The following is a 52,929-nucleotide window of genomic DNA, read 5'->3' as shown; positions in this document are numbered from 1 at the left end:
TACCAAGCATAAATCAACTGCACTCAATTCTTGTAGAGTATGAAATGTAAATATTTTGTACTTTAAATGACACAATGGATTCTGCACAGTGACCTTGCCTATTCATATCAAAATATACCCCAAGGATCCAAAAGCCAAGACAATATTTAAATTTAAAACTTTCACCCTTGACCATAACACTACTTGCCTTATAAATCAATTTGCTTTATTCAAATGAAAATCTCAAGTTAACATAAAGCACAATCTTGTAGTCGTTTGATTTAGAAAACATTTATTCTATTGCAATGATCATTATGACTTATTCAACAGATTATAACACCTTTAAATTTAAAGCAACAAAATTAAACAACAATTAATTTGCATTTGTCAAATGACTACACTACAACATTCAAGCTTCAACTACAAAATGGTGATCAAGGATAAACCATCTAAATCTAAGAAACAAAGCAAAAACCATTAAAAAAAAAAAAAAAAAACTAAAACACATAGGTCTAGCACCATACCCTAACCCAAATTCCTTTATCAACACAAAATCCTTCAATCTAAGCATGCTCACCATCAAAGAGTCCCACACATTTGAGGGAGACTATCAAACCAACACCAAAATACCCTTTCAATTATATCTCCACCTTTTTTGCTTCTTGGTGTTGTAGATGTCTTCTATCATGCTCTGCTTTTCTCATCATTCAACCTTAATTAAAATTTAAAACCAATAACCCAAATAACTAAATTAAAAAATTAACCCAAAATAACAAAACCTAAATAATATTTAACACAAATTTTTGTTGTTAACATCTTTTGTCAGTAGGTCTCCATGGCAATATAAAATCTCTCAATATAAATTTGTTGACAAACTATGGAAAATATATTGAAATCATTATCAATAGTAGTTGTTTCACTTTGTAAACAGTTGACATACACTCTTGATCAAATTTAAGAGTGTTTTATGAACTTGTTTTTGAGTAACTGTTAGCTTGATCTCATGGCTTCCATCATAAACTATAATAACCACTACTTGCTAGAGGAGGATGAGGAAGAAAAAAAAAACCCATGGCTTAAAGCCCTTTTTTAAAAAAAAATATTGCTTACAGATTTTTAAATTTCAAAAGTTGTGTTTCCCCAACTACCCAACACTATCATTACATCCCACAGGGAATTCCATTAAGTTAAAGACATATTTTTGCAATCCTACCAAGAAAATTAAAATGCTTTTTGTCAGCAAAACAATTAACAACAATAAGAATCCAAGTTTCAACCAACATAAACTTTAGGAAACTTGCATCAAATACCAATAGGTATATAATTCTAACAAAAAGTCACATATCCAAGTCCAAAAATTTATTATAGCCGTCAGTAGCAACCTAAAGAAAAGAAAAGAGACACACCTATTAAATTGGGCTATAATGAAAAAGAATAACATAACAAAGTTATTAACAAAGAGACACACCTATAGCTGTTAGTATTAACAATGAAACAGAATAACAACTCTAAAATCCCAAATGGATTTTCTCGCGGCTGGCCAATAATTGAAATTATTAAAACCCACTACGGGCTCCAAACCCATCAATCTAAGCTAATCATTCAAAAGAAACACTCTCAAACGAAATCCTAAATCATATTTAACAACCAAAAATGAAACCCTAAATCATGTTATTAACTGATACGTTTGAGGAATAGATTAATGACATTGATGATGCTCTGAATGATTTTGAAATATCTGGAGGAAATCACGCCCACACTAAATTGCCAGGAAATACACCTTCCCAAAATAATCCCACAAATACCGAAAAAGCCCCCCTGACCACTCAAATATCACCTCAGCCCGAAATATCCTCCCATATATCACCCTTTCCTCTTAATAACTCTTTGGAGCCCACACAACCCAAAATATCTTCCCATGCACCAAAGTCAACAACATAAACCAAAACATTTTCTCATGCGAAGCCCACACATCCCATACCACACTCCCATGCACTAACGTCAACCACACAACCCATTATACCTTCCCATGCACCAACGTTAACTAGACAACCTCAAACACCTTCCCATAAACCAATCTCCTACCCTGAAACCTTCCATGACACCCCCACTCCAAGCAAACTCCATAGCAACACTCACTCCCTAGGTACATGGAAGAGATTCATCAGAATTGATAGGGCAGATGTATTACAAAAGACAGAACCAGTGAAGCAAAAAAGAGCAGCACCACCACACACACATCAGACTGAGTTACCAAATAAGAAACTTGCGGTTTCTCACTCTGATCATGAAAACACCCAGATATTGGCAGAGGCTGTTGTCCAGCCCTACCAGAAGCAATAAGTCTCTTAGTGTGGAACTGTCGCGGGCTTGGGAACCTGTGTACAGAAGATCAGCTTGCAGACTTGGTGTGGGAAAAAGATCCCTCGGTTGTATTTATAGCCGAAACATGGACCGATAGAGCAAGGCTAGAACTAGTTCAGAGGAAAATTCAATTCAAGCATATGTTTGAAGTACCAAGAAGGAATAAGGCAGGGGGTCTGGTACTATTTTGGAAGGAAGATTTTAAGTTAGATATTGAAACTTTCTCTTCCAATCATATTGATACCACTATAAACAAAAACCAGGAAGATGAATGGAGATTTACTGGATTTTATGGCGAACTTGACACACAAAAACGACATGAGTCCTGGACCAAGCTGAGACAGTTGAAGAGAAGGAGTAGTTCACCTTGGCTTTGCGTTGGAGATTTTAATGAAATTTCGCAACAGTCGAAAAAACAGGGGGGGAAGAATAAGACCACACAGTCAAATGCAGTTATTCAGAGACACCCTTGATGAATGCGAATTTATGGATTTAGGATTTGTGGGGTTTCCATTTACCTAGCACAAACATTATCCGGATTTTACAATGTGGGAGAGGGTGGACAGAGCTGTGGCGACAAATGAGTGGTTCACAATGTTTCCGGATACAAAAATTTATCACTTAGACACAACAACCTCGGATCATAAACCACTATGGATTACACCTGAGGGCATGGATTTGGGTTTTCAAAAACCATTCCGTTTTGAACAGATGTGGATGACGAAAAAGGGCTGTAGTGATACAATTGAAGCAGTATAGGCAGAGCAAGTGACAGACCCGTGGGATACAAGGGTTGTGAAAAAGATTGATAGGTGTGGCATTACATTAACACGCTGGAGTAAGCAGTCGTTTGGAAGTGTGAAACGAGAACTACAACAAAAAGGAAAAGCTTTACAACAAGCGGAGAGGGACTCGCTATGTACAGGGGACTCAAGAAATATGAGATTTTTGGAGGCTGAGATTAATAAGCTTCTTGACAAGGAAGTTAAAATGTGGGCACAACGAGCAAAAATCCTTTGGCTAAAAGATGGGGATCGGAACACCAGATTTTTCCATACTAGAGCTTCCCAACAACGGCGCCGTAAATACATTACAAAGCTGTATGATCCCACAAGCAAGTGGTGCACTAGACAATCTGAAGTGAATGAGATCATTGTTAACTTCTATAATGACCTTTTCACAACGGCTAACCCAAATGGCATGGAGGAAGTCTTGGAGACTATACCTCATGTGGTCACTGATGAAATGAATGATATGTTGCTCTCCGATTTTACTATTGAAGAGGTTGAAAAGGCAGTTCAGCAGATGGCGCCCTTGAAGTCACCCGGCCTCGACGGTATGCCTCCTTTGTTTTACCAAAGCTACTGGTCTTTGATTGGGTCGGATGTTGCTCAAACTATACTGCATTATCTAAACACAGGTACTCTGCCTAAATCACTTGGCCACTCTTTTATAACTTTAATCCCTAAAGTAAAGAGCCCAGATCATGTGACACAATTTCAAGCCATAAGCTTGAGTAACGTGTTGTATCAGATTTTTGCAAAGGTCCTAGCTAATAGACTGAGAAATATCATGCCCCATATTATTTCTGATCATCAAAGTGCTTTTATACCTGACCGTTTGATTTTAGATAACATCCTAGTGGCTTTTGAAACTTTACACCACATGAGGAATCATGCAAAGGGTAAAACCAGTTTTATGGCCTTGAAGCTGGATATGAGTAAGGCCTACGATAGAGTTAAATGGGCCTACATGGAGAAAGTTCTAGTAAAAATGGGTTTCAATGAGAGATGGGTACAACTCATGATGCTTTGCATTACTACTGCATCTTACTCTATTTTGATCAATGGGGAACCCCAAGGAGAGATCTCACCCACAAGGGGACTTCGGCAAGGCGATCCCCTCTCCCCCTATCTTTTTCTCATGTGTATAGAGGGGCTACATGGTTTGATACGAAAGGCAGCCACCAACGGTGACATTCGAGGAGTGTCTATTTGCCAAAATGGACCCAAAATAACTCATCTCCTCTTTGCTGATGATAGCTTGATTTTTTGTCGAGCTAAAGTTTGTTACATGTATTGGCCACATATGAAAGAGCATTGGGGCAGCAAATTAATAGGGCCAAGACTACACTTTTCTTCAGTAAATCTACATCAAGAGACATGCAAAATCTAATCAAGGACATGCTTGGAGTTACAGTGATACAACATTATGAGAAGTATTTGGGCCTCCCCTCTCTTGTTGGTAGAAATAAGAAGGAGAGTTTTACTCACATCAAGCAACAAATATGGAAGAAATTACAAGGGTGGGAAGCTAAGCTTTTATCTCAAGCGGGTCGAGAAGTTTTGATCAAGGCCGTTGCACAAGCCGTACCCACCTGTACTATGAGTTGTTTTAAGCTTCCTATTACTCTATGTCATGAAATAGAAGCCTTGATTTGTAGGTTTTTTTGGGGTCAAAAGGGTGACCGTAGAAAAATTCATTGGACCAAGTGGCAAGACTTATGTAAACCAAAAAACCAGGGTGGTATGGGGTTTAAAGACCTCGCCTTGTACAATGACGCATTGCTGGCAAAACAAACTTGGAGGTTATTACATGACACTCAATCCCTTTTTTATAGAGTGTTCAAAGCCAAGTTCTTCCCAAACTCCACGGTTTTGGAAGCAAAATGTCCACCAAGTGCATCTCATGCTTGGAAGAGCATAATCAAAGGAAGGGATGTGATAAAACGGGGTGGACTATGGCGCATTGGAGCTGGATATTCGGTGCAAGTATGGGGTGATAACTGGCTACCTAAACCTGGATGTCCGAAAGTCATCACACCAATGGTAGAGGGTTGTGCGACAACTAGGGTGGGAGACCTCATTGATCAAGAGAATAGGACATGGAATGAAGACTTAATTGATAGAATTTTCTATGATTTTGAAGCCTCAACTAACAAAAACATCCCATTGTGCCGATCCTTACAAGATGACATCCTGATCTGGCCTTTTAATTCGGACGGTGTATACTCAGTCAAGTCGGGTTATAGATTTTTGCAAGACTCATGCCTAGCCTGCCAGCCAAGTTCTTCAACGCCAAACCCCTTGCAACAACTCTGGAAGAAGCTCTAAAGTCTTGATGTCTCGAATAAGGTGAAGCATCTGTTATGGCGAGCTTGTATGGAATCACTCCCCACCAAAGCAAATCTGATGCGACGTAAAATCGACCCCGACAACCTCTGTGAGATTTGTAAGCAGCATGAAGAGGACACACTTCATGCTCTGTATCACTGCCCCGAATTATAGAGCATATGGACAGCGACTCCATCCTGGAACTAAGCTACCTTCAGGCAAAGCACATGCTTCTCTGACTTTATTGTTTCTGTTTTTGCAGGTCTGAAAGAACCCGAGCTTCTCATGGTGGTTTTATGGAACTTGTGGAAGCATAGGAATAACCTTCGCTTGGGCAAGCCTACAATACCTCTGAATAAGGTACTGGAGCATTCTCGGGAGCAACGAATTGAGTCCCACTCCAGCCTCTTAACATCAACAACATCGACGAGCAAGCAACCAGCTAGGTGGACATCGCCTCCGGATCATTGGTACAAACTTAACTTTGACGACGCCACATTTGCCGACAAGGACACAGCAGGAATTAGGATCGTGGTGCGCAACAGTGACGGCCTCGTCATGGCATCTCTAGCACAACAAGTCCCACTGCCACCTTTAGTTATAGAAGTCGAGACCCTAGCAGCAAGACGGGCTCTAGAGTTTGCTTTGGAGCTAGGTTTTGAGCGGATCATTCTTAAAGGAGATTCTGAGTCACTGGATAAAGCTTTGAAGACTGAGTGCAGTAACTTTACAATGTACGAACATCTAGTGCAAGATATACTTTTCCTCAGTACGCACTTGTCTGAGTTTAAAACATCTCTTGTACGTAGTCAGGGTAATAATTTAGCGCACTCATTAGCAAGAAAATCGCAATATTTATCACATATGTCAGTCTGGATGGAAGATGTACCACCAGACCTTTTATCTGTATTAGAGGCTGACTTCACTAGCCTTCATTAATAATACAATGGTCTCTTTCTTAAAAAAAAAAAAAAAAAAAAAAAAAAACGAAACCCTAAATCATATTTAACAACCCAAATTATAGAACAAAATAAATAACTTACCTGTAATGTTTGTGGAGAGAATCTGGTCTGATGGTAAAGTCTCAAAATCAAAAACTTTCTGCCACTAAAGGAGAGGGTGGCTGGCGCCCGTGGACTATAGTTTAGGGGTTTGAAGATAGAGAAAGGAAAAATATTGGAGGCAGGGGAACGTGTATGTAGAGAGAGGCATGGAGGAAATTGTGTGTGTATGTGTGTTTTTTTTTTTTTTTTTTATCAGGTTTTGGTTTTGGGGAGAAGGAAATTTTCGGTTTTAGACTTTTTAGCTTTTTTTAGCTGAAATTTTTGGGTGTTTTTATTTTTCTTTTTAATAATGCTAGTTTTTTTTTTTTTTAATATTGTGCTGACATGGAAAATTGTGTAAGTTTCAGTGGTTTCGGTTTTTTATATAGATATATAGATTTGAAATTATTACATGTTCAATCACCAAAAAAAAAACCTAGGACTATGATTAAATTAATTTTTTACAACAATTTCTTAGATAACTAATTCATGTGAGGTTTGAATCATACAATAATTCTTGTAAAGTCTCCTACTCGAACTTATCTAATATTTCATTCCAATATGCCCTATTATGCATACATCAACCTAAGAGAGAGATGAGTAATAGTTAAATATAAGGTTATTATTACTTTGAATAAACCAAATATTTTAATTTAATTTAATTTTTTTTAAAAAGAGCAAACTTTATAACTGTAAACATGTTGGTGCAAAGTGTATGTTTCCAATTCATTCTCTAACTCATATATAAATAAATGAATAAGGACCTTTTTTTTAGAGAAAAGATAGAATATATTGAATATCAAACAAAGAAAAATGTATAGAAAGTATGACCCCTAGCATAGCAAACACCTAGCTTGAGAGAAATAGAAAAAGAAATAACTTCGGAAATACAGTCAAAAGAACTACTAACCAGAAAACTACATCCCGGAAGCAGCAGCTTATGAATGTTTTCGGAAAGCAGCCAAAGAATGACTTTTTTTAAATAATTTGATTATATAAAAAAACCCAAAGCAAAAACACAAAGCAAATATGAAATATCTCAAAATCAATTGAAATTATGAATTGAAACTTAAAACCAATAATAATCAAACAAATATGAAAATTGAAAGTTAGAACCAATAATAATCAAACCTGAACTAAAAGAGAACTCTCTAGGACTAAGTCTTTACCTTTTCGTGTGGCTTTTTCTCTACTTTATAGGTTTTGGTTTTTTCGTGTGGCTTGAATTCTCCAAAGCCCAAGTAAAAGCACAGAGTACACCCAAAATTTATGTGAAAACTTCACACCTTTAAGTGCCTCATAGATGGTGCACTCCAAATATCAATCACACTTGACTTGTCACCATTGATTCTGTCCTAGTCCTACTCGGATATCAAAATCTAGTCCACCAAATTCTAAACTACCTTCAACCTATTCCACTTACATAAAAATCAGAAAACACACCAGCCATCATTAACTGTTTCCACACAAAAATTCCTAAAAATTGAGACTTGGAAAAAGAAAAAACAAAACAGCATTGAAACATAGTCCATACGCATTGATCATCAATACCCAAAACATTTTCCCACATTTACTAAAACTTATTCACAAAAAAGATGTCTACCCATTTCACATTGCACCATTCCTAATCAAATTTGATTTATTTTCACAAATTCTCTCTATTTCTCTAATCTCCTCATATCCAATTTCATAATCTCTTCTCTCTTACATGAACAAAACACATAAAAATAAAAACAACCCAAAAAAGAAAAGGATAAAAATAACAAAGAAACCAGGAAGAAGATAAGTTTGGTGCATGAAAATTGCAAGTTTTTAAAGCGAAAACTGTTAGATGATTACCTAGGAATGGGAGAAGAAGAGGAACAACACTGGAGGAGTGATGGTGATGACTGAAGAAGAACTTGTACCATTTCTTTTTTTGTTTTTGTTTTTTAAAGCTTTAGAGAACAATTACAAACTCACTTTCTTCTCAGTTTCTCTAACTTTGTGTGTGTGTCTGTGTTGTTGATGTGCTTGTTTATCAGTTTAAAAACCAACTTATAGTGAAGGAGGGAAAAAAATGAGATCTTGCAAAAAGATTTAAAAAAGAAAAGAAAAAAAGAAAAGAAAAGAAGAAGATAGTTGATTGTCGTATTTTAATAGGAGTGATTGTAGCAAATTTGAATTTTAGTAGTGGTTTAATGGATGTGAAGTTATTCTATAGTGGGTTATTTAGAAGTTAGAAATGTAATTTTACTAGATTTTCCCCTAATTTTGTCTAGGTATAGGGGTATTTTCGAACAAAAAAAAATCTGGTTCAAACAGGGGAAGCCCCTTAAATAATAGCATAGAAAATGAGTAACTGTAATTGTGGGGCCAAAGAAAGTGTGGCCCCGGCCCAAGCCCAGTTTATCTTAAGGTCCGCGGCCCAAGCCGAGGAGAGCCATTGCCGAGGACGACCTCCTGCTCGGCACTTCACTAAATGCCCAAAGGAAGGAGCAAACTAAGTGTAGGGGCAGGGCCAGGGAAAAAGCAGCCAACACAGTAATACGGAATTCGGCGTCTGACAAGCCCATGCCCATGCTCATGCGCTTTTCCAGCAACTCCCAACCACTCTAGGTATGGGTCGACTGGACAGGCCTGCACCCCAAAAGTAAAATCAACACGTGGACGCAAAAAAGGGGGATGGAACACCAATATAAAAGGAGAAGAAAATAAAGCTCTGGAGGACACATGGCTCTTGCTAAAAAAAAGAAATGGGGTTTAGCTAGGGAAACCAAGCCCGCCCATGCAGTATTTCCCGTGGGAACTACTACTAAACAGCGGATCTATGCCCAAGATCATACCTTTGAAGCCCACTCTCTACAAATGATATTGTGAGGACCTCTTTTCATGCGAGCCCAACACTGTCTTGGGATCGTAACAAATCGGGCACCTACAATTGGCGCCGTCTGTGGGAAGGTTTGTGTCTTGGCATAGATGATGGTTTGAGACGGTACCCGTGTCGTTTCTATCAGCCACTTACAGTGCTCTAGCGTAAAGCTTCGATAGGGGCTATGATTCTTGACTAGGGGCTACACTTATAGCGTCAGCCACGCAGATGGTTCAAGGGGCTCGGCCGAGGATTTCATTCCCTTAAAGCCAAGGCCCCATAGATGAGAAAAGCAAAAAGTACAAGTTTTGGACAGAACCAAGGCCTTGCATGATCCTCGGACCCAAGCCTCTGGGGAAACCAACTACTTAAACGAAAAAAGTACAAGATTTGGACAGAACCAAAGCCTTGTATGGTCCTCGGACCCAAGCCTCTGGGGAAACCAACTACTTAGAAGAAAAAGTACAAGTTTTGGACAGAACCAAGGCCTTGTATGGTCCTTGGACCCAAGCCTCTGGGGAAACCAACTACTTAGAAGAAAAAGTGCAAGTTTTGGCCAGAACCAAGGCCTTGTATGGTCCTCGGACCCAAGCCTCTGGGGAAACCAACTACTTAGAAGAAAAAGTACAAGTTTTGGACAGAACCAAGGCCTTGTATGGTCCTCGGACCCAAGCCTCTGGTACCTCGGACCTCAAGCCTCTGGGGAAACCAACTACTTAGAAGAAAAAGTACAAGTTTTGGACAGAACCAAAGCCTTGTATGGTCCTCGGACCCAAGCCTTTGGGAAACCAACTACTTAGAAGAAAAAGTACAAGTTTTGGACAGAACCAAGGCCTTGCATAGTCCTCGGACCCAAGCCTCTGGGGAAACCAACTACTTAGAAGAAAAAGTACAAGTTTTGGACAGAACCAAGGCCTTGTATGGTTCTCGGACTCAAGACTCTGGGGAAACCAACTACTTAGAAGAAAAAGTACAAGTTTTGGACAGAACCAAGGCCTTGTATGGTCCTCGGACCCAAGCCTCTGGGGAAACCAACTACTTAGAAGAAAAAGTACAAGTTTTGGACAGAACCAAGGCCTTGTATGGTCCTCGGACTCAAGACTCTGGGGAAACCAACTACTTAAACGAAAAAAGTACAAGTTTTGGACAAAACCAAGGCCTTGCATGGTCCTCGGACCCAAGCCTCTGGAGAAACCAACTACTTAAACGAAAAAAGTACAAGTTTTGGACAGAACCAAGGCCTTGCATGGTCCTCGGACCCAAGCCTCTGGGGAAACCAACTACTTAAACGAAAAAAAGTACAAGTTTTGGACAAAACCAAGGCCTTGCATGGTCCTCGGACCCAAGCCTCTGGGGAAACCAACTACTTAAACGAAAAAAAGTACAAGTTTTGGACAGAACCGAGGCCTTGCATGGTCCTCGGACCCAAGTCTCTGGGGAAACCAACTACTTAAACGAAAAAAGTACAAGTTTTGGACAGAACCAAGGCCTTGTATGGTCCTTGGACCCAAGCCTCTGGGGAAACCAACTACTTAGAAGAAAAAGTACAAGTTTTGGACAGAACCAAGGCCTTGCATGGTCCTCGGACCCAAGCCTCTGGGGAAACCAACTACTTAGAAGAAAAAGTACAAGTTTTGGACAGAACCAAGGCCTTGCATGGTCCTCGGACCCAAGCCTCTAGGGAAACCAACTACTTAGAAGAAAAAGTACAAGTTTTGGACAGAACCAAGGCCTTGCATAGTCCTCGGACTCAAGCCTTTGGGGAGACTAACTACTTAGAAGAAAAAGTACAAGTTTTGGACAGGATCAGGGCCTTGCATGGTCCTCGGACCCAAGCCTCTGGGGGAAACCAACTACTTAGAAGAAAAAGTACAAGTTTTGGACAGAACCAAGGCCTTGTATGGTTCTCGGACTCAAGCCTCTGGGGAAACCAACTACTTAAACGAAAAAAGTACAAGTTTTGGACAGAACCAAGGCCTTGCATGGTCCTCGGACTCAAGCCTCTGGAGAAACCAACTACTTAGAAGAAAAAGTACAAGTTTGGACAGAACCAAGGCCTTGATGGTCCTCGGACTCAAGCCTCTGGGGAAACCAACTACTTAGAAGAAAAAGTACAAGTTTTGGACAGAACCAAGGCCTTGCATGGTCCTCGGACTCAAGCCTCTGGGGAAACCAACTACTTAGAAGAAAAAGTACAAGTTTTGGACAGAGCCAAAGCCTTGTATGGTCCTCGGACTCAAGCTTCTGGGAAGACCAGCTACTTAAGAGGAAAATTGCAGGGAGTAGACACAGCCTGGACGTTATATGGCCCTAAGAGTCTACCCCAAATGAAAGCTATCCATTGATAGATGGGTTAATTCCTAGACCGACTGAAATCCGCAGCCTACCCTCGGATCCTTGATATCAAAGGAATTGGTGCAACTGTTATAGGGCCAGGTGTTATTAAAAACATGGTCAAAGCCCCTCGCTGCTCGGCAGCCCCTCGGAGGGTATATTTTGTATTTATCGTTCTCGGACGATCGCCGTGCCTGTGTTACGGGGTATTAAGCCGTTCTCTTGGTTAGTTTTCTGAGTTTTACTTACTGGGAGTTATCGTTATTATATTTGATAATACTTAATAATGCCGATAAGTTCAGATTGGTAAGGTTCTGTTTCAAAATTTCCTGCCTTAAACATCACTAAAGGAAAATACATACATAAGCGTACTTGTTCACAAAGTAATGGCTACCGAAAGGAAAAGTATTTAGAAAGAAATAAACTCATCTTTTATTAAGACAAAGGAACAGTACAGTGTACAACGAAAAGCTGGAATAAGCTTATACTAAAGCTAATTACGTAAGCGAAAAGAAAAGATACAAGAGAATAAAGAGAAAGCTGAGGAAGAAGCACAGAGGAGGGGTTGGCTGCTGTTCCAAGATGTTGTCTAAGGAAACTATTCCTCGACACTTTTACATGCCCATAACTCAGGCAGCCAAAGAACCCAACTTGGGGCCTACACCGTTGAAGAAAAGGTGCAGGGAACCTGACCTCAGGCTAACACCGTTCGAAGAAACGGTGCAGAGAGCCAGAGGTGGAGGAGCCTCTGTATAACCACGTCTGCGATAAAGCAGACGACGCTGATAGCGGAAAACCTTACTTCTGACGGGTCAAGAATCTGACGCGGCCAGTACCTGCTTCGGATTTTGGCTAAAAGAGGGAAAGATATCATCCCCATCTTACCAAAATGGAAGATCATCTTGAGTCTGTGTCTACCTTGTCCAGACCACATCACCTTGAGTCTCGGAGGAACCCGGTGCCTCTACGGAGGGTGTAGTTTCTTCACCCCTACACGTGCCTTAAGCATATTGCACCAAGGGTGGGAAGCGCTAAGTATGGAGACTGTGATTATGGCTGAAGGGTTACGGTTGTGAAGAAAATTGATGGGTTTGTATGTAAGAGGAGTAACATACTGTCCTACTTATTCAAAGGGAAAGGAGGAGATATTTAATTTACGCAGAGTTCCAAAGAATGCTACAGACATGGAATAGTGGGCTCAAGTTCCAATGCCATTCGTGACCGTAGGATCTGAAGATCCTAGTGAAGGAGCACCTCGAGCGTAGGGGTGTCAAAGTACCCCGCGTGAGTGGGTGAAGGAATGCCTCTTAATTTGACACGTCCCCCGTGTAAGTGGAAAAATGCAAATATTAATGGAGTGTAGAATCAGAGCAGACTATGATGTAGGCCCAACATTATCAAAACCCTCCTCCCCAACTAAAAAGTCGAGCAACAGGCTTTTGAGGGGCTATTGTGGGGCGAAAGTGTGGCCCCGGCCCAGGCCCAATTTATCTTAAGGTCCGCGGCCCAAGCCGAGGAGAGCCATTGCCAAGGACGACCTCCTGCTCGGCACTTCACTAAACGCCCAAAGGAAGGAGCAAACTGAGTGTAGGGGCAGGGCCAGGGAAAAAGCAGCCAACACAGTAATACGGAATTCGGCGTCTGACAAGCCCATGCCCATGCCCATGCGCTTTTCCAGCAACTCCCAACCACTCTAGGTATGGGTCGACTGGACAGGCCTGCACCCCAAAAGTAAAATCAACACGTGGACGCAAAAAAGGGGGATGGAACACCAGTATAAAAGGAGAAGAAAATAAAGCTCTGGAGGACACACGGCTCTTGCTAAAAAAAAGAAATGGGGTTTAGCTAGGGAAACCAAGCCCGCCCATGCAGTATTTCCCGTGGGAACTACTACTAAACAACGAATCTATGCCCAAGATCATACCTTTGAAGCCCACTCTCTACAAATGATATTGTGAGGGCCTCTTTTCGTGCGAGCCTAACACTGTCCTGGGATCGTAACAAATCGGGCACCTACAGTAATTATATAGAAATAGGAATAGGTATTACAAGGAATACAAAACGCTGTAATGTAATTATCTATACTATCTTAAGGAAATACTACTATTTAAGGAGTTTTTTTGTTTGGGATCCTCATTTTTTTGGGTTAAAAAATGGTCCTACACCCCTATGTTTAAGTATAAACAAAACTAAATGATAGTCCAGTAAAAATACAATTTTAACTTCCACTAAAGCATTGCCTAAAAATATATGATCAATTCTCTAGTTGATTTTCAAATTGCTTTGTCCACTTATAAATTTTAAATGCGTAATATTAATGAGAAAATGTGTAAATCTTAAATTGGAATGAATAAAAAACCACAACTCTAAAAAAAAAATAAAAAAAATAATAAAAAAACCCTAATCGCACGCGCTAAGCGCGTGTGATGAGGTTACTTCTTACTATTCATTTGTTTTATGACAACATAATCACAGAACCCTAGAGACAATAGAATAAAAGCATTTTAAATTAAAATTAAAATATATTTTAGGAAATATCTTACTCATATAATTATATTTTATAATCTATACTACAATTTAAGGAGTTTTCCTATTTGGGATTCTCATTTTTTTTAGTTTAAAAATGCTCGTACATCTCTATATTTAAGTAGAGACAAAACTAAAGCAAAATCCGGTAAAAATACAACTCTAAAAAATAAGATCACTTTTCGGTTGATTTTCAAATTGTTTTGTCCACTTATAAATTCTAAATGAGAAAATGTGTAAACCTTAAATTAGAATGAATGAAAAATTATGACAGCAAAAAAAAAAAAAAAAAGCCTCATCGCATGTGCAAAGCGCGTGTGATGAGGCTAGTTATTACTATTCACTGGTGTGGTGCTTTTTTTTTTTTTTTTTTTCCTCTCTCTCTCTCTCTCTGATTGACCCATTCTCTTATCTCTTGATTTTGCTCAAACCCTAACCCAAACCCAAATGCCTTAAGCTCCTCGCTCAGATCGATGCTTTGCTCTCTCTTTGTGGCTCAAATTGATGTTGTTTAGGGGAAAATTTTTGATGTTCCGAAATAGAATATGGGGTAGCCAAGTCGAAACTCAATGATGGGCCCTTGAAATAAAGCCCAAAGGCTTTCGGTGTCGTGTAAGCCCGCCCAAGCAAAAGATGGAGGCTGAACCCTAACAAGAAGACAACAATAAACACGTTACTGTTATTAGTTTGTTATATTATTAGTCCTTTTATAGCATCATAGTTCAAATCAGTCCTCTAATGGTACAATATTATCTCCAGCAATAAGGTAATTTCAAGTTAATAAGTGTATTTACATGGTAAAAATCATATGTTTTCCTTATTATTATTAAGTCAACATAAAGGAAAACTTTCATAGTTTCCAAAACATTATGACATTCATCATAATAATACTAAACAAGGATTAAAGGCTTTATAGTTACAAATAAAAGAGGAAAAATAGGATGGAATGGAGGGAGAGAGAGATCCCAGCTCAGTGCAGTAAGTATTAAACTAAGATTTTGATGAGTATGTGTGTAAAAGGCATGAATGAGGTAATGTGGGCTGTTCTAAGTGAGTGAGATGGGATTAACACTAAGGTTAAGGTTTTAGTGAGTAGTGGGCTAAAGGGGGATGAGTGGTGAGCTTAAGGAGAGCTAAACCATAAGTAAAATGGAAAATAAATCAAGAGTTTTAGAGGGGGTAGCTGTCTGTGACTAATTGGGAGACATTTATAAGCTATGATTGTGTAAAGGAGAGAAAAGAATATCTGAGGTTAGATGAGTGTGGGCTGAAGGGGATGAGTAGTGAGTTTAAAGAGAGCTAAACCACCTGTAAAATGGCAAATAATCAAGAATTTCAGAGGAAGTCTGTCCCCCCTTGTGGGCTGAGATGTTTTTGCTTTTATAATGGAGTTTTAAAGAAGCATTAATTAACAAGAATCCAAAAAAACGTAGGCCTGATTCAGGGGAGCCAGACAGCTGCATTAATAACCTGGATTTGGCCTAAAAATAGGAGATTTGCTTTTGAGGCTGCCTTGCTTCTTTGGGTAATAGTGGGATTTTGGAGTGTTTGGGGTAATCTTGCATTAAATGCTAAGATTATTGAGATTGTATTCAGCTAATGGGATTAAGGCAAGTATCAAGAACGAATCCTAATGCTGCAACTGAGATTTGGACCCTAGGAAGTAGGACTTAACACCCCAAGCCAGGTGTCAAAGTTTAAGCCCACTTCAGAGGGTTTCGCTGGGGATCCTTTTATGCCCTCCAAACCACATGTTTCCAACTTTTCCCCTTTAGGATTCATGGGCTTGGCACATGAATCACATCTTGAACATTTTTAACATTTATAGCATTAATTTGTTGAAATTTGGATAATTTGGTTTCAGCTCCACTTCCGCTGGAGATGCAGTCTTGAGGAAGATGATAGAGTCCCTTCATCTTTTTGACTTCAGCTGATATAACAGCCCTTGAGTACTGTTCACGTTAGGTAGAGGGTGGCAGAAAACTAATGGGACAACCCCTAGTTCATCCTCAAAGACTTGGTCCTCTTGTAGGGAGCTCTAGTTGTTTCTTTGGTTAGGGATGAACAAGGGCTAGTTGCCCACTTTCAAGCCTCTTGCTAGGACCTTTTTGGGTTGGAACTTTGCTTCATTTCAGCATCTTTAGTTGGGCCACATGGCCCTTTTTTTGCTTGGGCTTGCTCCCTTCTTCACGAGATTCTTGGGCTTACAAAATGGGCATAAAAGACATGCTTTGAAATTAGTTTTTTATAGGCTTTAGTTGTTAGTAGAAATAAAATGAATCTATGAGATTTAATAAATATTTATGATAGATTTTGGGTACTAATTCTCATAGGCTTTAAATAACTTCTCATAATTTTTACTATGGATTACTTTGTAAATGATATTTTCTTTGGGACATTTTTAAATAATAACCTCCAATATTTTTCTTGAGAATAATATTTACCATGGGTCTTAAATAAATATGGTAACAACCACTATAATGGAATAATGTGATGTTCTCATGAGTTTCTCTATACATAATCATAAATGACATGTAGGATGAATAATTACCATAAGTTTTGGTAATAAATATTATGAATGTTGTGATGTAAGATGGATAGTGAACATGAGTTTATAATATGAAATAAATAAATGTCATGAGTCTAATAATCATATCTTTTCATGGGCTTTTATTAGATGATCGCTATGAGTTTTGAGAGTAGATAATTCATAAATTCCATGAGCTTGTAATATTATAGTAATAGGTTTAAGAATCTAAAGTATTGTTCATTATTGGACTTTTAGGTGAAATAATTATGATATAGTATTATACCAAGTATTGATAGCCTTGGACTTTCGATAAATAGTGTCAATGTAAGTTGGGTTTTTGATATTGTCAATGAGAATTGGGCTTTGATGTTGCCAATGAGAGTTGGGCTTTGATATCGCTAATGAAATTTGGGCTTTGATGTTGCCAATGAGGATTGGGTTTTAATATTACCATTGTGAATTGAGTTTTGGATAAATAAATCGCCATGGTTTCAAACCATGGGCTTTGATTATGGATTTGAATTCCATTGATAAAATTGTTTTGCCATGAATTTGAGTAATGAGCTTTTCAAATATTGCCAAACATAAGTATTCTTGGGCTTTAAATAGAATAAGATGTGTGTATTGGGTTCATAAGGCCGGTTTTGGGCTTAGATAAATAATGATAATAAAATTGGATAAAATATGAGTTTTTTGGGCTTTTTGTGATAGTTTATATCATGACCCAATTTAGATAACGAGACATGAAATATTTGTGATTAACATAATAATAGAGCCAAAAAATGTTTGGGAAAACCCAATAACTTATAGTGGTATAAATGGGTGGTACTCAAATAAAGTTAGGTGTAAAAAAATGTACCCTAACAGATGTCTTTCTCTCTCGGTGGGTCTCTCTGTCTCAGACTGGTGTCTCTCCCTCCCTGATTCCCCTTTTTGCTCGCCCCTCCTTGTTTCCTCCCCTCTTCACAACCTTCCATAATTTTGATCTGGGTTTAGAGAGAGGCTGAGATTGGTGTGGTGGTAGTTGCGAAACAAAAATCGATGGTGGTGGTTGATGGTTGTGAAGCAGTGGTCAGTTGGGTTCGGTGGTGGGTCAAAGGGTGGGTTTGTTGTTGGAGTGGGTCGTGGGGTGGGTTTGTTGATCGTTGATTGCTAGGTTTGAGATGTCTTGGTGTTCTTGTTGGAGATCAGTTTGTGTTTGTGTTTGTGTTTGGTTGACAAGAAAGGGTAAGAAAATCCTAAAAAATCTGAGTTTGTGTTCTTATTTTAATTTTAATTTTGCTTTGTACTGGTATGGTTGAGTTGGGTTTGTGTTGGTACATATGAATTGATTTTGTTTTGGATAATTTGGTTTATGTATATATACATAAATGGATTGATTTTGTTTGTATAATATTCATTTATGACTTTTCTGGGTTTGATTTTTGTGTTCTTATGTTTGATTTTCTGGGTTTGTATGATTTTTTTTGGGTTTGTGCGCTTCTGTCTTTTTGATGAAGACGATGGCAAATCTAAATTCATGTATTTTAGGTTCTAATTTTGTCTTTTTCAGTTTTTATTTTGTTAAAATAGATAAATTAATTTTCAAAATCAAAAATTTATGTGGATGTTTATGTGTCTTTTTTAATCATTATTTTATGTTGATATGGTATTTTTAATATTATTTTATTGGCCACGTTAGCATTTAATGTGCCAAGAATGCTTTTTGTTTGTCACATCAGAAATTTCTGTTAAGTGAATAACGGTAAAGACCAAAATGAAACGCGTTAATTGATTTAGAAACTAAGAATAATGAAATGAAAATATAGGGACCAAAATAGAAAAAATGCAAAATATAATGACTAAAAGTGTATTTATGCCGAGTCAAAATGACAAAAATACTACTTTTGACCAACAGTCAAATGAAAGTAAATTTCCATCCAACTACCAAATTACACCTATACATCACACTCGAATATATCAATCAAAACAATTTGACCAAGGTCAACCAAGGGTTGACTAGAATCTGTTAATGATTAAAGCAAACTTGAGCTCATATAAAAGATAATTGAATTCCTTTTAAAAAAACTGTTTACAAACTTAGATCGGATTTAAAATGAGTAAAATATTACGAAAACATTGAAAATTTAAGTAAAAGTGTTATAAAGTTTGATCATAATTTAATAATCAAATTTTATATATATTTCCTTGGAGGTTTATAGAGCTTTTCTATTTTCATATCAAGAGGAAATATAATTGTCTTCATGAAAATAATTTATTTTTTCAAAGAATCCTTTGATAGATTTCTCTTTGAATGGATTCTATGCACTAGATTTCTTGGGGTGGCAATTTGTGTTTACATGTTGGGTTCATGTCATGTCAATTCATGAGTATCCGATTATATGAGTCAACACTAATATGACATTTATTAAATGAGTCAAAATTCCTCAATCTTAACATAACTCATTTATTAAACAAGTCAGTTGAGTTGATTTATTTATCAGATTTTATCAAAATGGAAAATAAAAAATTATGAAAAAACAAACAAACAAATATTTTTAATATAAAATTTAGAACTAACAAGTAACTGTATCACAAATAATCATTCAATACTAAAGCATATCTCAATATCACAAATAATCAATCACAATATGTTCAAGAAAATAAACCACAACAATTAATAAGTTTATATACCTAAGGTTTAAAGGATATATTGATAAAATGACATTTAATCAAACGGGTCAGATGAGTTAAACGAGTTTCATGGATTGAACACTAACCCAATCCATTTATTAAATGGGTCAATCGTGTCAACCCAAATATTACACGAACTCATTAAGCTTCAACTCATAACCTGCTAATTTTATATCATGTTGTATCGGGTTTGTGAGTCGTGTCCAACTTTGCCATCCCTATTTCTCTTTATAAATTACCAAATCCATGAATAGACATCTATTACATTTGCAACTATCTAAAGAAGTGATTTAACAACATATAAAGTGTGCGTTTGGGTTATGATTAAAAATTAAAATTATTTCACTATTTATTTATTTATTTTTTTTGCTAATATTCATGGGTCCACTGTACTATTTCAACTAACTTTTATCTTTATCTACAGTAAACAATAATTTTTCAGTTTTAGCAAAATAAATTGTATTCAAACACACTCAAAAGTTTCATAAAAGCCTGAATGAAACCAATTTGTCATATACCAAGAAACAGAGTTCAGACCGACACTTATGGCCATGTAAATGATAAAGCAATAATGACACAATTGAACAAAATTACAATCACGAGATTAAGAAATATGTTATGGTGCCTGTAATGAGCGGGCCCGAGCTGCAGCTCTCTCTAATGCCTTCAACCTGCTCGATTCCATACGAGTTTTCTGTTCTTCTGTGATCTGAATTTCGCTAATTTTAGTAGTTCCATTATTTGGAACTTGATTTGTGTCAGCAGCAACTTCCTCACAGTGCAAACTCTGTAATTAATTACAAGGGCAGAGAAAGTCCAGCAAATATTAGTTAAGAACTTGTTTACTGGCTTAGCGCTAAGTTACAGCCACTATGGAGTAAATTCCTTGGGTTTAAATCCTAAGTTTTTATAGAGGAAGTGTTAAAATTATTTATTCCCAAGGAGCTTGTATTTTCTAGTTCATTTTTTGGTTAAACAACTTGTCAACTAGATTATTTGAAAGAAGATAAATCTCACATTATCATTCATGTAATAAGAAATTCTTTTACCATCATTCTCATGTTATGGAAATCATGGTTAACTAGGGTTTTAAGATAAGAAATATAGTGTAGTGAAGATCTACTAGTAGCAAAGCAGTGGAAATAAGGGGCATGACAATGAATTGAATTTCAAAGTGCAGACAAGAATGAAGGATTCATGGGGGTTGATCCTAATCAGTCGGGATCAATGCTAAGTACATGAAATCTATATCCAGTCCAGCCTATCAAAAGCATTTAGAAATAGAACAGAACAACAAAATGCAGCCCAAAAAAGCAACAAGGACAGCACCGATGTTAATCTTAAAGGTTGACAAAACTTTATAAGTGCTTATAATTGTCGTGTGAGCTAATCACTGACATAGACAGACACAAATAACCATCAACCACGTTTGAGTTTCATCTTCTTATCCTTATTACTTTAAGGTTTCATTCTCTTTCCCAATACTTTTAACTATTGCCGTATTACACTTATTCCCCTTATCATGTAAGTAACTTCAGACAGTATTTCAAAATGAGAAGAACCCCTAGTTGAAGCAGGTAGCCATATTAACCATTAAGACCACATCCATTTTTAAATCATTGGTTGTACCAAAAGAAGCTAAAATAATAAAGAGCCTCTAGGATAATATTCTATTGAAAGAAGGAAAGGCTAATTGATCACTTATGAAAGCATTAAACAATGTGTTAATACTTCAAGAAAGCTTGCCAAGAGTTTTGTAGCTCAATTGACACCTCCTAGTATTTCCATTGAAGACATTTTTTGTGATAACGTGAAACCTCATCAAGGCAAGACTCTTTGGACCCACCTCTTGGGAGTAAACCACAGATAAATGACTGCACTTGCCAGAATCGTGTTGAAACTCTTAGTGGAGATTCAAACATAGGATGTCTAGGTCTATAGCTCATCCCAAGCCTCCCACCACTAGGTTTCACCTTGACGGAGAGGTACAAGGTTCAAATCCCCCACCCCAACTATCAAATTATCAAAAAAAAAAAAAAAAATTCAAGCATGCTACCTGAATTGACAAACTATTTTATTGTAATATAATAAGTTTGATTTAACTTGTCTGCTGCCCCAAGTGCACCCAGTGGAAGAAGAGGGGGGAGGGGGGTGGGGATTTTAGAAATTCAAGAGGTAACCATATTATATTCAAAATTTTAACTCTTGAAGAATCATCTACCATTTCGGACATGAGGTTGTGTAAGAAATTTTGAAATTTTCAGATACACGCAAACACTCATATAATATTATACTATGTCCATAGCTGCATTTGCTGAACATTCAAATTTAATTTATATATGCAACTTGTTTTACCAAATTAGCTTCATTATCTGTTTTGACAGCAATTAGATTTGATCAGATTCCAGTTTAATCAAACCAGTCAGTTCCACTGATTTGTTTCATAATTAAGTCTGAACAGCAAGGTAGCTTAAATAAATAAAATTCAAGAAATACTTACTTCAGTAGCTGTCTCATGGACATCATGGAACATGTCCTGTATATCATCAGCATCATTATTCCTTGAAGATGGGTCTCCCTGGTGATGGCTTGGTGCTTCAGAGTTCATGGCTTCTGCAGGCACTGAAAGAACAATATCAAAATTAGACTAAGGACCACTAAGAGTACTACATTCAAATTAGTTTTTATTTTTATTTTTATTTTTTTGTAAGTAATAAGTTTTATTGATATCAAAAAGGGACACCCTGGTACACAAGGAGTGTACAGGGGTCAACTAATCAAGTACAAAAATTACAAGAATCAAGAAAATCAAGGAAAGAAGAGAATGATTGGTTTTGCAAAGCAACCAACCAATCCAATAAAGTTCTAAAGAAAAATAACTTCAGGTCTGGTATGGATCTCTCGTTATCTTCAAAACATCTATTATTTCTTTCCCTCCAAAGACACCACATTAAACAATGGGGGACAATTAACCATATATGACCATTTTGATGATGACCAAGCCTGCCTTGCCAGCAAGCTAGAAGCCACACAACAGACTGCGGCCACATAAATAATATTCTACAATTTAGGATAAACTTGAGTTAGAAATTTTTTCCACCCATCAAATGATTCTCCATGTGTCTTCAAAAACTACTAATTCCGAGCAACGTCTTGGTATGCGGTGGGGTAGGTTTCTCTGGAAGCCTGTTCTGGCCTAGTCCCAACTGAACAGGGCTGGGAATTACTCGAATTCTTAAACAAATGGTGGGTGAGTATGAGATTATGGTCACTGACTTGCCTCTGTTACATGGAAAGACAGGGAATGAACCGGTCCCTATCCTGTCCTGATCCTTTTTATGGGCAAGAATAATTTTAATATTTTATTGAAAAGAGACTATTTTTTTTTGATAAATATTGAAAAGAGACTACTTTGTGTATAAACAACATGAAGAATCCTAAAGAATTGCAATGGTTCTTTATCTACAAAGGTAATGACTCTACGAATAACTCACCAGAAGTGATCCAATATTGTCATCACAAACAAAATTCTTTTAAAATTGTACGCCTTTGCTCTTTTAGTGGGAGTGTAGCAACCATTCAATATGAAGGACGGACTTAAAGAATTTGAAACAAGCAAAGCCCATGTCTGAACAAGTAAAGAAAATCTTGCTTGCTCCAGAAACACAGGGATCCATCCCTAACCTCCCCTGCTGCCATCACTTGTAATAAAGCCTGAGAATCCTTCATACTCCACTTTGCAGCCAATCACTCCTAGGTTATTCCCAGATTGATCCATCAAACAACTGAAACCAATACTAGTTCCAGGAGATTTTTTACTTGAGTTATTCCTTAGTATCCCAACTCTTTATAAATCAGAGTATTCAAAAATTGTCACATTACTCTATGCATGCTTGCAATTACCTTATTATTCAGGCATTACTTTCTTCGTAGGATATTTGTCTTGGAAGTTTTTTAGAATATACCACTGTTTCTCTAATTTTTTCATCTTTTCTAGCTCATAAATTTTCTAGTGCACACTCCCTAGTGCCCAATATAGAAAAGTTATTAGAACGGTTGAGGGAAAATGTAATTCTTTTTTTTTCTTCTGGTTTTAAGTTGAAGAAAGGCAGAAATATCTGTTAAGATGGTTGATTTAATATTAATAGTAATGTAGGATTGGACACAAATGAAATGAAAGTTTGGAAAGAAGTTTCAGTTGTGAAACATCTATGGTATGGCTACTTTCCAAGAAACAAAGAATACACAGACATCCTACTGATTGTATTGTGCACTAAAAAATTCTTGAACTTTTAGGTAGAATTGAACCCCATGCCTACATTTTATTGGAGTGAAAGAAATGCAAGAAGCTTTGATGTGAGCAGAACATGTTGGAGCTCAAGCTTTTTTTTATTAAGTCGGTTCTTGAGTGGATGACAGCATCTGGGTTGTTTTCCTTTTCTAATTTATCCGAGCTTATTGACTTTTGTAATTTTAGATCTTAGCTTGTTGAGCTGTTAGTATACTGCCAGTGCACTTCTTTTTTCTTAATAAATATTTTTTTAATTACGTACCAAAAAGAAAAATTTTAATTGGAGGTTTAGAAATGCATCGCAGGCATGGTTGTTTAAAGATTGGAAATCCTTCATTCAATTCAAATCATAGCAAAAATCATATATTTATAGGCACAAACTGAGATTGATCTGGATTGTAAAATCAGAAGTCATTACTGATTTTATGGATTAAAAAGTGGGCCAAAAAAACAGAAGCCACATGCCCCATCAAATCATCAATGTTAAATTGGTTCAAAAACTTAACTCCAAATGCCAAATGAACTTAAATAGACCCAAACAATAAAATAAAATCCCAACAACAAAAGCCTACTCTATCTGAAACTGACAAAATTTAGGTTAGGGGCTTAGGGAAACAGCTTTTTCAATTACAAAGCTATGGTTTCAACATGTAAGTATTTGAATAACAGACTAAATAATATAAAATATCAATGTGTTGTCAATTAAGCATTGATATCATAATATTATATTACTAAATATCTCTTTGGTTTTCAAGTAAAAACATGATAGGATTCATAACGTATATGCATAGATTTTGTTGATAATCTGATGTTTTAATTTGTTCTTGGCTGAGATTAGTAATATTTGAAAAAAAAAAAAAAAAAAAAAGGATAGAAAGAATAATTTAAAATGTCGATTTTTTTTTCTATTTTCTTATTTTTTTATAATTTAATATTAATTCGTACTTTTTATTTTAGCTACGTCAGCTTCTAGATCTAAAACAAAGGCTCTACCTTTTGAGCTACACCCCCTTTTTTGAGTAATACATCCCAGGTTATTTTATGGCAATAGTTTGTGTTGAAAAAAAAAAGTAATTCTTAAGCTTTAAGTAGGGTTTCTTAACATATATGTAAACCATTTATAACTAATTTTCATATTCCATAAAATTTTACAATCCTTGATTCAATCTTATGATTCGATATTTAAGACAGAAAACCCTTTTTTTTAATCCAAACTAAGATCCAGATTTTAACAACTTTGCTCTCAGGTATATTAAAAACAATCCTATTATGTTCTTGCCACAGGAAATGATAATAAGCGGCATGCGGTGAGGGGATGAGGAGAAGAACTTGGTTAATAACATGCTAAGATCACAGCAAACATTCTACATGTGAGAGATCGTAGAGATAGTGAGGACCCCTTCTATTGATGCCTTTAGAGAAGAGGGTTGTACTAGAAAATTAGCAATTGCAAAAAATTGAGGCATTGAACCTGTAAAGGAAAAAGCTATTCCTAAAAACTAATTATTCCTTAAGAGATGGGAATAGCTATTCCTGATGCCCAAGAATAGTTTATACAAAATTACATATTTATAAATTCTATGAAATGATATAACATATTATAAATGAAAACGAGTAAATGAAATATAAATTATAAATTATATTTATTATTTATGATATTGTTTTTTCTCATACAATGTATCAATGTATTTTCTATTATATTATATTACAATATTTTTCTATATTTAATTATACAAAGGGTAAAACTAAGATATAATTCATTTGAGAAGATTTAATTCTGCCTTGTTAGGCAAATGATTGTGGAGATATGGAATAGAGAGAAATGCCCTTTGGAGGAGGGTCATTGAAGCGAAATATGGGAATGGTTGCGGTGGTTGGTGCACAAAACTGGTATCAGGGACATATGGTGTTGGTATGTGGAAATCAATTAGAAGTGGTTGTTTAGCTTGAGACAAGAGGACCCGCTATCCCCCATGTTGTTTCTGGTTATGATGGAGGTCTTCAGTAAGATGTTGAAAAGAGTTGAAGGGGCTGGTTTGTTTCGAGGCTTTAGGGCCAATGGTAGATGGGGGGGAGGGGTTTGTGTCTCGCATCTTTTGTTCGTGGATGATACAATTTTGTTTTGCGATGCTGATGAGGAGCAGATTCTACATGTTCGGATGCTCCTTTGTTTCCAGGCAATGACAGATTTAAAGGTTAATGCGCTGAAGAGTGAGATGGTTCCCATTGGAGGGGTTCCTAATGTCCATGCCCTGGCAGAGATTTTGGGATGCCGGATTGGGTCTTTGCCTATGACCTATATTGGTATGCCATTGGGGGCGTCCTACAAGTCCCCTACTATTTGGGATCTTATCTTGGAGAAAATTGAGCATAAGTTAGCCGTTTGGAAGAAGTTATATTTGTCAAAAGGTGGAAGACTAACGTTATCTAGTCTCCCCACTTACTATTTGTCTCTTTTTACCATCCCTACGCATGTGGCTAATAAAATGGAAAGGTTGCAAAGGGATTTCTTGTGGGGGGACTCCAAGTTTCATGTGGTGGGTTGGGACAAGGTGTGTGCACCTTTGAAAAATGGTGGGTTAGGAGTAAGGAAATTAACTACTTTTAATAAAGCCTTACTAGGGAAATGGTTATGGCGGTTTGGGATTGAGGAGACAAGGCTTTGGAGAAGGGTTGTAGCTCTCAAGTTTGGGGAAGAATGGGGGGGATGGACATCCAAGCTAGGTAGAGGGGTGCATGGGTGTGGCTTGTGGAGAAGTATCCATATGGGAGGAGAGGATTTTAGCAAGAATATTCGCTTTGAGGTAGGGGTGGGGGGTAGAGTAAAGCTCTGGACAGATCAATGGTGTGGGGATTCTCCACTTCATTTGACTTTTCTGAGGGTATATGGGATTGCATCCAATAAGGAGGCATCGGTGGCCTCTTCTCTTGAGCGGTTGGGGTTAGAGGAGCGGAAAAGCTGGGATGTTCATTTCATTCGAAGACCAAATGATTGGGAAATGGTTGGTGTGGATGATTTTCTCCGTACCTTGAGTTCAAATTTACCTCTTACCGAGAACAGAGATCGTATGCGATGGAAGTTGACAAAGAATGGGGACTTTGATATTTGTTCGTTTTACTATAATTTGAAAAGCCCCTTGCCCATTATTTTTCCCTAGAAAGGTGTTTGGAAGGTTAAGGCTCCTTGGCGTGTTTCCTTCTTTGTGTGGACTGCTGTATGAGATAGGATCCTTACAGGTGATATTTTGAGGGGCATAGGGTTGGTTCTTGTCGACTGGTGTATCATATGCCGTAGTAATGGGGAGACGGTGGATCATTTGTTACTACATTGTGGAAAGGCTTATCGACTGTGGAGTTTGGTGTTTAGATCTTTCGGGTTTTCTTGGGTCTTACCAAGATTGGTTGTGGATGCTCTATTCGGTTGGTGGAATTGGCCTAGGAAGCATGTGTCTAGCATTTGGAATTTAGTTCCATTATGCTTGATATGGTGTCTTTGGAGGGAGCAAAATAAGAGGACGTTTGAGTACATGGAAAGCTCGGATGACCAGCTACTGGCCTCTTTCAGTGGCACCCTGTTGATTGGTCTAGAGCTTGGGGACTCATCTCTAGTGATTCTCTCCCTATGTTCCTTAGCTCTCTCCTGTGTACTTAGTATCTTTTAGTATCTTTTCTTTTTGTTATCTTTATACTTTTTTTCTTTCCCTTTGTTTTTTTCTCACTGCCTTATGTTTTTCTGCATAAGGTAGTGTTCTTGAATATATAGACCTATCAAAAAAAAACAGAAAGAGTCTCTTGTGCTGTTGTCCTACATTATTGTTTTAAGTTATTTCTCAGCTAAAAATAATTCGTATTCTTTCCATATCTTCTTCTTAAAAAAATGAGTGTGAATATATTCAAGAATATCTCCTCTTATCATAATTGTGGCATATTATGTTTCAAGCAGCAACAACAATTATAATGCACAAAAGTCACAACATCCAAACATGTCTTGGATGTTTTAATTAACAAAATATCCAACATATTAGCAAGATATCGAACATACCTTGCTCAACATTTGAATCGTCATGTACTAGTGGTTCATGCAACTTTGTGGGATCCCCTCCTTTGGCAACCCTCTCTCGTAGTTCTCTAAGACACATCTGTTCAGAATGTGCAGAAAAATGTCTTACAGACAGACGTACTCATTACATGTGTACTTTTTGATACATAAGAAAACTCTTACAACTTGTTTTTTGTGGATACTACTCACAATATAAGCAGTATGAGATAAAAATGTTATTTTGACAGATTATATGCATAGTTACCATCATGCTACTATGAGCTTTAGCTGCAACAGTTAGGGAATAGATATAGAGAGAAGAGAATGTCACAATTTGTGTTGTGGCATCTTAGGCAAACCATCTAGATCTCAAACAAATTCCTTTCTTAGTTAAAAATTTCAGCCCAAATTCTCTTATTTTTTTCCACTTTGTTTAATGAAATCAATGCATATCCTCAAAATAAATTCAAATTACAGAATAAGCGTATGATAAAGCTCATATATGTTCGTTAAAGATCCATCCAAAAGTAATTTAAAATAATGCCTGCATCTTTCTGCTATACGTTGGTATATACATGATCATCAGAACAAAAAGATTTTTAGAATTTATTTTTTGAAAAAGGGCCCAAAACATTTGCATTAACGTTCAATTGGCCTACGCTTTTGGAAAACGGATGATGCTTTACAAATTTGGGGAACAAACACTTATTTAAAAAGAAAAGAAAGCAACAGAAAGTAATAGGATCAAGAGAGAAGCGGCAGCAACATTTTATGCTTTTTCTTTTTCTGTTTCTCCCCCACCTTTATCTATTTTATCAGTTTCATTATTTTATTCTCTGTCTTAGTCAACCCTCTTTAAAGCTTTTTTTTTTTTTTTTTTTTAAATGAAGTTATTAGTGCCTATTATGAGGTTCATCAGTGAAAGATAGATTTTGGTACATTATAATCAATTTGATAGAGAAACTAGTACATTATAAATCCCCCAAGAAAGAATCAGGCTGTAAGTAGTCAGACTAGAAGTCTTACAATCCAATACCAATTTCCTTTGATTGCATTACTGGCTTACCTTTGAGTCATGAGGGCAAAACTAAGTACAATTTGCCATGTGTTGTGATTAAATTTAAACATGTGGTTGCAACATTGACTAATTTTCCACACGGTTTAATTTATTGTCCTTGGAAAGAGATAATGGTTGGATTTAATTAGGGAATCTAAGATGCAGCATCTAGGGAATTGTACCTAAACTCTACCCTAATAGAAAATGGCAAACACGTTCAGTCTACTACATCTTGTGAATTTCTTCTATCAGCTTTTTTCTAATATTCATCTCTACTTCTCATTAATAGACAGACATTCAAAAAACATAGAAATTGAACGAATGCGAAGATGGTAGTTGAACTCCCTTCAACCACAAAATAACTATAGAGATTAGAAAAAAAAGAAAAAAAAGAAAAAAAAAGAAAACGAATATCTAACCTTTACACGCTTTGTAGCGGCAACTTGTTCTGCTTTATGCACAAACTGATCGAATGAGTAATAAGGGAGTAAACGGGAGTGCCATTCACTATACAACCCAATTAGGTTTCCCAAATCGCTAACCTGCAAAGTACAGCAGAAAAAAACACTCTTAATGCTCAAAGGTCGAGAATTGAAAGCAAAGATTTGATTAAGAAAGAAGAGAATACCTCGTGACCGTGGCCGCGGAACTTGAAGGAGCGAGGAAAGTGGCGAAGAACGTAGCCAAGGCCATCATCGGAGAGGATGAGCTCAGGTGTGAGCTTAGGCCTAGTTCTCGGTGCCTTCTTAGGCTTTTCAGTGGATTTGGCTACGCCGGTGCCTGTGGTCTTGAAAGAGGAAGAAGGTCTTGTGGATTCCGAATTAGGGATCGGAGCGGAGGCGGAGGCGGAGGAGGGGCAGTCACGCGACCAGTGGCCTGGGCGGCCGCACTTGTAGCATCCTGTTGGTGCTGCCGCTGCATTCTCCATTTCTTTCTCTTTCTCACTCACTTCTATGTTCTTCTCAACAACAAAAATCACTCGTTTTTTTTTTTTTTTTTTTCGGCCGAGGGTTTTAAAGCATTTGCATTTTTTTTTTTTTCCTTGGCGGGAAAATGGGGAGGGAAATATATTGGGTCGGATACTCTTGAGTCTCAGATGGGCTGGGCCGAAACTGGGTTCAGAATCCTATCCGTCTCAGCCCATCACGAATGAGGCAGGCTTTCTTGAGCGAACAGGCTTGGTTTGGGTCTCCTCGTCCTAATTAAATCTTTCAATTCTTTTTTATTATTATTTATTTATTTAATTTCATAGTTATAATGAGATTGAAGTCGTTGAACTTAAATGCCTTTGTTGGAAATACCATAAATAATGAGGTGCCAATCAATTAAATTATAGGACTTTTAATTTTTTTTAAAGAATAATATAAACCACACAAAATCAAATAAATGTTTCATGTAAGGTTGAATTTATTCAACCATCTAATTGGCTTTATTCCATGTCAAATTTGCTTGTAATTCAGCATTTAGTAACCCTGTATTTAGGTAGGTTTGATGTCACTCGCGGCTGGGACTCACGGGTGACTCGCGGCTGTAAGCCGCCAGACGCAGCACACGCGCCAAGCATGCTGGAAGGTGAACAGTCATGCAAGCTGGAGCACTACAGGACAAAATAGGACAACTGGCCATACGGTTATCTCGCGACTGGATCTCACGACTTGGTCAAGCCGCGAGCCACCCCTGTTTTGTAAAACCTGACGTTTCACATTCCTCTCCCACTCCAGTATAAATACCCATTTTATCCACGATTGTAAGAGAGCTTCCAGAGAGAATTTTGAGAGAGAAACCCTAAAGAAAAACAAGATTGTTTCACCCACAATCTATACCTTAGAGTCTCTTCAAATTCCTCAACTCTCTTCCTCTCCATTGTCAAATCCTTGAGAGGCATTATACCAAACTTGGTTCTCATCATCATCATCATTGTGAGACAGCTGTTTGGATTTCTGGGAAGCAGTTAGGAAGGAACCAATCTTCATTGGTTGATGCTACGATCTAGTAGCGGAATCCGGGAAGCTAGAAAAAAAAAAGGTTCGGGGCAACCTCGTTGGAGTAAGAAGCTTGGAGGGCTTAGGTGTACTGGGTAGATTAGGTTTGGAGGGTCTATTGCTGTCCTTGTATCCCAACTGTATTTTCTAGTGGATTGTTTACCGCTTGGAGGGCGGCGGAGAGGTTTTACGCCGAGAGCTTCGGTTTCTTCTTCGATAACACATCGCGTGTTGTCTTTGTGTTTGCATCTTCCTTCCTCTCTATCTTTGCCTTTATACTATCTGCTGTGGATTTTATTTTGTGTTGGCTTAGATAGATTTTAACCAATTTCATATTATAGCATATGTTAAGTTTCCGCACACTAGTTGTTTGACATATTGCTTAAATTGGTTAAGTTGTAATTTGGGGGTCTAAACGTTCAAGGGTGTTTTTACACGTTTTTGAACTTTCAATTGGTATCAGAGCGGGTACACTGCTATTGGTTTCATTACCATTGTGTGATCATTGACTCCCTTTTAAGATGGATAGGTCTCAATCTCTAAATGCACCTCCATATTTTGATGGTAGTAATTATGCTTTTTAGAAGGTTCGCATGAGAGCTTTTCTGTGTTCCATTGATGAATCCGTTTGGGATGCTGTTGAGATTGGTTGGACCAGACCTGAGGCAGCCAAATCCACATGGGATAAGGCAGCACTTGCTGCATCTAATGCTAACAGTAAAGCACTCAATGCTATTTTCTGTGGTATGTCTCCAGATGAATTTCACAGGATTTCTCATATTACCGTTGCCAAAGAAGCATGGGAGATTTTGGAAACCACCTATGAAGGCACGAAGAAAGTGAAAGACACCAAGTTACAAATGCTGACCACTCGGTTTGAGGAGCTCAAAATGAGTGAGGATGAGTCTTTTGACTCTTTCTATGGGAAGCTAAATGAGGTGGTTGTCAGTAAGTTCAACTTGGGGGAGAAAACGGAGGATTCAAAAATTGTAAGGAAGATCTTTCGATCATTGCCGGAAAGTTTTCGTGCTAAAGTGACAGCGATTGAAGAGAGTAAGGACCTTGATGACATCAAAGTACAGGAGCTGGTTGGTTCTCTGCAGACTTATGAGATGTCGCTGCCCAATCAACGGAAGAGTAAATCTCTTACTCTTAAGACCATTAATGAGAAGGTGGAAGATCAAGACTCATCGGGAGAAGATGTAGTTGACAAAGATGTTGCATACCTTGTCAAAAATTTCAGAAAGTTCTTGAAATTAAAAAATAATGGCAAATTTGATGATAAAAGAAAATTCTAAAGTTCTGAAAGGGAGAAAAGGGAATTCAAAAAGAAAGATGGAAAAGAATCCCAACCCACACAAGGTGTCACTTGTTTCGAATGTAACGGGCATGGACACTTTAAGAAGGAATGTCCGAATTATTTGAAATCGAAAGGTAAAGTGTATGCCACGACCTTGAGTGACTCGGATTCGTCTGACTCAGAATCTAAAGAGAGCTGTGATGGAGAGGGGAACTATTCGGCTTTTATGACTATTGCTCATGTTAAGTCTTCGGATGAGTTGAATCTGCTTGTACGAGACCTTGGAGAACATAGTGATGATGAATCACTAGGAATTGTTGAAGAATCAGATGCTGAAGAAGATTAAAGCACAGCAAATCTTCAAGAGAATTATAACTCACTCTTGGAGAAATCGGGTGAGTACACAAGGGTGGCCAAGGCTGCTGTGAGAAAAATGAAGAAGGCTGAGGAAGACTACAAAAGTCTCCTAATCCGATATAGGGAGGCCAAATGTGAGATAGAAATACTGAATGGTGAGTTGTCCGAAACTTACACAAAAGTGAGATTTCTTGAGAATGAGGTTGTGCAAGCAAATGCTAAAATAGAGAGGGTCACCACCAAGAAGCTAGATGATGTTATCTCATCTTAAAAGAGCTTTTCAGACAAATTCGGATTGGGATATACCAGAGGAAGTAGTTCATCTGGAAATGTCACTAAGGAAGTGAAATTTGTAAAGGCCAAAGATCCAATTGTAGCTAACCTTACTGGTGAGAAGCTCGAGGTGGAGGAGAAGAAGAATGTGGTGAACCAACGGATGCTGAATCCCCGCAATCAATCTGTGGGCAGTTCTGAATCTCGTGCCAAGTCACGCCCACGACCACAAAGAGGTCCTAGAGCAACTTATGTGTGTCATTATTGCGGACTTCAAGGGCATATTCGACCAAATTGCCAAAAGCTGAGAGCAAAGAACAGTGCAACTCCTCAAAGGTCAGGAGGACCTAGAAATGATAGGAGAATTTGGGCAGGTGATAAATCTAGAGATCAAAATGGAGATCCCGGAATGATGAACGTGATGAAGATGATTGGTGCATTCACCAACTGCTTGGAAAGCTTCTCACGAAGGTTTGAAAGCTCTAACTCCCGTACCCAATCCTATAAGGAAATCACCCCAAACGCAAGTGACGTGTGGGTGAAAAAGGGTACTCATGCATAAGCATTACAACATATCCATGCATTAATACTTCCTATGCTTTGTGACTATGTTTGTTTGTTTTGCTTGCTATTTTTGCTGTTGGTTGTTTGTTTTTCTACTTGTGCATATTTTTATTTTTGTTTTATCAATCTCTTTGCTTTTAGTGTCAAAAATCCAAAAATCACATAAAAATTAGAAAATAAAAAAGCTTGATTGACTTTGTTGAGTTTTTATCTCAAAACTTGTTTTGCCTTGTACCTTTATGCTAATGGCTTTGTGCATTTTCGAGCATTGCTTGTTTTCATGCACTCATATCACTGTGAGAAAAATCTTGAAATCTATGTGATTGTTGTAAATAGATCTTCAAACTTGTCATGAATGATTAGTGAATGGTTATGTTGATCTTGAGACATGTATAGACTTGTGTCTATATATCTTCCCACTCTTTATTTTTTGTTTTGCTAAAAAGAGCTCACCAAATGTAAATCTCCAAATGAAAAGAGATATTGAGCTGCAAAAGCCTGTCGCACATTCTAGTATTCGACTAGGAAAAATGGTAAGCGACTTTATATTAAAGAAAATGTTTATTCAAAAAGCCAAAGGCTTGTTCATTAAAGTGAAATGTCAAATATCACTCTCACAATGAGAGGTGATTGCTTCAAAGGATCAAAAAGATCAAATGTTATGACTAAAAGTGGAGTCAAATGTAAAGCTCCAAGTTATGTTATCAAGTTTTGTGGGAGGTCACATATACATATTTCTATAATTGAGATGGGTCACATGATCTAGTGCTAATTGTGTATGTCTTGGTTGAATTGATCATTGAAGTTTCACATTAGACTAAGGACTATCTCATTATTGATATCCACACACAACACACAAGTTTATGTTCAATAAATGTCATATTCATTTGTGTGATTGTACTTAATGAAATGTGTTTTCACATGCTCAATCTTTGTTAATTCAAGCACAAAAAGATTTTTGAGTGTTTTAGGTGTTTTTGGAAAGTATTTTGTTTGAAAAATCTGAAAATTTCAAAAATCCAGTTTTGCCCTGTTTTGGCGGCTCAGTCGCGGTTATGTCAAGTCGCATGCCTTAGTCGCATCTTCGCGGGTCATTTTTGGCGACTTGTTCGCGAGTGGGGGGCCTAGTCGCGAGGGTTACTCAGAGATTTTCGCGGCTCAGCTCGCGACCCACTCGCGGGTAGACCTTCCAGTCGCGAAAAACACTTAGAAAAATTTTCAAACTTTTTGTCCTTGAGTGTTTTGGCGGCTTGAGCTGGCGACTGTGTGGCGACTTAATCAAGTCGCGAAAAACGTGTGTTTGGCAGAAACAGGAGCAGTTTTTAAATCTTTTTCAGTTTTCCCTCGAACTTTTGTGACTGTTCATCTTCTCTCTAAACTTTCTCCTTTCCAAACACTTCGTGAATCCATTTTCAAACCTCATTGGTGCTTCATTTCTTATCCAAATCATCAAGAAAAGGTATGAGTTTTGCTTTCTCAATCTCATTTTCCTTTTCCTGGATATTTCTGTTACAGTTTGGATTGATATTGTGTTCAAATTACTTCTCTCTTTGTGTAATGGGTATGGCGTGTCTTGTTTGATATTGTTCTCATATGTTTTCATGTTGAGTGGTCACAATGTGTTTTTTTTTCTTCATTGTTCTGATATTTGCCTGTTGATTGAGTCTGAAAATCTTTTCTTGAATGAGTTTGGTATTTATTTGACTTGCTCATTTCACTTGCTTGAGTATTGATGTTAGTTTTCAGTATTGGTTACTGAGTTTTTATGAGAACATAATGTGTGTCTTTCAACCATGTGCTCTAGTTTGGATGATTTGTTACTTCATGTTGAAATATTTTCTCTTGTCCATATCTCTTGTGGAGTGTTTTATGTTATCTGCTCTAAGTGTTCGAATGTCGTATCTGTTTGCATATCATGGTCATGATAACCTGTCTCATTGACAATTTTGTCAGTTGTTTTGTCTTTCTATGTCTTTGTGCACTATCACCATTTTGCTGCACTATCTATGGTATTGTTGGAAGTTTAGTTGGGTCTGCACTATCTTCAGTTTGTATTTATATATTGAAATTTTTTTTCCACTGAATCTTGTTGACATTTATCTTGTGTGGTACTGTTGTTTGGTTCTTTGCTGTGGGCTTGTTTTCTTGCAGATGTCTCGTCGATCTTTCAGGGGTAAAGACATTGTTGCTGACGAACCAGCAACACCAGTTGCTAAAAGGACTTGACTATCATCTCAGGCATCTCAAGACCCCAATGAGGATAGGTTCAGACTTCCGCTTAACTCACACGCCTACTCAAACGTTTTTGACAAGTTAACTACTATAGTGGAACGGGTGGTAGAGTTTAACACCTTAGGGACCACTTTTATCCCTCGAATCTTTGAGAAACGAGATTGGGCAAACTTGTTCGGGAACTTTGATGATCCAATGGATGAGCCGGTCAAAGAATGCTTCTCCAATGCAACTGATCTTGGAGTTCAACTCATTTTCTGGGTCAGAGGAACAGAGTTTAGTGTTTCCCCAGACTCCATCACAGATCTTCTCGGCATCACCAGACCTCAGAATGTGAATCTAACTCCTTATGATGAACGAACTCCAGAAGTTGGAGAAATTCTTCAAATCCTAGGATCCGATCATGAAGTATCCAGTGCAGGAACATCCATCAGCACCGCAAAGTTTGCACCTGAGCTGACCACACTGAAGTTGATCATGTTCACCAATCTCTACCCACTGTCCAACACTACATTCATCAATCTTGGGAGAGCTCTATTCCTTTGTGACCTTATTACAAGAGCCCCCATTGATATATATGCTCACATCTACTACACCTTGAGGAAGACCGCGTGTAGAACTGCAGCTCGAGGAATTATTCCATTTTGCAGTCTCATCATGAAGCTCATTCTTCGTGAAGGCATTATTCCTCCTGCAGATGGAAAAATGTTGACCCGTCAGCGTCCCATTTCCATGTTCACTCTTCAAGCTAGCAGAAGTCACTCTTCTAAATCACCAAGGAGTGCTCACATCTCTCCGGTTACTCCATCTGCCCCTGAATCAGAGACACCTGCACATACCACATCTACATCACGTGCTGTTCCTAAAGCTTCACCGGCTAGTATTCCGCAAGCACAGACTGCTCCTCATACTGATAGAGTCGGCAGTGTACTTGAGCATATTCAGAAACGCGTTGATGAGCTTGTAGCACTTCTCTACTCCACAAACAACCATGTCCAAATGCGTCTCGAGACTATGGAGAATCAGCTAGATGATATTCAACGAAAGTTGGACGAGAGCCTTTAGCTATTCGTGACAAAAAGGGGGAGAGCATTTAGTAAGGAGGAGAAAGTTTCAAAGGGAAGTGTGCATAGTGATAGGGGGAGTACACACATACTTTTGTCATACTTTTGGTTTTAGTCTTATCCTCTAAACTTATGGTTTTAGGTTTATATTTGTTGGACTATTTAATGTTTATATGGGTTTGATACACTGTATTTTTGGTGTATAGTTGTTTCTAACTCTTAATCTATACTCTTGGTTTAAACTTTAATATATTTTGATGATGTTATTCAGGATGTTTTGTGTTTGTACCCATGTGCTTTTGTAAGCTTTCAGGGTTAATGTTTTATGCATAGTTTGTAGGCTTTATGGTATGTACCTTGCTTATTGCAGCCTTTATACTATGTTGAAATCAGTACTTTAATCTAAATGTCCTGCATTTTGGTTTATGTACTGTCACTCTTATGCCCTTGTAGGATTGTTCCTAGATGCATATACCTTGTGTGTTATGCATTGGTTGAGTGTTGAGCATACAAGTGTCTTGCCTTGTGCTTGTTAACTTGTATGTCCTTGTGTTCATTCCAAGTGTGAATGAGCACTGTGATCACTACCTTGTGGTGTTCACTTGGTTGATCAAGCCATGATTTGTTTCTTAACTCCATTTTTTGCTTGATCACATATTGCCTGTTTCATATGCATTTTACGATTTTCTGCTTTACAATGATCATGGTGTATTGTTGTGTTTTAGGAGTAATATGTTCATATGATTCAAGTGCTTCACAACTTCTAGAGTTAGGTGTGAGTGAGTTTTGTTCAACTGTTCTCAACTCACATGTTAAGTCTAGAGTCTGTTTTAGGGTTTTGTCACGGAATAGCCAAAGGGGGAGATTGTAAGGTTGAATTTATTCAACCATCTAATTGCCTTTATTCCGTGCCAAATTTGCTTGTAATTCAGCATTTAGTAACCCTGTATTTAGGTGGGTTTGATGTAAGGGTAGTGAGTGAGATAGAGTGAAGATTGCTCAAGAGTGTGCAAGAAAACAGAGACTCGCGGCTGGGACTCGCGGGTGACTCGCGGCTGCAAGCCGCCAGACGCAGCACACGCGCCAAGCATGCTGGAAGGTGAACAGTTATGCAAGCTGGAGCACTACAGGACAAAACAGGACAACTGGCCATACGGTTATCTCGCGACTGGATCTCGCGACTTGGTCAAGCCGCGAGCCACCCCTGTTTTGTAAAACCTGACGTTTCACATTCCTCTCCCACTCCAGTATAAATACCCCTTTTACCCACGATTGTAAGAGAGCTTCTAGAGAGAATTTTGAGAGAGAAACCCTAAAGAAAAACAAGATTTTTTCACCCACAATCTATACCTTAGAGTCTCTTCAAATTCCTCAACTCTCTTCCTCTCCATTGTCAAATCCTTGAGAGGCATTATACCAAACCTGGTTCTCATCATCATCATCATTGTGAGACAGCTGTTTGGATTTCTGGGAAGCAGTTAGAAAGGAACCAATCTTCATTGGTTGATGCTACGGTCTAGTAGCGGAATCCGGGAAGCTAGAAAAGAAAAAGGTTCGGCGCAACCTCGTTGGAGCAAGAAGCTTGGAAGGCTTAGGTGCACTGGGTAGATTAGGCTTGGAGGGTCTATTGCTGTCCTTGTATCCCAACTGTATTTTCTAGTGGATTGTTTACCGCTTGGAGGGTGGTGGAGAGGTTTTACGCCGAGGGCTTCGGTTTCCTCTTTGATAACACATCGCGTGTTGTCTTTGTGTTTGCATCTTCCTTCTTCTCTATCTTTGCCTTTATACTATCTGCTGTGGATTTTATTTTGTGTTGGCTTAGATAGATTTTAACCAATTTCATATTATAGCATATGTTAAGTTTCCGCACACTAGTTGTTTGACATATTGCTTAAATTGGTTAAGTTGTAATTTGGGGGTCTAAACGTTCAAGGGTGTTTTTACACGTTTTTGAACTTTCATTTCACATCTGGCAACAAATTTGAGAGAATTGTACAAGACTATCAATTTTTAAAAGGAAATAATCTTGTCCAATAAATATTTTCTACACATGTTTATATAATCTTATAATGAATAAGAATTTTATTTATTTATTTATTTATACAAAAAATGAGGATGAGAATTTGAGTTCATGTTCTCATTCATGGAAGCACCGAAATTTAACATTGTGTTACACACACACACACACTCTCTCTCTCTCTCATAACCCAAAAGATCTAAAAATTTCAAAATTTAGATCTCTATACTTTTCTTCTTATCCATTTTCGGTAACCAGCAGCCTTCCAATTGATTACACAAACTTCAATTAGCTAAATTAGAAAATGCCAGAATATTAAAGGAAAAAAAAAATCCAAATCTTGCTCTTAACCGTTCTCGTCTCAAAAGACATATAGCAAATGTGAAATCTTACATGAGGAAAACTTTGGGCAGAATCAAGAACACCTTCTTCATCTGCAATATACATAAATGGTGACTTTAGAAGCATAACCATAAAAAATAGCCTTGGAATCAAAATATACATTGGGGGGAAAGAGAGATGAGATATGATTGAACCTATTCTGCCATGGTTTGGATTTGTCTAGATTAATAGAATCTGATCCTTGATAATTTGTATAAATTGGCACTTCAGTTTGGTCAAGCTTTTTTAGTTATTCTAACGTGATTTAATGCAAATATTTTTCCAAGCCAAATTTGTAAAAAAGACCTAGGATAGGAATTGGGATTAGCAACTCAAAAATCTCGCAAACAAAAATGCAAAGAAATTAGGGATGAAACATCTTGACAGAATTTTAATGATGTTGTTCAAAATTAATATTCATAGATGGGGTAAAAATTTTAGTCATACACACCGATTTAATATACAAATATGCTTTAGATCACATAGTGTAAGATTTCCCATTTAAAATATAAGAGATATATATATATATATATATACACATACAAACATACACACACACACACACACACACACACACACACACACACATATAGATATATAAAGATTAGATCAACAGCCAAACTAAGCTTAAAATAAATAATAAAAGAACAAAATTGATCATCCTCCCAAAAGTCCAAGAACTTTGAAACTAACATTCCAGAATAACAAAAATATAGAGTTAAATAAGAGAGAGTGATAGAAGTGCACAAACACATGCCTGTCTGTCGGCTAACAACAAAGGGGTTGACTATCGCGAAACTATGGTTTGCCAACGAGTCTTTAGGTTGACCAACGCTAACAAAGAGTAAGTAGTGTCTATGCAGTAATAAAATTTCTAGTAACTTCTTAATTGCAAAGAAATAAAACTCATATATCTACCATCCATGACTCTGATACCATTGACTACTCAGGAGAGAGCACAGTAGTAATATAGAAGCATAAACAATGATAAAATAGATGATAAAAAAGAAAATATCAAAATAGATATATTCAAAATAAGGTTAAAATGGAGTATGGAATATGAAAACTGAAACTAATAAAATCTTACTTGAATAAAAACTTCTGTCTTTGAAAACAACTTTCTTTGATACAAGCTTGAAAATAAACACTGTCTGAAGAGTTATAACATTACAAAATAAAATAAAACTGTCTTAGAAACTAAAAGGTTACAAGGTTCTGTCTCAAGGAAGATTACAAGATTATAAAAGGGGAGAGTACAAAAGTCTTTCAGAGAGAGGGAGAGGGAAAGCTATTACAAAGTCTTTCTAAAGGTTGGAATCTTTGGAATTGTAGAAGCCTATTTGGAGTCTTTTTGAAGCCTGTCTTCTGTCTGTGTAGTCCGTCTCTTTTATAGATGTAGTGAACCATGGTAAATTAACTTGAGTAGGTAAAGTTAAATCAAGTTAAATTGTCAGTAAGAACCATATATTCTGAGAATCGGAATTTGTCAGGATATATTCTGAAAATCAGAATCTGTCAGTCACCTGTAAGTGAATAGTATTTTGTCTATCTGAGAATTTGTCCGCATACTAGTAAATAGTGTAGGGGGCCTTTTTTGTGTATGGTGTGTTGGGCTGGGCTGCCTCCTGCGGTAATGGGCCCGAATATTTCTTAGTAAGGGAGTTGGGACCAGTCCAATTGTAACTCAACTTAGGTCGGTTTGTGCACAAACTTATGCCTTGTCTGCCAGGAGTAAGTTTACGGCAAGTAGAACTGTTTCAGACGAGTTACGACAGACAGATATAATAATAATAACCAAAATAGAGTATTCTAACTATTTAAATAAATGGCTATATAATCCCTTCTTATAAAGCATGATTACGGTCATGATAATGTCATTCACAGAGGAAGTAAAGAAAATAATACGAACTAATCAAATGGGCATAAATCAAATTTTAAGTTTAGTTTGCCGAAGCAAAGCCAAAGAGGGAAGAATGCCTCTTCTCAATACAAATAATCCCCCAGGAAAGGATCCTATCGTGGAGATTAATGGCTTTAAGGGAGTTAGATCTGAATGGTTGTTGCCCAAAAAAGGAGTCAGACCTGATTGGTTGTTGCCCAAAAAAGGAGTCCTTGTTTACGTTTTGGAAGAGAGCAAGATTTGAAGGGGGAGAGAGGGAAACCGATCTACTGGTGTATGCCCACTGTATTACCTCTCATTTTTCCTTAATTTTCTCTCTTTTCTTCTCTGTTTTCTTTCTTATCTTTTTTTCTCTATTTTTCTTTCTACTCCGTAAATGCTCTATTTTTCGATCCATTTCTCAGGGCACGGCAAGGGCCTTTTTATAGTGCCTGCCGTGACCATTGTTTTACCACTTTGCCCCTTAACCGCCTTTGTCTGGTCTGGACGTATTTGCCGACCACCAAGTCTGTGCGATATTCACCCTTACCAAACAAAGGCAGGTTTGTTTCGTTCCTCGGTCTACCATAACACTTCTTTCCTGCCACGGTATAAATACTTTCTCTCTCTACTCTCAAGGCATGCACCCAACGGTTCCCCCTCAAAATTGCCTCTTTTGGGTGGTCTATCATCCTAGCAGGACGTACCTCCCAAAAGGGCTTGGGCAGGAGCTGCAAAATAGATCTTTTCCCCTCTCCCCACCACCAAGCCATACCCCCCTTACCTCTTACCTCTGGCCCATGGCCCCACCACGTTCTATATTGGCTGGGTATAGGCTGGTGGTGCCTGGGCCTTGCGCGTGCTTCCCTTTTAGATATGTCCAAGAGTCTGCCTGCTGCTCATGCGTCTGCCGTGATCTGGAGACTCTTCGTCTGTGTTTTTTGACCTTTCATGTGAGCTTTTCTTTGGTTTCCCGCTCCATTCAAGAGCTGGGCTTTATATGATGCTGGGCCTTACATTTCTTTGGCCCACTATTGATTTTCTTTATTTCCTGCAACGTTGAACTGTTATTCTTGCCGTAATAACTTAATCCTGTTGGACCTCTTTTGGGCTAGCCGTTTATCCCTTTTCTTAGTGGCCTGTCATGGGCACTATTTTGCTTTTACTCATGGGCTCCTATGTCCCTTTGGGCTTTCTTTTGGACATCCATGACCCGATTGCTTTCTTTGGGTCCTTGACCCATTTGCTAATTCTACACTCCCATGGGCTTTTTACTAACTTCATTGGGCTTCCCCGGCCCAATAACCTTATTCTTATCCTTAAGGTTTATGGGCCTGCCATAAATCCCTTACTTTCTTAGTTTGCTTTGCCTTGAACCTACGGTGGCTCTTTCTCACTTTTTTACCTCATACACTTCCCATGGGATGCTATTTCTTTCTTTCCTGGCTTCTTTGAGCTCGCTTGTCTCTTCAAGACTCATTTATTTATTTGTTGGGCCTGTGATCCATTATTCCTGCCGCTTGGGCCTAATTGGTTTTTGCTATTTATTTTGTCAATTCTTTGTTGCCCTCGTTATTGGGCATTCTTTCTGTCTGCCTGGACTTCCACAAATGACCCTCAACAAATAGTAGTGACTCTGTCATTATCTGTCTGGGCTGTCTTGGATTTTTCTGGAGGCTATCCACACATGCTTGTGAATAGTGATCTGCTATGCTAATGAATAGTGATCTGTCACCAAGAATAGTGATCTGTCATCGATTTCTATTCGGGAGAGCTTTCTATCTATCTTGAAGCATCTAATCTGTATCTGCATAGTTATCATAATCTAGAGGATCAGAATTATCCTCATACTGCTCATGCTCATGAACTACTCCATAATTACTACATAGAATGCAGTATGAAATAGGAAGATAAATAGGAACATGATCCTTTGCTGTCATCTGTCTAGGATCCTTAACATTTTTTCTTCTTCCAAAAAGCCTCCTTGCTGAAGGTCTTGGACCATATACGGCTATTCTGTTAGTGTAGCTGAATAAGTGGAAGCCTCTATCTAATTTTTTATGTATTTCATAAATCTTGTTACTCACGAAATTAGACCATTCTTGAGCCAAAGCATCTGGATCATCAAGTGATAAATAAGTATCTCCCCTGTATACCAGTTGTATTCAGGGATACATCCCCAATCATGAATAAGGACCAAAATGTGTGCTGGCTGAACTTCCATATGATAACTATTGTCCCAAACTGAAAGAGTACTCCATATAGTAATCCTTATATAATTAAGTCCTCCAATTTGTGCAGCCACTTCTTGGATGACTTTAGGAAATAAACTAATCTGTCTTCCAGAAGTTATGATCAACTTGCTAATAAATCCTATTTCAAGCATCTCAGATAGCCATAAAGATCACAAATTACTGGATCTTTTGTCTATGTATTGATAAGTAATCCCGGATAGGGATTGTATCTGTTTCCTGTTCCTTCATAAACTCTGTCTGTGTCTCTGAAACTTTCATACCATGTGGCCTTATGAGATAGCCATGTATCATCTATCATATCTTCTATCCTGATAAATGCTGTAGAGACTAAAACTTTAAAAAGCTGCATCCATTTGTCATAAGAGCTTGTTAGTGCTTTATGAGTTAATATCTTCTGTTGGATTTCAGAAAGTAAAGTTCTAATGGCAAGTCTCGTTTTTTGTTGAATCTTAGGGTGGATCTTTGAAAAGCTTGTTCCCATAAGATAGCTTTTTAGAGACTGTGATTCTGTCTTTGTGGAGCTTGAATCCCCATCCTCCTTGCCAGGGAGTTGACAGCCAAGTGCTTCAATAAATGTATCAGTGTTCACAAGATATAATTCCAAAGCCTTAAGGGTCTTTTGGAATAAAGATTTTTGTCTGAGGGTAAAGGCTGCCTGTAGATTATCAAGAAGTAGTTTAATATGAAGAGGAAGGTCTGTAAATTCTCCGTCTTTGAAAATGAGGTTAGTGTGAAGCACTTCATGCAGAATTTCACTTTTGCCACCACAAGAATACATTGCCTCTGTTAGCATCATATCCTGATCCTGAAGGGATATTGTCTCTATTGAGAAGCCTCCATGCCTATTTGAAATCCTAACATAAGATTTTTGGGATTGTTTGGGTTTGGGTTGACCGTTGGTGCCTTGCCCTTTCCTTTCATGTTTGCCTAGGAGGTTCTTTTACTCATAGTAGTCTGCAAATGGGTTTTGGGAAAAGAATTACGTTTTGAAAAATGATCTTGAAAATCAATATTTTCTTGCAAAGCTTTTATAAAATTTATTTTAAAAACTTTTCTATCAATTTCCTTTTGTAAAGTCTTTTCAAAATGTTTTATAAGGAAAGCAAGAAAAGCATTTATAATAAAATAAACTTTTCTTTGTACACTTTTGTGCTCTTGCTGAATAGCAGTAGTATCATGATAAAGTCTATTGGTGTCTGAGTGGCTAAAATTCAAAATCCTCACAAGGTCTATTATGATTTTATTTGTCCTGTATACAATGCTATATCTCTCATTCTGCAGTAAAGCTTCTCCATAAAGTCTTTCATTAATAGGAAAATCTATCAAGGGGTTATAATTAATTCTGCCTGTCAATAAATTAAATCTGTCATTATTCAAGAAATTACCACAATTAATGTTTTCTTTAATGATTAATAAAGGAGAATCTGTCAAAAGTTCTTTTATTAAAATATATGAATATTTAAGGGTACTATAAAGGGTGTAAATATGTCATTTATTATAATTTTGTTTGGTACTTCTATCATACTGTCAGTCCATATACTGTCAGTCCATGCATATTGATTACAAAAGATTGCATCCATATTTCCGTCTTTTATGCCTTTTCTACTAAGTTCTTCTGTGCGAGGAAATTGGACTTTATGTTGGTGTGCCTATACAAAAAAGTAATGGGGAAATAGGAACAAATCTCTATCTCTTTATTTTGTCTCGATTTCTTTTTGTCATTTTCTGCCAATTGGTCATCTAGTAATATTTCTGTCTTTAAAGATGACAAACTTGTTTTAGCTCTATGGATTCCTCTTTCATCAATATCTGTTAAAACAGTAACCTTTTTGGAAGAGTGTTTTTCTTTCAAGACAGGTGGTACAATGAATCTAAAGAATATATCTTTTCCCAACACTTTAGTTTTAATTCCTTCATCTGTCACTAAAAAGGGATAAAGTAAAGCCATAAAAGGAGTTCCTAAAATCATGGATGGTAGATGTATGAGTTTTATTTCTTTGCAATTAAGAAGTTACTAGGAATTTTATTACTATATAGCCACTACTTGCTCCTTGTTAGCGTTGGCCAGCCTAAAGACTTATTGGCAAACCATAGTTTTGCGGTGGTTAGCCCCTTTGTTGTTAGCCGACGGACAAGCGTGTGTTTAGGTGGTCCCGCAATGGAGTTTCCTGAGGAGGTGGTCCCGATAACAAGGAAACCAGTGGTTAGTAATAGTTCTGCCAATAATTATTAATTGCTTAGATTTAAAATGCATATGTTTAATTGCTCATTATCTGTTGCTAGGTCACACTTAAGTCAGGCACACACTAATTTGAGCATGGAAAATGATAGGATAGTTAATTCTGAGGAATATAGCATGCAAGATATAGACAGGAAATTGTTAGATTGGAATAAATGGAATATTCCGACAAAAAAAATTGATAAAATCTATCGACAGACTACATTCTCCAAATTATCTTTTTTGATAGACTACACTATAAAAATTGTTGAAAGAACTTACAATTTATTCAATGAATATGAAACAATTTAGTTATTTAATATGGATTCTGTGGGGACCGTTCGATTGATGGGCCCATAGGGTTCAGAATTGGTTCGGGATTGTTAGGCCCGTGGCCCATCCGAGGCCGTAAACCCGTCCGAGGACACCATGCTCCTCGGCAGTATGCGTCCGGGGACGATCGCGTCCGAGGACGATCAGGACGTTGTCTCATTGCGATCAGATCTCAGAATTAGGTCACCACAAAGGATAGAGTAGCCGATTAAAGATGAAAGAGATAAGGCAAATAAATATCTGTAACTAAAGCTGCCTCCGCATTAATGACCTCTCAACCAACTCTCTGGCCGCATTAATGTGGAGGTGATACCTGAACAGTAAGGAAGCAGCCTTACAGTTGCCCATAGGAAGTTCCAGGAGGTACCAGATGGGACAGAAAGAAATCCTCCGGACACAACCTACATGTGTGCGGTAAGGATAGAGCGTAAAGGGGAGTATATAAACTAAAAGAAGAACCTGAGGAAAGAGATCGGGAGAGAAAAAGAAAAGAGAAGGACAGACAAAAACTAGAAAGAAAAAAGTAAGAGAAGAAAAAGGGAGTTGCACTAGTCACCAAAGAAGAAAAAAAAAACATTCATAATACCAGCTTTAAACCTTGAACATTCTTGAGAGTAAATCTTTGGAAGAGAGACCATAGTTAACCTAGTTATTTACACCCACGCTCTAAAAATCATATTGTTTGGGCCTTTTACGTGCGAGCCCAATATTGTTAGGTTCGTTACAAAATCGTGTCCTTACAATTGGCGCCGTCTGTGGGAAGAGCTTGTGTTAGCTTGTACAACATCTAATACAACGTTTTCGATGGAAGGAGTGGAACTACCTCATCCCGCAACGGGGTTGCATCAGGATGATGTCAGCCTGCTTCAGGCGGAGTCAAGGGGCTCTCAGCATGGTGGTCCTTGAAGGAGTCCCGAACGGAGGGAAATCCGGGAGGGGAGTATACATACCACTCATACCACGAGGAGCCATATACGCGGGAAGAGTCACGTTTCTCACGCGAAGCATAGTGGGGATCTGCAACGTGAGATTGCGGACTTGAAGAGAGAGTTGCGCCATGTACGACGGGAACGTTCCCCACCTCGTTCTGAACCATCATCCGGGGAGTCGGATGGAACTAGCTACAGGCGGAGGTCAAGGACTCCGCAAAGCGAAACTTTCTCCTACGAAGAGGAGCGTCGCCATAGGCGTAAGCGTAAAAGTCCAACTAGCAGGGGCTTGGGAAACGATGCCATGAACAAAGCCTTGAGTCAAATTTCCAGGTAACCCTTTACAAGAAGCATAGATGATGCTACCCATCCTCGGCGGTTCAATTAACCTACGTTCTCTCTGTATAATGGCCATTCAGATCCGGTGGAACATGTAAGCTATTACAGCCAGAAGATGGCTATTCATTCCAGGGATGATGCTCTGATGTACAAGATTTTTCCATCGAGTTTGGGTCCAACGGCGACGAGGTGGTTCAATGGCTTAAGGGCCAATTCTGTTGGATCTTTCAAAGCACTGACCCAGGCTTTTGGTGCTCGCTTTATTACATGCAGCCGAACTCCTTTGCCTCTGGGATCCTTGTTGACTTTGTCTATGTGAGAGGGCGAGACTCTCAAGAGCTATTCGAATAGGTACTGGGAAATGTTTAACGAAATCGGGGGGAAGAATGACGCTGTGGCTATAACCACTTTCAAAGCCGGTCTCCCAGCTGATCACGACTTGAGGAAATCCTTGACGGGTAAACCTGTCACCAGTGTGCGCCAACTGATGGACAGAATAGAGAAGTACAAAAGGATAGAGGAAGATCAACTTCAGGGGAAAGGAAAGGCCAAGATGATCCCTCAGGAGAGGAGGGATTTCAGGTCGGATCGTTATAATAATAACCGACCGAGGAGGGATTTTGCTGGGCAGTCGGCCTCAACGGACGCCCAGGTTATTAATGCAGTATTTCGGGAGCTTGTTCAGCAGGTTTTGGAGAAGATAAAGGACGAGCCATTCTTCAAATGGCCGAACAGGATGGCGGGAGAGCCTACAAAACGTAACCCGAGTTTGTATTGCCATTACCATCAGGACCATGGGCACACGACTGACAACTGCAGGAATTTAAGGGACCATTTGGAGCAATTGGTCCGGGAAGGGAAATTAAAGCAACTCTTGCACCACTCCAGCGGAAGGGCGAGCCAAGCAGGTTCCGAGGTGCGTGGGGATGCTTCATCAAGGCTCCCCCGGGGAACGATCAATGTCATCTTTGCGGCTTCGGGAAGGACTGGATCTTGCCCCATGAGAGTGTTGTCGGTGTCCCGATTCCCGGCCGAGGATCGTTCTCAAGCATTGAAGAGAGCCAAGAGGCGTGTCCCTTTGATTTTGGGTTTTTCAGACGAAGATTTGGTTGGAACCATACAACCCCATGAGGATGCCTTGGTGGTAACACTGAGGATTAGTGGGTACGATGTCCGAAGAGTGATGGTTGATCAGGGAAACGCAGCGGATGTGATGTATCCGGATTTATACAAGGGGCTGGGTTTGAAACTGGGGGACTTGACAACCTATAATTCCCCTCTAGTCAGTTTTGAGGGAAGGTTGGTCATTCCTATGGGGCTAATCAGGCTGCCTGTGCAGTCAGGCACGGAGGTGGTGGGGTGGATTTTATTGTCGTAGATGTTTATTCTCCGTATACGGCTATCTTGGGCAGACCTTGGCTTCACACACTTAAAGCGGTTTCATCCACCCTACATCAGAAGGTGAAGTACCCATCCGGAGACCAAGTGCTGGAGATAGTAGGGAACCAAGCGGCTGCTCGGCAATGCCAAGTAGCGGCTATTCAGCATCGGCCAGAGGCAGAAACCTCGGCTACGGCCGATAATGAGTCATAGCAATTAAAGTCCCCAGCATCAGGTTTAGACGTACCAACCAATGGGGTAGAGTGCGAAGATCTGGAAAAGGTGATTGTTGCTGATGATCCAGAAAAATTCTTCCGGGTTGGGGCCAAGTTGCCTCTGCAAGAGAAAGCGAGTTTGCTGGAGTTCCTCCAAGCCAATGTGGACGTCTTTGCATGGGACCCGTATGAAACCCCAGGAGTAGACCCAAGTTTCATTTGTCACCGACTCAACATGAACCCTGTCGTTCCCCCCAGGAGGCAAATTCCTCGGTGACCATCGAAAGAGCATGCCGAGGCAGTCAGAAGTGAAGTTGTCAAGCTAAAACAGGCTGGGGCTATTAAAGAAGTCTTTTACCCCCAATGGCTGGCCAATACAGTGGTAGTGAAGAAGAAAACGGGGAAATGGCGAGTGTGCGTGGATTTCACGGATCTTAATAAGGCATGCCCTAAGGACCCATTTTCTATGCCGAAGATTGACCAGTTGGTGGATGCGACCGTGAGCCACCCAAGGATGAGTTTCTTGGATGCCTTTCAAGGGTATCACTAAATACCGCTGGCTGCCGATGATCAAGAAAAGACCGCTTTCGTGACCCCGGTTGGGAACTACCATTACAAGGTGATGCCTTTCGGTTTGAAAAATACTGGATCTACCTACCAACGCATGATGACGAAAATGTTTGAGCCATAGCTGGGCAGAAGTATTGAAGTTTATATTGATGACATGGTCGTGAAAAGTAAAGTAGTAACTGAACATGTGGGGGACCTCACTAGTATCTTCGAGATATTGAGAGAACACAAATTGCGCCTGAATGCTTCAAAGTGCTCCTTTGGTGTAGGTTCAGGAAAATTCTTGGGCTACATGGTGACCCATAGGGGAATTGAGGTGAATCTAGACCAGATTAGGGCCATTAACGATTTGCAAGTGCCTCGGAATCCAAAGGAAGTGCAGAAGCTGACGGGGATGAAAGGTCGGCTGAAAGGTGTCGTCCTTTTTTCCGTTTGTTACATAAGTGGCAAGGATTCGAATGGACCGAGGAGTGCGCTGAGGCGTTCCAGCAGTTGAAAGACTATTTGTCCAAACCGCCGATCATGTCTAGCCCTGAGGTAGATGAGGTGTTGTATGCCTATCTGGCGGTAGCTCCTCATGCAGTCAGTTTCGTTTTGATGCGAGAAGACAATGGCGTCCAGAGGCCAGTTTATTATGTGAGTAAATCCCTCCATGAAGCCGAGGTGAGATATCTGTCGTTAGAGAAGGCCATACTGGCGGTGGTCCATGCAACACGTAAACTTCCGCACTATTTTCAAGCTCACACTATAGTTGTTTTGACCCAATTGCCTCTTAAATCCATACTTAGAAGTATTGACTACACCGGCAGAATTGCCAAGTGGGGTACGATTCTGGGTGCTTTTGACATCAAATACATGCCCCGCACCTCTGTAAAGGGTCAAGTTCTCGCCGATCTGGTAGCTGAATTCGCTAAGTGCCCTGAGAAAGTTAGTAAGAATCAAGATCACATGGATGAAAAATCGGTTGGTGTGATATCCGCGCTAAGAGGGCCTGTATGGAAAGTATACGTGGATAGGGCCGCAAACCAACAGGGAGCTGGATTGGGATTGGTTCTGATATCCCCCGAAGAGGTCATCATCGAGAAGTCGTTAAGGCTAGGGTTCTCGGCTACTAACAATGAATCAGAGTACGAGACTTTGATAATGGGAATGAGCATGATCCATAAAATGGGTGGAAAGGCGGTGAAACTGTTCTCGGACTTGAGGCTGGTCGTTGGCCAGGTGACTAGAGAGTTGGAGGCCAGAGACCCGAGGATGCAAGGGTATCTGGACCGGGTTAGGAGTATGCAAACAGAGTTCGAATCTTTCGACGTATTACATATTCCACGAGGTGAAAATACCCACGCTGACTCCTTGGCGACTCTTGCCACCTCCTCAGTAAGAAATTTCCCTCGGGTGATTATCGTCGAAGACTTGCGTACTCCCACTTCACCAGAAAAAGAGGTTTGCCAAATTCGTCAAGCTAGTTTGTCGCCATGCTGGATTGACCCTATATTAAAATTTCTCGACAGTGACATGTTGCCCGAAGATAAGGTTGAAGCTGAGAAAATACGAAGGAGAGCACCTCGGTACTGGTTATCCGAGGATAAAAAGCTATATAGACGGTCCTTCTCTGGGCCATACTTGCTCTGCGTGCCTCCTGAGACAGCAGAATTAATCCTGGAAGAGTTGCATGAGGGCATTTGTGGAAGCCATACAGGAGGAAGGTCCCTATCATGCCGAGCACTAACACAAGGTTATTGGTGGCCGAATATGCAGAAAGAAGCACAGGAGTATGTTAAGAAATGCGATCAGTGTCAAAGATATGCTCCGAATATCCACCAACCGGGAGGAGTTCTTAACCCTCTCTCAAGCCCTTAGCCTTTTGCACAATGGGGGCTGGACATTGTCGGCCCTTTTCCTAAAGTTATAGGAAACAAGAAGTACCTGCTGGTCGGCATAGACTACTTTACTAAATGGGTTGAAGCTGAACCCTTGGCGAACATCAGGGACGTAGATGTGAAGAAGTTTGTCTGGAAGAACATTGTTACGCGATTTGGAATCCCACGAGCTCTTGTTTCGGACAACGGACTCCAGTTCGATAGTAATGCCTTTAGGAAATACTGTTCAGAACTGGGAATAAGAAACAGATATTTCACTCCAGCTTATCCGCAAGGCAATAGGCAGGCTGAAGCTATTAACAAAGTCATTGTCAATGGGCTTAAGAAGAGACTAGACGATGCGAAAGGAAAATGGGTGGAAGAACTACCACATGTGCTTTGGACGTATCGGACAACACCCCGACGTTCGACGGGAGAAACTCCCTTATCTATGACCTATGGGGCCGAGGCCGTTATTCCTCTGGAAACTGGATTCCCAACGTTGAAGACCAGTGCATTCTCTTCGAGTAATAATGATGCGATGTTGGAAAAAAGTTTAAACCTGATTGAAGAACGAAGGAAGAGCGCGATGGTTCGGTTAGCTTACTACCAGCACAAACTCAAGCAGGGCTACGATAGCAATGTAAGGATGAGGCTGTTAGCCATAGGAGATCTGGTGCTGAGAAAAGTCCTGGGGGCCACTAAGAATCCAAATTGGGGAAAACTGGGACCCAATTGGGAGGGACCATATCGGATTACTTCTGTAGCAGGAATAGGGGCTTACTATCTAGAGGACCTAGATGAAAAACCTGTACTCCATCCTTGGAATGTAAATAATCTTAGAAGGTATTATTATTAGTAAAGAAGTTTTAATTCAAATATTCTCTTTTAACTTACGTCAAATATGCATCCTGTAAATCTTGCATCCTGTCATATCATACTGAATTGTTAAACAGAAACTAAGTTATGTCAGGTCCTCGGATCGCAAACTTAGTGGAAATTAACATCCTATCATACTGAATTGTTAAACAGAAACTAAGTTATGCCAGGTCCTCGAATCGCAAACTTAGTGGAAATTAACATCCTATCATACTGAATTGTTAAACAGAAACTAAGTTATGCCAGGTCCTCGGATCGCAAACTTAGTGGAAATTAACATCCTATCATTCATATTGAATTGTTAAACAGAAACTATGTTATGCCAGGTCCTCGGATCGCAAACTTAGTGGAAATTAACATCCTATCATTCATATTGAATTGTTAAACAGAAACTATGTTATGCCAGGTCCTCGGATCGCAAACTTAGTAGAAATTAACATCCTATCATTCATGCTGTATTGTTAAACAGAAACTATGTTATGCCAAATCCTCAAACCACAAACTCGGTAGAAATTGACCTGCTAAGTTGTGTATTGAATTATTAAATGGTAAATAGGGTGGTGATGAGTTTTCTAAATCATAAACTTGGTGAAAGTAATGCCCTATGAACATTCATTAAGGAGTTAGAAAGAGAGAGCTTCGAATGCAAGATTGGCGTACAGTGGAAAGGGTGGTTGAAATGAACCCATACAAAATTACAACGACAAAGTAAGTAAGTGTGAAGGTAACTTGGAGCCATCAGAATGATAAGAAAGTAAGCGAAAAAGTCCTCTATTAAGTGTCTATTTAAAATTACAAAACAACTTCTACTTTTTTACTTTTAATTGGTAATGCCCCCAGTTGATTGAACTGTGGAGTCCAATTCTTGTTGAAAACCCTGTGAGACCGTCTCTGCCTTCGAAGCAGTGGTGGATTTGTTTGGGGAAGCTCCTGGAGGGGAATTACGAGGCAAAACCTCCTCGTTAGGGTTAATAGCTGGGGAAGGAGTATCAGCCTGGTATGGTTGAGGAGCTGAGGAGCGTATCGCTTCGGGGTAATATACGTTCTCTGACTTACGTAGTTTAGATGAGACTTCAACCCCAGCACGGTTAAGAGCCTCGCTC

General features: G+C 38.7%; 1 protein-coding gene across 2 annotated transcripts; it reads right to left on the bottom strand.

Annotated features, from left to right (window-relative positions):
• Window positions 1–19,870: 19,870 nt before the first annotated feature.
• Window positions 19,871–29,773, bottom strand: LOC115979401 (TIMELESS-interacting protein). Of its 2 annotated transcripts, none has more exons than XM_031101429.1 (5): window positions 29,429–29,773; window positions 29,220–29,342; window positions 27,747–27,843; window positions 21,914–22,035; window positions 19,871–20,200 (listed from the first exon to the last, which is right to left on the bottom strand). In XM_031101429.1, exons 1-5 carry the CDS (start codon window positions 29,726–29,728, stop codon window positions 20,030–20,032), a joined length of 813 nt encoding a protein of 270 aa, XP_030957289.1. In that variant the 5' UTR covers window positions 29,729–29,773; the 3' UTR covers window positions 19,871–20,029. The 2 variants fall into 2 exon arrangements, with proteins under 2 accessions (XP_030957289.1, XP_030957290.1); XM_031101430.1 differs by having other exon boundaries at window positions 21,914–22,026.
• Window positions 29,774–52,929: the final 23,156 nt, after the last annotated feature.

The sequence above is a fragment of the Quercus lobata genome, chromosome 3, assembly GCF_001633185.2.
Source record: "Quercus lobata isolate SW786 chromosome 3, ValleyOak3.0 Primary Assembly, whole genome shotgun sequence".
Taxonomy (NCBI): domain Eukaryota; kingdom Viridiplantae; phylum Streptophyta; class Magnoliopsida; order Fagales; family Fagaceae; genus Quercus; species Quercus lobata.
This window is presented reverse-complemented; position numbering and strand designations above follow the sequence as displayed.

Excerpts from the sequence above, each read along its gene's own strand:
- LOC115979401 (XM_031101429.1), bottom strand. The coding sequence starts at position 29,728 with ATGGAGAATGCAGCGGCAGCACCAACAGGATGCTACAAGTGCGGCCGC. Across the intron at positions 29,343-29,428 it reads TCCGCGGCCACGGTCACGAG|GTTAGCGATTTGGGAAACCT; the intron begins GTATTCTCTTCT and ends TGTACTTTGCAG. Across the intron at positions 20,201-21,913 it reads TCCATGAGACAGCTACTGAA|AGTTTGCACTGTGAGGAAGT; the intron begins GTAAGTATTTCT and ends AATTAATTACAG.